This window comes from Oxyura jamaicensis, chromosome 7 (assembly GCF_011077185.1).
Source record: "Oxyura jamaicensis isolate SHBP4307 breed ruddy duck chromosome 7, BPBGC_Ojam_1.0, whole genome shotgun sequence".
In the NCBI taxonomy this organism is placed as follows: domain Eukaryota; kingdom Metazoa; phylum Chordata; class Aves; order Anseriformes; family Anatidae; genus Oxyura; species Oxyura jamaicensis.
In genome coordinates this window covers 31,800,268-31,861,215 of record NC_048899.1, presented here as the reverse complement: position 1 = coordinate 31,861,215, position 60,948 = coordinate 31,800,268, and the positions used below count along the sequence as shown (strand labels likewise).

The 60,948-nt window shown below is 41.9% G+C and overlaps 1 protein-coding gene across 1 annotated transcript; it reads left to right on the top strand.

The window, feature by feature from the left end:
* Window positions 1–871: 871 nt before the first annotated feature.
* On the top strand, window positions 872–30,573 carry ACTR3 (actin related protein 3). The gene is made up of 12 exons (XM_035331850.1): window positions 872–1,053; window positions 15,766–15,821; window positions 19,797–19,921; window positions 20,458–20,568; window positions 22,058–22,153; window positions 23,714–23,821; window positions 25,436–25,579; window positions 26,256–26,429; window positions 26,976–27,068; window positions 27,523–27,648; window positions 29,278–29,361; window positions 29,694–30,573. Exons 1-12 carry the CDS (start codon window positions 1,010–1,012, stop codon window positions 29,787–29,789), a joined length of 1,257 nt encoding a protein of 418 aa, XP_035187741.1. The 5' UTR covers window positions 872–1,009; the 3' UTR covers window positions 29,790–30,573.
* Window positions 30,574–60,948: the final 30,375 nt, after the last annotated feature.

Below are 60,948 nucleotides of genomic sequence, written 5' to 3'. Positions count from 1 at the left end.
GGCCTGTTCAAAGCTGCAGTGTCCCAAAGGGGCTATGGTCAAACCCAAGAAGCAATGGGCACCATCGATCCCATCAGATTTTTTTTTCTGGGACAGACATCTGGGGCAAAACCTATGCTTCTTGCTCTGATTATGTGAGATTGTAGCACAGAGGTCTTAATGGTGGGCAGCAGAGCAGGAATGAGACCTCAGGTCAACACTCCTATGGACGCCTGTGGCTGAGGAGACTCTTGAGGGCTTCAAGATGGCTGAGGGGAAGCAGACTGCAGGGTGCTGCATATGGTACCTTCTTGAGGGAGCGTACAAAGAAGGAGGGAGCAGCAAACAGAGCTGCAGGCAGCCACCTAGCATTCTCTGCGGTGCCTCTGGAAACACCAAAAAGCAGAACAAGTAGCATTGACTTCTGTATTTGCCCTTTGTGGCGGCTTTCCTGGAGAAGTCCGTCAATGCTGCCGCAGGGACAACCACCCATGGCCCTCAGTGGCAATGCCTGCAGGAAGCCATCCCCTCATCATTTTTAACACCATGCTGCCTTCTGTCAGGGTTTCAGTGTTAAAATACTATTTCCGCTGGGGGCTTGACAGGAGGCCTTATGGTGTCCTTCCAGGAGCCCTTCAGACAGCCGGGGACGGGTGACTGTATAAAAAAATGAAAAAAGAAAAAAAGAAATAAAAATAAAAGAGAGATAGTACGAAAAAAGGAAAAAAGGAAAAAAAAGGAAAAAAGAAAACGAAAAACACCTCCCGCCCGCTCCACTTCTCCTCGCCACACAACGGCGAGGCCGCGAGATCGAACGTCAGAGCGAGAGGGCTGAGGTTGTCGCGCCCGCCGCCGCGGGAGGAGGGAGGGGCGGGTCGGCCATCTTGGGCTCGCCGGGCCGGGCGGGGAGAAGGAGGAGGAGGAGGAGGCGCGGCCGCCCTGCGGAAGTGCCCTCGCCCCCCGGAGCCGAGCGGAGCCGGAGCGCGCCCAGGGCTGCCCGCCGTCCCCAGCACCGCCGCTACCGAGGAGCATGGCCGGGCGGCTTCCCGCCTGCGTGGTGGACTGCGGCACGGGGTGAGCGGGCGGCTGCTGACAGCTCGGGGGGGAGGCGGGCGCGTTCCCCCCCCCCTGCTGCCGCGGGGGGCGCCGGGGATGCGGGGCCGGGCTGGGCTGGGCCGGGCCGGGCCGGGCCGGGCCGGGCCGAGCCGAGCCAGGCCGGGGAACACATCCACCCGCGGTTCCCTCACGGTGCCTGGCAGCGGGGAGGCCTCCGCCGGCCCTGCCTGGCCGCGCTGTGCTGGCAGGAGCCTCAAGTCCTCCTGGAGGGGCAGCCTGGGCTCAGGGCCCTGCCTGCAGCCGTCTCCCTCGGTAGCCTCAACTCGGGGGTCCCCCCGTTATTGTCCCCGCTGACTGGGTCATTTATTCTCTGTTACTTCTCTCTGTGGAAAGGGGAAAAAAAAAAGCCTCCCCCGCTAGTGAGCAAGCGCAGAGGAACTTCCTTAGTTTTGTCAAAGCCTCTTCCTGCTTTCAGGCTTTTATACCTTATAAGGCAGTTTTCAGTGTCAAACCTGAACCAAATCCGTTTTAGAAACTCTTCTTTTTATCTAGCAGCTACCAGGAGGTGAAGAGGATGAATTGCCAGTGATATACAGCCTAAAACCTGTTTTGGGGAGGAAGCCCTTGGGATTCAGCCTCCTTTTCCGCCGTGGCACGGCTTTCTGTGTCTCTGGAGACCTCAGTAGCAAAGCCTCAGAGGTGTCTGTGGGAAGGGTCACGCAGTGCCGCTTACGGCAACACACTCAGGAAGTGAAAACCGCTCTGCAAGCTGCTCCCTGCATATGGTTTTAAAGATGGAGTGTTTTATTTTAGCTGCTGTGCATTGGGGTTTTACTGTGATGAGAAACAGTAGAGTCTTTTCAAAGCTCTTGCTCTTCAGCTACCACTGCGAGTTTCTAGGCTTATCTTTCTGTTTCGCTTCTCATCCACCTTCCTGAAAATAATGGAAGAAGTTTCTTAGTGAATGCAGTGTAGGTATAGATATTTACCATGCTCTTTGTAAAGGGCGTGTTCACTTGAAATCCAGATCCAGGCACTTGCTTTTTGAAAGCGCATCCCTGTCTTCCCTTTAAGAGAATTTATTTGGTGTTTATTTGGTATAAATTGGTGTTTAAGCAGGCATATATGTCTATTCCATACAAATGTTAAACGTATAGATAGATGTTCAAGCCATGCCTGTAGTTAGAACAAGAATTAAAACCTTGAATTCAGTGGGATGAAAGGAAGGTGAGCACAGCAGGACTGAGAGTGTGTAGCTGCAAGTAATGGAAATATACAAGAGTGTAACATGATGTCTGTATGCACTATTTATCTTCCAGATCCAAGATTTGTAATGCACTCTGCCACATACCGGTAGAAGCTTCTTCCCATCTTGCATGTTTGTGCATTACAGGTAGTCCCATTTTAGTAATCCTGCCTTTATAGGCTTGCAAAATACAGGTTGTGAGCTCTGGAGTCAAGAGACTCACTCAGAGCTTTCAGTGATGCCAAGCAGAAGCAGCATGCTAGAATATAGCTGTGTAAGAAACCATGTCGTCTTTTTAACAGGAGAGGTATACCAAGGGACCTTAGAGTTAAAAACAAATCTTCCTGGAGATACCGGTACATAAGTACGCCGTTAGTCAGCTTAATTGCACAGGGCATACTCTAGTGTTCTTCTATATGATGCTGACCAAATCTTCAGCCTGTTTAATTTACTTATCCTTTTTTTCCAGTAATTGTAGATCTCTCTAAGATAGCGTTTTATTGTCAGTCCGTGTTTATTTCAAAAAAAAAACAAACAGTTCTTCTCTCACTTCTGTTTCTTAAGCACTTGACAGAGCGAGGTTCTTCTTTCTTCCCTGACGTTCTGCTCCATAAAATTGTGGGCAAAGATGCTTAGTGTTGAAAGCACACCAGAGAATTGGGCTTGTTGGATTTCATTGATTTAAGTAGATAAAGGTGTGAAGTAGTGAATTAATAAAGGAAAAATCTAATGCCCGAGACAGTTAGGAAACAGGTGCTGTAGTGGGATGGGATGGGATGGGATAGCATAATCACACAACTGTTTTTTTCAGCGCAAACTCCATCGTGTTTTCTGTGTATAAGATCACTGCACACAGATCACGTAAGACTTCTGCTCTGCAGGTCAGCTGAGGTTTCAGCTATGTTACTGTGTGCTTGCTTTAATTTTGGTGGACAAGACAAGTTAGAGCCACCAAAAGCAGGAAAAGAGGTTTAGAAAGCATAACCAACACAGTAAGGTTGAAAGAAGCTGTCTTGTTTAGAAAAGGCAGGACTTTAAAAGCGCACAAGCTTTCCAAGATTTTTTTTTTTTTTTTCTTACAGGGAAGAGACAGTCCTTGGGCTGTAAATAAATAACCTTAATCAGCAAAAGGGCAGATGTAGAAGAGATACCAAGGGTGTCTTCCTCCATGTTTTATGCATGTAGCTACAGATTCTGCTGGGTTCGGTTTGTTGACCTGAGTGGTGTTCGTGTGTATTTTGGCCAGCTCGCATCGAGGGGAAGGAGAAGGATGAGAGGGGGGAGAGATGGCTGAGTTGTGCTTTTCAGTGTCTGCCTGCACAGCTCAGGCACATTTTAAGAACCGCTTTTAAAACAAAAAGAGAACAAAGCACAGAAGAGATTAGGAAGATCATATAACACCTGTCATTTGATGTTTTAACAGTTAGTCAAATGCTTTAGGGATAGTCCAAGTATATGTCGTATAGCTGGAACTGGCAAATGGGTGAAGTCAGTGACATGGCAATCAGATTATGGGCGCAGCAAAAATTCTTCCAGAATCACACTTACTATTTTGAGAGGTGCATTCCTCAGAAGTTCATGTGCGTTCTTTGCTTGACCAAACCTGCTATCTAGAAAATAGGGTAATGAGGGCCTAGTAAGAGCAGGTAAAATACCTAATTGCAGTTAAAAAAAACTACTTATTTGAAGCAGTTTCTTCTTTATTACATAACAAGGTTACAGACTTGGGAATGAAATATCTGAAGAGCTCAGACAGTTTAACACAGTTGTTAAAACCAGGATTCTGTCTTTCTGTAACCAATAGTGTTGTCTGGCTTAGTTTTAAGTATGTTGCTGCTTTGCTGGGAAATCTGTAAAAAGATATTTTAGGTGCTAGTGTCAGGAAGTAGTTGTCCATGCTAACGTTGAATGGGATTTATCTTGGCTAATGTGAACCCCTTTCTCTTTGGAGTGGTGAGGTAGTACTTGTGTGCTGTTCTTCTTACATCCTTCAAGCACTGGTAGATTTTTATGATGTTCACTGACTCTGTATGTATGCTGTGAAAGATACTTCATATTGGGGGGGAGTATAAGGATTATGTGATTTTAAAATACAAAAAGGAAATAAGTCCATAGTATTTATTTCAGGTATATGAACAATGTGCCAAAGAAAGAAAAAGCCTCTTAGTCATTTTTTATTCTCAGTAGGCTGGAGTCTCTTACTGCTTGTCTTCTGGGTGTTTGATTAGTTCTTGCTGTTCTCTTCTATGGGTGAACATAGAACAACCTGAAAGTCACGATTAAAAGTTCTTCCTACGCCACTTCAGAATTTAGCTTGATTAGGTTGACATCCAGATTTTAGCTGTATTTCTCTAATCGTTGTGAATGTGTTTTTTTCTTAGTATGAACTTGCACAACACTGAATTAGCTCGTTTGGGATGGCAGATAATTACAAGCGTTCAAATTAATGGCTCTTCAGTTGAGCTGAAGTAAGTGGCTGTGTAACCTACTGCAGTTCCAAAATGAGAACGTAATTTTAGGAAGGAAAATGATTTGAAGGAAAGTGTTTGTTTTCCATACCTCAACTTTACATTTTTATAGGCTTTCATGCAGTTTACCTGTGGCTCCCAGGTGGATCTGTTACCAACCAATACTTGACTATCATCAGTGAGTAGCTTTGTTCTAGTGTACCCCAAATTATTTTGCATCAGTAGGGTCATGAATGATTGTTATCCCTCTGGGTAGATTGGCTTATATGATTGCGAAAGAAAAAATGTTGGTGTCACTTGTTGATTTTTTTTTTGTATCTCCTTTTACGTGCCAAGCTAGGTGCCTTTTTTACTTCCTTTATACAAGTTACAAAAATGAGTGCGTGCTTTTTTTCTTCCTTTTTCTCCCCCTGAACTCTAGAATTCAGAATTAAAGGTTTCAGATCAGACTCGAGAAAGCTGTGCTGTTCATGGTGGGAGCACGAGTGTTTCCCTAGAGCCTCTCAACTGAGAGCTGGGAAAATTGAGGCTGCTCAGGATTTCCAAGTCTTGTTTTAAAGCTGCAAACTTTGCTTTGGAATCAGTTGTCTCCCTGAGAGTTTCCTGGGGAATTTCTATAACCAGTTTTGCCAAAAATGGAGGAAGGCTTCAGTGTATGAGACCTCGGAGATGCTGTGGCTTGTCTGGTGCGTGCAGCAGAGCAAGCTTTGGGGGCAACTTCTCAACAAATCTTACTTCTATAGTTAATCTTTGTGCAACACTTGTAAACCTTCATGGTCTTAAGTAGACAAAAGTATTTGTACATTGAGTGTGAAAAGTTGTAACAAGATTGTGTTGTTCTGTTTCACTTTTGGGTTTTGACCTGGTAGTGTAAATGAGTATGATATCAGTGAGAATCTTATCTTCAGTAGACAGCAAACATACATGAGACAAGAAATCAAGTGCTAGAAAACCAATGTAAGGGGAAGTAACAGCCTGTATTTTGTTTGATCTGCAACTTTTGTAGTTCTACTCTTAGCTACTTAACATTAATTTCTTTAAAGTAACTTATACCGAGCCTTGAAAAGATGTTTCTTCCCTAACATTCCAGGCATGGACTATTTCCACAGATATTTCAAATCTTAACTTCTACTGAGTATGAACTGTTTCAGCACTGTGATGTTCTAACAGTTAATGTTTCCATCAGGTGTCTTTTTCTGAATGTTCATGGGTTCCAGTCTTCCTGAAAACGGTCTGTATTGGGATGAATTTTCTCTTTTTTGTGTTATCCGAGAAGTAATTTTTCAGAACGGAAAGGATGAATGAAATCATTCCTTAATGGAATATGGAAAAACATTCTTCCAGGATTTTCAGAATAGCTTTTGCTTGCCAGTAAATGAGTGGTCAGGGATGGGGGAGGAAATGCTTCATCCTTAACATGAAAAAAGGTGTTGTGCTAGATCGAGTTTGTGGCTTAAAAATATTTATCTTCAATAATAGAAAAAAGGTTCTGAGGACCTATGAATGACCAGGTTTCTTAAGAAATTCTAGTGCATCACAGTCTGTTGTAACACTATAAATGCACATTATGTCCACTACAATCTATGTTCCTTTACACACACAGATTGCTGTATATTCCTCTCTCTCTGTAGGAATGCCATTATTTTAGTCAGTTTACGTATTATTTGAGCGCACGTCAGAAGCCATTCAAGATTCTTGGCCCCTTGTGGTTCTTTTTGCTTTCATTGCCCTGCTTCCCACTTAAGCTTGATATTTAAAAAAAAACGGGGGATGGGGGGGAAAGGAATATATTTCTGAGCAGAGGACAAAACTGCTTGCATCCATGGGCCGGATCTCTGAAGTTGCTGATAAATGAGCCCCCTTTTATGTACAGCACAGCTCCTGGTCGGGCGTGTGTGGGAAGCTCGCACAGCAATTGAGAACAGAGCACGGCCCTGGCGGCGGCATTGGGGAGGGCGTGGGTGGCACAGAGCAGGCTCTCTGCTCCTTTCTTGGTTGCTTATTATTACCTGGTGGGAACACTTTGCCCAGAAAGGATGTTGATTGCATGAGTGTGATGCATGTTTGAGCATTGAAATTAGTTTAAAATACAGATTCAGTGAATTCAGAAATGCCGTACTAGTTCCTGAGTAGCAATCCATCTTCTGTATTATTTCATAGGCCAAGACCAGCTGCAAAGTTTCTCGTTTAGTTCATGCAGTTTAAAAGTTTCAACGTTTCAACATCTTGTTTCATCATTGCAGACTTTCTTTGGAAAAAAAAATGCAAAAAGGCTTTGATTTCCAACAAAACCTCTTTTAATTTTAGGCATTGTTTATTTAAAGACTTGAAGGAGGAAAGTTATAAATCTAAAGGTAAAATAACTAAGATAGTCAGTCCCCAGTGAAATCTTGAGGTCCTTTTTCTAAGCAAAACAGAAAGGAATCTTTACAACTTCCTCTTTTTTTTTTTTTTCTTTAAGTCAATGAACTAAAATATATGTAGGTGTACAGATCTGGTAGATCGTTAAAAATACCAGTTTGAATGCAGGCTTAGAAGTGCCCAAATCAGGGTTATTTTAACCATCAAAATGAAACATCAGTCCTTTCCAAGTGCTACTGCTGATACTGCCTTAACTTCCCCTAAAGGAATGAGTTGCCAAGGAGGATTATATCCAAGTTGAAAGTCATCATCTCATCCACTGGCTTTCTGTAGAGTCTTTTTTTTTCCCCTCCCTCTTCTTTTTGACCTGAGTGTGACTTTGAAATTTTAAGCTTAGATGTGGAAAAACTAGGTAAATCTAGATATCATCTTTCTCTGCATAATTCTCTTGTGGTCACTGTGAGTGTCCACAGCTGTGCACTGGATGTGTTATGTCATGATCAGTCTGTAGAGAACAAGATGCAGGCAGGAGGCTGTCCGCTCTATTTTGATTGTACCCTACTGTCAGTGAATGAATCCAAATTTTAATAATTTAGTTGATGCAGTATCCCATCAATTTTTCAATATCCGCTTTTCTGTCATGACTCGCCTTAGATTTCTCATGCTGTTTATTGTCTGCAAGAACTCTCACAATATGACTTGCTAAATGAGACCTTTCATTACACCAAAATTCAGTGATAGATTTTCAGCCACAGCTTAGTAGGGCACATTTTTCTACAAGCAACTCTTTCTAATGTGAAGCCATCTTTTAATAGAAGTGTGGTGTGACAAGATAAGTATGAACACTGGTATTTTTATACAAGCATATCATTTTCAGAAATGCTTGTTTTCCTGCCGAAGAGGTGGCCAGTACTGGGCAGGTGGGAAGCGAGAGCTGCCAGCAGGGCTTGCTGTGGGCTCCTGGTCTCCTCTTCATGGTTTGCCAGCCCTCTGGGCTCATCTTGCCGTCTGCTGAGATATCACCCGTACAGCTGGAATGACAGCACGCAGCTGTCCGTTCAGGGCTGCAGCTCTCAAGTACAGCTGTAGTGCCAATAGCAAGCAGAAGTGATCATCTCTTAATCTGGAGTAACTCTTTGCACTTTTAGCCAATGCATTGCATATGCGTGGGAAAAACCATCAAGTTCACTCAGGTGTATGCAAGCTGTGGCTCTGTCTGGATCACAGCTCGAAGGTTTTGCCAATCCCATATCCACGAACCTGCTGCTGCGGTGTGTTGGTCACCAGCATCCCCAGCGCGAGGTTTTGTTTGCTGGGAAATCGTGTAATTGTTGATTAAATCGGTCCCTTCTTGTTTCAGCTGTCAAATATTAATCTATTCTAATCTAATCTATTTTTTTCTTTCAGTACGTCTGCACGGTGTTCAGCTTATTTTGGACAAACGGTGTAGAAAGTTGCCGAGCTAATCTCCCTCTCATAAAAAGTCATTTACAGTGTAAGGAATCAGTCGTGATGACTTCTGGACTTGGGGTATTGTTTCCTCTTACTTGGACATCCTACGTGGAGAGTCAGCCTATACAGAAAGTGCTCAGAGAGCAAATTAAATATAAATTAAAAAGAAATCTGTGTAGGTTAGTATTGTGTGGGTGTGGTGTAACACAGAGGCACTGTTAAAATGCTTGTTAAAAATGATTTAATATAAAAGTCTCGAAGGGAAGCAGTGAGGAAAAAGAGAGCATTCTGCTTTTGCCAACACAAACTGCTTTCATTATGCAAAGATAATATCCAAGGCCATTTGCCTCTCTGACTTTGAGGAAAATGTATTCAAAGCAAAGCTAACTCCGTTCTGTGCTAAAGGACATGTCAGCATTAAATGTCTGAAAGGGATTTCACAAATAGAAATAAAATGGACTAGGACTACAGGTTTAGAGGTTAGTAACATCAGAGTGCCTGGCCTTGGATTTGGTTAGCCTTAGACATTTAAATAGGGGTGGCTTTCAGGTATGCTGCTCATGACTCACTCGTAACCTAAGGTCTCTTGCTAATAAATGCATCTTATCTTCCTGCTGACTTCAGGAGGTGAGAGCTTTTAGAGTCAAATCTCAGTGCTGTTAGTTTTTTTTTTTTTTTTAATTTAAATTAAAGATGCAAGTAAACATAGAGCAATCTTGAATGTAGATTCTCTTCTGTTCTGCCCAAGTATTAGGAAAATTCCCCCTAAACGTTAGGAGAATAGAAGCTGTGCAGTGTGGTAGCTCTGAGCTTTGTCTTCTCCCCAGGCCACTGTTAATAAGATTCTCAAGGTGCCAGTTCTCAAATGCAGCTGACTTCATTCTGAGTGGTCCGTAGTGCCTGCTGCTGCCTGCGCTCCTCTTACACACACCTGGAGGCTTCTGTCCATTTGTGGCCATGACTTGGCAGTTTTTATTGTGCTTTAAGCTGGATTTTACCGGTGAGCGTTGCAATGGTATCTGTACTTTGAGTTGCAGGTGTAGGTGCTAAGAAAAAGCAGAGCTGTATTTTTGTCAAAGATTCTTTGTTCAGATACTTTAAAAGATGTTAACCTTCCTTAGGGTTTTTTCCTTTTCAGGAAACAGAAATGCTTCTAACAAGCATTTATTTCAAGCTGCATTTGACATTGTGCTTCTTTAATTTTTGACATTATCTTTCAAATTGCATGCCACTTCAATCTGCTTCTGTTTTGTTTTGCTGCGTCGGCTACAGCATATGGCAAAGAAGTATTAGTTGTCAAGGTGACTTTTTTCTTCAAGTGGCTTGATGCAATATTCCACCTGGGAAGTAAGGAAATGGTTTCAAATAAGTGCTAATGCTGTTAATTCCAAGGCCAAGGTTGCAAACTGCCAAATCTGTCTCTGGTGCCCAGGGGTCCCATACGTACTTGAGTACTTTTGCCATCACTTCACGTGTCTTGTTTATGCATTAACCAGGATCTAAGAGCATTTCTAATCCTGTGTGCTTTTTCCATTTCTAAAGCTAACTTTGGCTTTCATTGTTGAGTGCTTGAAACACTTTTGATCAATGGGTGTTTTAAAACTTTTCATCTAAGCAGCTGCTATACAAAAAAAAGCCACAAAACCACCCAAAACAAAAAACCTAATGATGTGTGGAAGATAATCTGTATTAGCTAAAGATATAAAATATGAAGGGCATGACTTGTTCCAAAGTCTTCTATCTTGTGTTTTATCGAGGACATCTGAAAAGAGTTAGTAAGCTAATTCATTAAAGGAAGTCCCATTTTCCTAATATAATCAGTTCCTTCAGGGGCTTCTGATGATCTGCTGCTGCTTAAGGAATTTACACCTGCTGGAGCTTGGGAGCTTTAAGGGTGCAGGATGGCTTTCCTCTGTTTCACCATCAATTTCCCATTATTTCTCTTTATGGGGAATTTAGGAAGCAAATGCTCCCTAGGTGGTGGTGGTTCTTTTTTTTTTTTTTTTTTTTCCTCCCCAATCTCATCTGTTTTTTGAGAAATCTGAATGAAGAAAAACAGCAAATAAAAACATAAAGGCTTGTTCAGGCTTTTCAATCAGGTGAGGCTCCGCATCTAAAAGCTATGGGTTTATCCACGTTGGAAAAGGTTTACACTTCTTGTTAAGGCACTTTTGTTATCAAAAGATATGAGACAGTAAAACCATCATATCTATCTTATAAATTATGTCAATGCAGAACTTACCAGTTAAAACAGGAACGGATATCATACCCTTTGAAGTTGTTAGCCTCTACTTTTTGAGGTTGTGCAGTCTCTATTCAACTGAAGTGGGACCCCTTGTGTTTTTCTCCAACAGCAGCTTATCAGGTGGCATGGAGAGACTGTAAGGAGTTGGAGACTGATGGGTGGGATGCCTTTTCTTGCTGGTTTAAAAAATTGCTGTTTTTGTCACTTGATGTATTTTATGCCCTTTGGAATATATTAGCACATGCCTGCCTGTATGTCCCATAGAACTGGGTCACGTTCTCAGCTTTTCTGTAGTACCTTCTTCAACCTGCTCATTTAATTACTCTTTTCCTAGAATGAAGGTAATTTTGCCAGAGGAGATTTTTGCTGTTGTGTGCACACCTGCAGGAAAGGATTTACACACTTCAGTGACCTGAAGTGGCATCTGTGCTATCCTGCATACTTCAACAGTGCCCTGCTGTGAAACTATGAAATCACAAAATCACAAGATAACCTTTTTTTACATCTTGAGCCATTCGTAATGATGCCACTTTCTTAATAATGCTAATGTATAATGTGAAAATCAGTAACACCTGGAACCTAATAAATAGAAATACGAAAGGAAAGCACTGTTATTTGCAGTTGTTTTATCTATTTTTCTGTAAAAATTAGTTATGCAGTGAAGTGTGTCAAGCTACGGTGGAGGATATCTGCATAAACAAAGCTTATTTTAGCAAGCAGATTCATGTGAAGATATTAAAATACTCCTTGCTGGTGTTTAGGTAATATATATGGAGAGTTTACTTGTGTGGTGTGGTGGGAGAAGAGTTTGTTAGGTTGGATTTTAATTGAGAAAGTGTGCTAGGGAGCACGCGATCATTTTGACTCCTATTGGCAGCATAACTTGCAAAATTCAGTTTCTTGCAGGAAGCAGTGTGTGATCTCTTTGAAGTATCCACATCTCTACCATCATGGAATAAAATACTTCAGCAGCCTTTGGAGCAGGGATCGGAACTTGAACTGTGCCTCTGCTCTGCTCATACTTGGTAACTCCTTGTGTCTTTGTATGGCACTGGCAGGAGTAGGAGTAGGGTTCAGCTCATATGGGGCCACCCCATTTCTCATTTGCTTCTCAGTAGTTAAATGCATTATCCAAGAAACAGTTGTGCAGTTGTTTTAGAATTCGGGTGTATGATTTGGGTGAATATAAGCAGAATGACACGCATGGTGGACAGAAAAGAAATGGAGGAAAGGCACGTGGTCAGGGTTTGTGGTTTGCAGATGGAGGTTTTTAATGACGTGCTCATTAGAAGTTCTTGCTCTAAGTGCTGTTTCCTCTTAGCTCTAAAATCGTCTGCATGACTGATAGGCAAGTAACCTTCAAGTGAACTTAGTGCTTTCATCATGTCCTACCTAGCCTTAGAAACATCCATTCCAGGGGAGAGAGTACACAGAAGAAATCCCATTAGCGCAGTTGAGAGCTTTGTGAAGAGCCTTTTGGCTGTCCTTGCAGAAATCTCTCATGTGGAGTAGCATGGAACTACTTGTTAATTTCAGGGTGTGAGTTTGAGGTGGGTGGGACCTGAGCAATGCTCCTGTGTTGATGGTGAAGGTGTAGATGAGTAGAGTCAAGTGAGAAGGAACTGCCAGTAGCTTCTCAGTGTCCCCCCCCTCAATGACACATTCATGGTTGTCACAGCATCTGCTTGGGCCAGTGGGTGCTGTGTGAGGCCCTGTTGAGCTTCTGGAGTTGCAGGGAAGTCACTGGGGAATGTCAGAGCAGTGTACGTGTGGATGAGGTGCATGGGGTGGTGGTGTATGTGCACGAGTCTGCATGGCTTTGTGCACTGGGGCTGGGTATTTTGTAGTTCATCTTCTAAAGGCAGCCTGAATGTCATTATCCAACATTTTTTTAAATCTGCTTTTCTTCTTTTTCCTTGAGCGAGCTAATAGGGCTGTAGAAACACTTCAGGTAGCTGAAGGTCGTCTGCGTGATGGAGGGTCAGTGCAGGTTTCCACCTTTGGGGTCTTGAAAATCAGTTCTGTCTTGCAGATTTCAATAGAAGTCTGTGTAGCTAATGTTTGTCCTCATCTGTACCATGCCTTGTTCTTTTACTGCCAAGCGCCTCAAATTCGGTGTGGGAAAGCTGAGTTCATGTCTCATTAAGTGATGTGTGCCTGCCTTTTCCCTGGATGTCACTCCTGTCACCTCTCAGTGCGTGCAGCAAGCAAACGAAGCTGTGGTTTACAGGGGAAGTGTGATCCAGCGTTGGTGCTGCCTTGTGATATCTTAATGTCAGGAGGTTTTGCAGGAGTGCCAGAAGATACTGGATTGCTACCCTGAATAAGGCAGGGCGTGCCTCATTCCCCTGTGAATCATCCATTACTCAGGCACGCTCCGCTCTGCAGGAATTGCTCTGTGGAAACCAGAGACTTGGAAAATCCAGCTTGCCCAAGGTATCATTTTTTTCCGAAGATTTGAGCAGTTTACTTCAAGTGGCTGGTAGAATAGAACTCATCGATGTGAACAATACTCTTTGCAAAAGTCAGTCATTAAAGAAGCTTTTATTACACTGTACACTTGGAGAACTGCAGTTTTATATTAACTTTTATAGTTTTAACTTAACCAGCTTCACACTCCGTTTTAATTCAAGAGCATCTGTTGCCTCGTGGCTAGGAAGAGGAAGCCTGCTGCTTGCTCCCCAGCAGCCCTAGGCGCAGGCTGTGAGATGGTGCCAGGGGAAGCTGCAGGAGGTAAGGAGGTGGGGGTTATTTCCCCACCCCACAGACAGGCATGGTGGTGCTCCCCATGTGGAGCAGAGCCTGGCTCGGAAGCTTGGATATACTAGAAATATGAAGCATTGTGTTGGAGACTACGTTGGAGAGCTGCTTTAAGGCTTTACTATTCCAACACCAGAAGCCACGTGCGTTTTTCTTTGTCCTTTTTCGGAAACCTAAAAACTGGGTTTCTTTTCCATGAGTCAGGAGACTTTTCTTTGCTGAGCAGGCCATAGTATTTTTAGATATGCTGATTTTATGTCTGAATACAGTCTTTTTATTTAAAATACGTCTTTCATTTGGCTGGTTTTCTTCCTGTCTGCTGGATGCGTGCATACGGGGCAGTTTCCAACACCACAAGCAACTAAACAGCACGTTACCTGCTACAGTTTAACTTCTGTTTTCTTTGAAATATGGAATTTAAAAAGAGTGAAGTTGGACTATTGCTTGAGAAGGCACTTCTGATCTAGTGGCTTATGTAGCCATCAGGGTCCAAAGTTCCTCTGTAGGTTCAGCTTTAAAATCCTACGTACCACAGCTTCTGATTTGCATGGGAGGGTGGAGAGAGTGAGTCAATATTTGCTGGGCTTATTATTAATTTTCATTTGGAACCGAAGCTGTGTTCTGCATTGGCTGGTTATAGAGGCATCAACTTGTGGGATTCTTACTGGAGATTTCTTAGGAACTAGATATCTGGGGAAAAAAAGCAAAACTTTCCCTATAACTTGAGTCTGCAAAATCTGAGTTGCCTGTCCTGAGTTACAGTATATAATGCTGGTCTCTGTGTGAAGTGTACACGTCTTTCTGGTGTTTAACTTCTTTTCTCTTACATTAAGTATTTTATTTTGCCTCTTTTCTTCAGTAAGCATTGCAGTTGATCAATATGAACTAAGATTTTTGCACGGTTACACCTGTTGCAGTGGGTTATAGACAAGATGGGCATTTTAGCTTTTAAAACACTCTTGCAAAGCTCTTTTGCTTCCAGTTGAGGTCCTGTGCTAAGCACTATGTTAGAGGGAAACTTATCTTCCATTTCATTCGGATTGCACTTCTGGCCAAGTGCTACTGTGCACAGTTTGTGTCAGCAGCAGGAGTTGTGTAGGTGGTGGTGAACACGTGAGCAGCCCGGGAGCCACTGTGTCATCAGCATCGCAGCAAAACACTCCTCTAGCCTGTTACTGTATGTGTTGCCTGGCATTTTGCTGTACTGTTGACACAGATTTATGGCTTATTGAAGTTAGCAGTGCCTCGTGGTGCCTACCTAGGATGTGCCAGGTTTCTGTTGCACTGCTGGAAGTTGTGGTGGTGCTGCTGCAGGGCCCCCAGCTCCTGCTGCTGGGGCACTTGGTGCAGCTGTGGGGCTGCATGGAGAAAATGCAGTCTGTTAGATGTGTGTGTTAACCTTGTCTGTAGGCTGTAACCCAAAATGCAGTGTGTGTGTTGGTTCACACACGTCAGGATTTGCCTGTGCTGTTGTTCTTTCATACCACTTCTCACAGCAGCGTAGATTTGCTACGGTGGATTTCACTGACTTTTTTCCATGAACACCTTGGTAATTTTGTCAGATTTCTTATTTCATAATGGTGAGTGATATCCATAGCATGTTCTGGAAATCAGGTGGGCAAGAGTGTGTAGTTTGTTTCCTCTTGTTCTCCTTAGTCTTATTAAACACATTAAGAATATTTTCCACTTATTAACTTGTGTTAAACCACTGTCACTGGTAGCACCTATGGCAGGACGCGGCAGGAGAGGCTTGTGGATGTCAGTCCTGCCTCACGTCTGGCTGGCAGCCCATGGCCAAGGGAATTTTTTCCCCTATGGTTAGCAGTTGCAAAAATACTTCTACTGCTAACATTTATTACGTGAAAATATCCTATAGTGTATTCTGTAATGTTCCTGCTGATTGCTGAGCAGAGAACTGCTGCAACTCTGAACTTCACTCCTAATCATTGATAAACTGAATTGCTTAGTGCTTGGTAGTGCCATTTCACTTGAGTAGAAATGAGCAACAGTACGTCCTTTGTAGTAGGAGGCATTGGTTCACCTCTTTTAAACAGGCTTTGTATTTTTTAATGAACACACCTCTCCTCCCACATCAAAAAGACCAATTTTTTTTTTTTAAAAAAAAGCATAATTCGCACATCTTTAGTTTTTCTTGTACTAAATATTACAACCTAACTTTTTCTTTTCTGCTTTAATAGGTATACGAAGCTCGGATATGCCGGTAACACTGAACCACAGTTCATTATTCCCTCATGTAAGTATTTGTTACTTGCATGTGAGTGCTCAAGTTACGCATAAGAGTTGCTACGATCCATTTAATTTCTGAGCGTGTGCTCTGTAAAAGGCCAGTTAAAACCAAACAAATAGGAAAGACCTGTGAGCAATGATGGAGTGGTTGCGTGGCTGTTGTTTTGCTCTACGTGCTCAGTTTGGAAAGACAGATTAATTAAATTAGCATACTATGAAGGCTTCAATTTCCAAGAAATTCACTTCAAATATTAAATAATAGCATGGCTATATTTGCTTTTTAGGAGGTTCTTCTGTTAGGTAATAGATTGGATAAAACTTCTGCTGATTGTAAATAGAAAAATAATAATAATAAAACCAAATATTACACTTTCCAGGTATTTATCAGTATTACAGCTTGTGCTACTCATTTTACTTGAAAAACATTAAATTAAGAAACTCGTGCTTTCAAATGTCAAACTGCTTATTTATTCATTCCCTGCATTCTGAAATGTTTCTGCCACATGAAGGGATGTGGCTTTTGTCTGGAGAGTGGAGCTCAGTCAGCTTCCCTTCAAAATACTTCACCTTCTGCACCACTTGGTGTTTTGTCAGTGTTCATGTGCATCGGGGCCAAAGTAATCAAGTATTGCATCCTGGTAGAAAGGAGTAATTAGTACACCCAGTTTTCCTTGTAAATACAACAGGAAAAGAGCTGGAAGTAACAATGCTTAGTTGCTGTAGAAAAGAACTTCTGGTAGTTCAGGCTCTGTTTTTTTTGTTGTTTGTTTTTTTTGGGGTACAAAATGTGCGTCAGAAAGCCATTTTCATGGGAAGGTAATGTTAAATCACTTAATGCGTTCTCCTGTTTTTATACATGTGAGAGAATCCTTGCAGTCTCTTCTAGATTGACTTCTAATAGGTAGTTCTCAATTCATTTGTTTTGCCAAATATCCTGTGGTTAACTCTGGCATATAAAATAACTTACAATTTAATTTAGTCTTTCACATGCAAACTTTATCTTAACATTAGATTTACTGATCCATATGAAGAAACCTCACATTGCTCTTTATGCTTCCTAGCCAAGTTTAAAAAAATAGACAAATTATTACTTAATTTCATATAGTTAGGGTTTGCATACTTTTTTCTGCATATTCAGACTTGGTTTATTTCATTTGAAAATTACTTTCTTCTTACGAAAGCAGAGAGGTACTCTGACACTTGAAACAAAGTCAGCTGTCAGATCATTCTGCAGAGAAATTTATACAACAGGGATGTTTTTAAAATGGAAGAGAAGGGGAATATGAAATTTCTTGATAGCTTTTCATATAGGATGTATTTAAAAAAGGCACTTTAGTCTAAATTCTCCTACAGCTGAAACTGAAAACAGATTATGGTAGCAGTTAGTTTCAAAGTAAAATCTTAATAATAATAAAAAAGGTGGGTCTTTACAAGGTGCTTTGGTATCTTTATTTTTTCATATTATTCACAGTTAAGAAATATTTTGGTTTCTCCTTTGGATTTCCAGGAGCTGTTGTTGCATTTTATCAATTCAAAGTTTCTTTAAAAAAAAAAAAAAAAGCTTGCTGAGGAACAGGTTGGAGCAGCATTCCTTCTCCTTCATTCACTTTCTGCTTATCTTATTCACTCCTAGGATTAACAAATTTTTATCTCACACTCTTTTATCTTGTTGTCTTGGCTTAATTCTGGCTTCTGCTTCTGTAGAGATGACAAAAGTTTGCGTGAAAAGTGAAATGAAATTGTTGGGTTAATTCTTTGAAGAGACTTGTTTGCTGTTCTCATCCCTGTCTGCTTTTAGAATACCAGCTGACTGTTGCTTGATTTTTTTCATTCACTCAATCCTGTTTTCCTACTGTGTATTAAGATAGGAGTCAATTTATTTCTGTAACTCAGGAGTTCTCCAGATTTGTTTCAAAATATCTATGATAATTTACATATTAGATGACCTTTTACTTGCATTTAAAAGAAAAAAAAAAGCCACGGTAGTGGTTAAGCAGAAAAATTGATTTTTTTTTTTCTTCCTAAAAGCTCTTATTCTTGTGCCAAGCAAACCAAAGCCCAAGCCCTGTGATACTGCTGGAGCGCTGCCCATCTTCAGCACTGTGGTAGCCGAGCTCTGGTTTTAGCAAGATGAATGTTCCCGTTTGTGTGCTTGGGCTGTAGTTCTTGATTCTTGTTGTTTCCTTCTCCCCGTTTCTGACGTTGGCCACCAGCACTGACCGCCAGCAGTGTGTGGAGAGCTCTCGCCTCGCTGGCGGCTTGTAGCAGGGTTCAGCCACTTGGACTCAAAAGCTTCTGACTGCTGTGGCAAGTGCTGGTGTCTCACTTGAAACATTGTGATGATAACACACATCTGGATGGGAAAACTTCCCCAAAGTCTGCAAGCTGTGTTGCTGACCTGAAAATTATTTGGCAAGAATCTTCTTTTCACTGCAGCAAGCATTGGCCTTGCAACATCTCCTTCCGCCCAACTTCAGCTTCTGCTTCTTACCTACCTTTCTGCTTTTTGGCTTCCAGCCTTTTGTTTCCTCTCCCCTCCTGTGAGCTGCTACAGAAGTTGTGGTATGATTCAGTTTTCCTCTTGTAGAGCTCAAAATAATATCTTCTGCCTTCCTCTGTTTGGTCTTTCACAACACTTCTTAGTTTCTGTGGCTGCGTAGCTCTTCTGTTGCTGTTTATGGGAAGAGAAGGGAGAAGGATGGGGCCACTGCTGAGCCGGCGGTGCTTTAGCCTAGCAAGCTGTATGTGTCCAAGCCCTGTGGCTGTGCAGCCCCTTGCCCTGTGGACTTAGGGCTGCAGCTGTTTTCATGACATTTCTCTTGGTTCTGAGCAAAGAGCACTTCCTGGCTTAAGGTGAGGATTAGCAAAATAATTCTGCATTTGAGCAAGCTTTTGGTTCCCAGCCTTTGAATAATAGAGCCTGATATTAATACTTGCAGTTTTTTTTCTATGACTTTTTTTCCACTTGAGTAAAGGCTAGTGTTTTAAGGCAGTCAGGAAGACTTGAAAAAATACATCAGGTTTTGCTGGCACTGTAACCCTGGTAGCCTGGGGGCTGATGCAAAAGAGGAGGGGAGGGAACATCTGTGTTCCTGTGATATCTCATCGCTGATCCATCTTTCCTGGATCCTGTGTTTAGCCTTTGCCAGTATTTCTCTAATTTCTTCTTTATTTATGATGAGTAATTATCCTGGAAGGAATAAATTACCAAGATAAAAGCTCGTAACTTTTGCCAGTTATTCCTTGAAGCAAGGGAGAGATTTATAGTCTTAAGTGAAACTCTCCATCCTGTTCTTAATGATAAGAGTAGGATTAAAAGGAAAAAATTAAAGACTTTGAAAATCTGTTTTAAAGTGTCTAAAGATGCATGATATAGCCATATAAATTCCTATTCGTTTCTCTTCAAAATATTCCTTTTATTTTCTTCCAACTTGTTTTTCCTTATGTCCTGTCCTTCCTTTTTGTTCATTTCTGCGTTTGTGTTTTCAAGTTGCTTTTCAGTTCCTTTTGTGTGTACTGTATCTCACTTTCATAATATGTCCAGAAATCAAATTGGAGCAAGTGAAATGAAATACTGATGTATATAATAGTAATGTGTCTTCTGTCCTGCTCTTTGCACAACTCCTACACTGCATTCCTTTCTGTTGGGTGTTAACAGCTGACTGTGGAGAAACTTAGCCCACTTGTTGAATAAAATGCGATCTGTAGGGATACCCTATCTGACTGATTCTTTCTGTATTTTATCTCCCTGATAGCTTGTTGAGTGCCCAACGATTACATCTGTATTGTGTTACTGTGTAAAGCCTAGTTCTGTCTGTCATGGGAATTGAAATTGTTTTATTTAGGTTTTCTGTGTTTATGCCTGAACTGAAGGATGAATACAAATTGGTGTTTTCTTATTTCTGAATGTCAGGTTTGCTTTTGTTTGTTTTGAAGTGCGGGATGTATAATCTACAGCATTGTTTATGTTCTTTGTTTAAAGGTATTGCTATCAAAGAATCAGCAAAAGTGGTGGATCAAGCACAGAGGAGGGTCTTGAAAGGTGTTGATGATTTAGACTTCTTTATCGGGGATGAAGCAATAGAAAAACCAACTTATGCAACCAAGGTATTAGAGACATTTAAACTAATTTTCCACTGTTCTTTAGAAAAAAATCATGTACGCAGTAAAGAGCTTATGAATGTTTCTTGGATGGCTAATCTTACTTTCTTATTAACTATTTTAATGGAAGATAAGGTTTGGTATTATATCAGTTTTGCTGTTTTTCAGGAGCCTTTGGGAATTTTGGAAAAAAAATAAAGTGAATACATGCTTCTTTCGAAGTGAAGGGAAGCTGGGAGAGCGTTACGGGGAGACAGGGCATTCTTTCTTGTTCCTTGGTATCTTCTATCAGCCACATCAGAGTCAGGATACTGCCCTGGGGGAACCTCTGGTTTATCCTAGTACCATCATTCTCTGCTAATGAGAAATGCGTAATGTGTTGTATTTACTGTTCAAGGTCAGAATTCCGAATAGGTGTCAGGTTGGGACAGGGCAAACCTTATGCAAGGTTTTTCCGATGTAGATCATACACTTCTAACACAATTGAAAACTTTTTTTTTTTTAAACATTTCCAATTACATTTTGGTATTATTCTGTAACAGTGGCCCATCCGCCATGGTATAGTTGAAGACTGGGACCTGATGGAGAGGTTTATGGAGCAAGTAATCTTTAAGTATCTAAGGGCAGAACCTGAGGATCATTATTTTCTTTTGGTAAGTAAAACTACGAAGTAGTATACAACTAATAATAATTTTATGCTGATTCATGGAATAATTCTTAAATATGAATATGCCTGAATATACCTTGAAAACTAAAGTGAATCCAATTTCTGTGACACTTTCCTGTCTTGGTTTATCACATCCGAGTTCTTTAATTTTCTAAAGATTTTAAAAGCCAGTGTCTGAACTGCAAAATTTTTTTCCTTCTTAATTCTACCCAACGCACCTCTGCCTCCTCCCTCTTTTATTACTTATCCATGAAGTTCAATAATGGTTTTTACATTTGAGGCAAAAAAATACCTGTGTGTTTTGACTTGGTGAAATTGCAACTGTTTTGTTTTTACGTAACTGTCACCATTGTCACTAGTATGGTGTGTCTAGAGAGTAAAACTTTGCTTGTCTTTGTGGAATTCAGAAGGATTGATTGTCATGTTTGGGCATATCAAATCTGATTTGAGGTCAAATGTTATTCTGAAGACTCTGCTATTCCTTTGCATGTCCTTTAAAAGCCATCAAAATAAGCAATATGTTTGCGTGGATTTTACAGAGCAACTTTGGAATTTTGCGTTGGCCAGCCTTGTTAAAGGACATCTAATGCAACCATGTCCTCGTAGCAGGTGTAATTGGATCTGGTTGCTTAGAACTGGCTGAGCTTTGAGTATCTCAAAGGGTTGAGGTGCCAATTGAGCACCTCTTCCACTATTTTACCAACCCTCATACTACTCTTTTTTTTCCTCTGAATAAATAATTAGGCTTTCCCATGTTGCTGTTTGTCTCCATGACTTCTTGTATCACATTCATTAAGTCAAACTCCTTGATGTCTTTACCCTTACATGGCTAATGCAATAAAAGATAGATACTTCTTCTGAAATACCCTGTGCCACTATTCAAAATGCACTCTTAGAGGAGAGACTTAATAGCATGCGTAGTACTCTTATGAAACTTAGAGCATGCTGTTACAGCGTTGTACGCTGTTCCTAGTTCCTCTGTTAAGTGTGTTTCTACAGCTGATTGTATAAACTCTTCTTTTATAATGATTGCTTCTTGAAGAAAAATTTGTTCAATGAATTGTTTTTTCTTACTTGCTGTACTTCATGTGTTAAAATGTAGCTATTGGCATGTTTAGGTTGATAGTCCTTGATTCTTTGTGAAAGAAAAGTTATAATGAGCTGACCAAGCCACAGAAAGGACTATTGATGTGAATGCTTAAACAGTAATTATTCTAATGTTTGTATCTCACTTGGTTTTTTTTCTGTTTTCACTCGAATCATGCATTTGCAGTGTGATTTGCAAAAATTCTGTTATTGTCACGGGAGTTTCAATATTTTCTTCATTACTCCATTGGCATTTAATAGGACTGTTTGCACCTTACTATTTTTACATGCTATTGTTGTTCAATGGCTCATCATTCAAAACTTAAAGGTGATTTTTGAAAGAAGTGTTTCATTTCAGTGTAAGTAAAATTTTCTTTTTTGTCCCACAGACTGAGCCTCCATTAAATACTCCAGAAAATAGAGAATATACTGCTGAAATCATGTTTGAATCTTTCAATGTTCCAGGGCTATATATTGCTGTTCAGGTAAGAGCAGGGCAACTGAAAGTTAGGGCTACAGTTTGCTAATTCACTGAGGAAAATTGTATGAGTGATGTTTGGAATACTTTTATGTACTTTAGGTCACCAGTTCCAGTGCTAGATGTCTGTCTAGATATGTTCCTCCTGTCTGGGTATAGAAGGGCTCTAGACAGTATAAAATCTTGCTGCATCATAAACAAAAATCATGATAATTGTGATAGTAGGCCAAGAATTTTACCACTCTTAATATGAAGTAGCAAAAAGGACATTTATTTGAACGTGCTTAGAAAGCTCAAAAGGTAAAAACTGCATTTATGCAGCCTTTTTTGTTTGCAAGCGCTTGGGTACATGTTATTAAATCAGTTTCTGTGCCATAAATGACAAGTTTCATTAGCAACTTTTAAAGAGGATATTTCTGTCAATAGCTGAGAAAAAAATTGAAGCAGACTAGTGAAACTTTTTTTTGTAAGCGGGATTTAAGACAAAGGTTTTTCTTGTTTACATGTAGATAGTTTAAAGTATTTTAGCATAAGGAGACACTTACTTTGTTCCCCTGGACTTTAGTTTTAAGAGCATGGCATACTTCTCGATGAGTTCTGTTCATAACTTCTGAAATAGCACAATCACATTTCCACTGGAAATTTGTAACGTGGAGGTAAGGTGAAAGTACTACTTAATAAAATAAAACATTTTAAAATACCTAGAATGCTGATTAGCAGGAGCCCACTAGAAGATGCCCTCAATTCAGGTTTTTATTTGGTTCTTCCATCTGCAAACTCAGACCCATCGTTTTTTCACGATTTCTTCAGGGAAAGATCTCTGATTACTTTACAAGATGGCTTGTGAATTTGCTTTTCCTCAATCTGTTTATAAAGCTATAATAATGAAGTAACTGTGAGAAATACCACATTTTTGACAATGTCCTTTTTTGCCTCCCGTTGCGTAGAAAAAGACAAATACTGTTTCATCTTCAGTAGGAAAATTTTAACCCCAGTTCCTTCATAAAACTTTGTGTTGGTCTCCTGTAATATGTTGCTCTCAAATTATCATATGCAGCTTGCAGTTCAGTTTTATTTCTGTTGTAGAGAGAATGCTTGGATGCCAAAGAATACATGGATTGGGTAAAAATTGCAGTAGTTGTGTGCTCATCTAATGGAAATAATGGATTTTATGGTCATCACTTAGTGATGCTCTCCTTAGCCTGTAAAAATGGTGCTTGTCTGTAGAAGTAGACTGAATGCTAGTGAGCTCCAATGGTCTTACTACCTTTTGCTTACAGCACAGGAAATCTTCCTTTCTGTTACCAGTAATTTGTATAATAAATGGAATGTATTGTGTGTGGTACTGTTTTCTTCTTACACTCAGACTTTCTTGCTTTTCTGGTTAAGGAAATTGTATGTTACTTTTTCTGTGTATACAACTTTAAAAATCCAGATTTTGCAATTATATTTGAACTTAATTGGCTGCAAAGCCATGTCAGATCAGGTATTGTTGGAAGGAGTAGTGGAAGGTGGGATTTGCAATGCATTTAATAAGATGAATTTTTCATTTGTATTCTTTTACAAGGCTGTCCTTGCCTTAGCTGCGTCTTGGACGTCAAGACAAGTAGGAGAACGGACGCTCACCGGCACAGTCATAGACAGTGGTGATGGTGTCACTCATGTCATTCCTGTGGTAAGTGTACATCAAAACTATAGAAACAACTTGACTGAAGGACAGTTTGTCCTGCAGCTTCTCTCAAGTCTTCATTTATACAGACCGAAGTATAGCTAGGATTCTTCACAAATGTCAGATAACTGCCAGGGTGGTAGGTGTGGGGCTTTTTGTTTATTTGGTAATGTAGAAACTTTCAGAAGAACTGTTTGAAAAAACTGCATCCTGAGTTTGTCAGGGCATATTGTCTTTCAGTGATTTCAGAAGATTCGCAAGGTTGCGCTAAGTGATCAGTGAAATTTTACTGCTTTATCATATTTCCAGTTTGTGTTGCTAGAAAATGATGCAAAATATTTAAGGGCAGATGTAGCATCGTTTACAGTTTTTCCTCAATCTGTGCTTAATATTTGGTAGTATACTAGTGCGTCAGTGATACAAGGAAAAACAGAAGTTCCAACCTGACTAAAAATCTAAGGTTAGTTAATGTTGAGTATCTGTTCCTTTATATTATTTTTAAAAGCAAAAACTGGTATGATCATATATTTGATTAAATCATTAACACTTATAACTACAGTTTCTTAACTGTCAAATTGCTATTTTCACAGTGGGCATGTATTTCCTTTTACAAAGCTACATACTTAAAATTGGGGCATTCAGTAGTGTTCTTTATTTCAAATGGCAGCTAACATGCCTCTGCCCCTTCTTCATTGAGGAAATAAATGTATGTCTAGGCACCATAACTTTTTTTGGAAAAAGAATTTAGATTGCAATTTTTACAGACCGAAATATATATAAAGCTTTATCCTGCCACACTAACCTCAGGTGTTATTTTATTGGTTATATCAGACAGTAGCACTGGTTGTGAGCAAAACCACACTGTAACGTAGAAATTTCTTATTAATCTTGGTGGAATATAGCGGCAGTTATTAGTTCAGACAGTTCATCATGGCATGTTTTTGATAAGGCTTGACAAAACAGTTGGAATTTCAAACCTTGTTTAGCTAAGCTATTTTTTAATTGCACTTAATAGTGAAAATTGCTGTTTAAAACAGTTTTGTGTTGTGTGTTTTTTTTATTTTTTAACATTTTTGGTTTCTGCATTTAGACCAGGTATTTTAAAGGCCCTGATACTGTCCCCCAGTATGAATATGACTTGTAAGGGTAGACTCATGGATGAATGTGTCCCAACCTCGCTTTCTAAGCCATTTCAGCTAATGTGCTGAAATGATCCACTTTCTCCCTCCTTTCAGAAAGTTAACTTTGGTTCATGTGGATCGTAACACGGCTGTGACTGTAGAGTCAATCGTTTATTATACCTTGACCTTTTTGGTAAGAATAACCTCGTTTTAAAGAGAGAATGAAGGCCAAGGAATAGCGAGTAGAGCTACTGTCTGCCTTACATGCTAGTGGCCTTTCTGTTCCTCCTAAACTTGTAATAATGGGAATCAAACACAGAGCAAAAGACTGTAAAAATAAAATAGTGCAACTGAAGAAGTGCACTTCTGGTAATTAAGAGCTGGTCTTAAAATGCTTCAGTTTTGCAATCACAGGTAGTGATTGGTGTTTAGACTCTCTCCCTCCATTCTAAGCTTTGTTGAATTCTTGTTAATGTCTTTCTTTCATTTTTATTTTTAGGCTGAAGGATACGTGATTGGCAGCTGTATCAAACACATTCCAATTGCAGGGCGAGATATAACATACTTCATTCAGCAGCTGCTGAGAGAACGAGAAGTAGGAATTCCTCCTGAACAATCCTTGGAAACAGCTAAAGCAGTGAAGGTAATGCGAACATTGTAAATGTTCAGGTTGTTTGAGAGTAGAGTTTGATATCCATTTTAAAAAATAAATTCTCAAACATTGCCTTTTAAGTAATGTTGCTCTGTTTCTAAATATTAAAATGTCTAAACATTAAATACATTGCATTTAAGATTTATTGTTGGATTGTACGCACTGTAGCCTAGAATTTCAATCTTCGCTTGTCCCTCCCCTGTATTATTGTAATATTTAGTAGAAAGCTTTCTTGGTGGGATGTGTAATGTAAAGAGCTGTAATCACTCGTTCTTTCTGAAAGCTGATATGTTTTTTTACAGTACAAAGCTATTTTGAAAGACACTCAGCTTAAAGTATGCTTTAACATTGTTTCTATGGCAATTCTTCAGTATACTTTAGAACTCATTTCTCATTGCTATAGAAGTTTAGAGGGAAAAACAGAAGAAAAGTAATTTAACCCAGCAAGATGTGCTGCTTTCAGTGCTGCACAGAAATGATTTCCAGTAGCAGAGCCATTACTGTATGAAGTAAATGTCAGTTCAGCTGTTTTTGAGGAAGATTCTTTATTTACCAATTTCTAACTCTTATTCTTAAAGGTTCAAATCACTGCACCTTTAAAAAGTTAATACCATGTTTTCTGCTCTACTTAAAAAGATACTTATAACTGTATATATTGAATTTTCAGGAACGTTTTAGTTATGTTTGCCCTGACTTAGTAAAAGAGTTTAACAAGTATGACACAGATGGTACAAAGTGGATTAAACAGTATACCGGAATTAATGCTATCTCAAAGAAAGAATTTACCATAGATGTTGGTTATGAGAGATTCCTGGGGCCAGAGATTTTCTTCCATCCTGAGGTAAGTTGATTTGAATTATCTTCACCTTTTGTTTTAGGTGCGTTTTAGATGGTGTCCTACAAATGGTATTTGTAAATTAGTGAAGTGGTAATTCCAACTAAAATTTCTGTGTTGGTAAATAGATAACAGCTATTTTAAGTTCTTTTTCCAGTGTAGGGAGAAACTAACTGGGAATAAATCTTCTTGTTTTTATTTTTCTTGAATTCCTTTCTATGTACTCCTGTGAAAGTTTTTGTTTCATGTTAGGGTGTTTTGCTTCAGTGCTCAGCATCTGAGAAGGGCATGTATTCTTTGACCTGTTGTGGTTAACAAAAGCTGTATAGGAGAACAGCTAGCAAAATAATTAGTTTTGTTTTATTATTCTTTCAAAACTTTTATAAATGCCAGTAAATATAGCTAATGAATATATTCCTTCAGCCTTTTCACTTTCACTATATCCCTAGTATAACGGGATGGTTCTTTCTTTTCCTTTTTATTTTTAGCCCCTTTTTCTTTGCAGTATATGATCCTGCATGTTGACTTACTGTTTTTTATTCTTGCTTGTAGTTTGCTAATCCTGACTTTACACAACCAATCTCAGAAGTAGTAGATGAAGTTATTCAGAATTGTCCCATTGATGTTAGACGTCCTCTCTATAAGGTATGTAGCTAAAATGTTTTTAATACTTGTTTTAGAAGGATTGTGGTTTATATTGAAGTATGTATTGGAAACTCAGTTTAAAAAACAACAAACAAACAGCAATTCCAAAAGCAGAAACTTTTCCTGGAGGCGAGTCCAACGTGCAGAAGGCTTTATATTTACTTTTTTTCAGAATGGGGTGTTTCATTACTCAATTTGTATGTAAAGGAAAGAAATAAGGGAAGTGTAAATCTTTCTGAAGGAAGTGAGACACACTAAGATATAAATGGATTTTAAGTATGGTCAATTTTAATGTCACAGCCTCTTTGAATTCATATTCTGTCATATTTAAATGTTAAACAACTTAAAATAGGGTAAAAGCATACCCGTTAACTGTTAAATGTGTTAAAAATAAAAAAGGAGTAGATAAAGATGTTTATTTTTTTTAATTATTATTTTTTATTTCCTTCAACAGAATATTGTCCTCTCTGGAGGTTCAACCATGTTTAGGGACTTTGGTCGCCGTTTGCAGCGAGACTTGAAGAGGACAGTTGATGCAAGACTGAAACTTAGTGAAGAACTTAGTGGTGGTAGACTGAAGGTTAGTCCTTGTAGCCAATGCTGCATTTAACTGGCATCTTTCTATCCCTTGTTACCTGGAAAATGCAAAAATAACATACTGACACAACAGTCTTGTTTGAAATTTCCTCATCTTCGTTTAAGGTGCTTCTACAGGCTTTTCAGAGATAGATATACTGTAGAGAGTTAAAGGCAGTTACTGGAGGCCGTTTGTATAACATTGTAGGAAGCTACAGAACTGTTTCCAGAGGTATGAACTTGTGCTGCCCATCTACTGTTACCGATAGGAATTGGTCTCACCTAATAAAAGGATGGGACTTACACCTGTTGTGTAAAAACAGCTGACCACTCTTCAGTTTGTTTTTGGTGTGTAGTGGTTATTGATGAGATGCAAATAATTGTCTTCAGTGTTTTGTATTTCATAAAGACACTAAAAGGTCTGGTGCAGGCTCAGTGCAAAGCCACTGGTAGCAGTGGTAGCTGAAGGACTAGAGCATTTGCCCTGTGAAGAAAAGATGAGAGAAGTGGCTTATTTGGAGAAGTCAAATCCTTGGGGGGTCCTAATAGCAGCCCCCTTGGTTCCTGTGGGGAGGTTATCAAGGTGGAACCATGCCCTTGATAGTGCTGCATGGTGACCATGTGAAGGACAGCAGTCTGAGCTTGGATGTAAGGAAAATCTCCATGGGGATAATCGGGTATTGGAACAAGTTGCACAGAGAGGTGGTGCAGTCACCATCCTTTCAGGAGTCGGTTGGATAAAATTCTGAATAATTTCCTCAGACCTCCAGGAGATTGAACTAGAGGCATTGAGTTCTATTCCCATCTGAATTATCCTATGGTACTGTGAAGTCATTTGCACTGACCTGCACGATTTTTAGTTGACCTGCATTCTACTTCTGACCTCTGATCTAATTTTTGCATTTTTTTTTCTGTTGACTTTGAACACATAAGAAACATTAGCAGGTTAAAATTATTTTTTTTTATTTTAAGGTGAGAATTAAGTTTTCTCACTTATTTTTAAGTAGTAATGTAGCTAGACAAGATCAAACAATACTTAAAAATAAAGTGCATCTTCGTATGTCATGGAGGCAACTCTGAAGTATGTTATGAACAGTTCCTTGTCTCTAGTAATTTAGTTTATTTTCAGTTTTTTTTGAGACTTTTACGTTACAGGTTGGAAAAGCACAGCTGTGTATTGATCATAGCTAAATTTTTGATTGATCTGCAACTAATGTTTTGTTAAAATAATGACATGAAATTTAAAAACTAAGTTTCTGAAGCCTTTTTTGAAAAGGGGTAAGTAGTACGGATCTGTTCTTGCAATTGCATAGCTATTCCCTGAGGGAAATTAAGCAGAAAATTGAAGGTGGATAATCTGAGAGGAACAAGGGTAGCGGAGCTGTTGAGAAAATTGGCATGAATGCAGATATCTTTAAATATCTGAAAAGTAGATAGCTATTGCTAATAAATAACCACTTATTTCTTAGTCTGGGTTGTACAAATGAAAATCTGATAGTATAATTGTGTGTTTACATACCAAGCATTTAAGAAAAACTAATTTGTGATTAGTAAGCTTGGAATATAGTCCTTTAAATGATTTTTTAACTAACAGAAGCAAACTTTAATGTATTACTTTTTTATTATTTTATAGCCTAAGCCCATTGATGTACAAGTCATTACACACCATATGCAGAGATACGCTGTTTGGTTTGGAGGATCAATGCTGGCTTCCACAGTAAGTTAGCTATAAAGCTAAACGTGTTTTAGGCCTGGGTATGTTTTTGGATTTCTCATCTCTCCCGTAGTTCATATCAAATTCAACTGGGGGATTTCTGATAGTTTTTTGGGTAAGAAACACTACCCTCTACCTCAAAGCTCTTCTATTAGATTTGGAAAATTACATTTTTCTATTATTTTTTAATGGTACATTTTGCCTTGGTAGAATATGTTGTTTGCCACTGTGTGACAAATAGGATTTATTTTAGGTCTTCCAAATCATCTGTATTTTCCCATTTGCAATGTAAATTATGGTATTGTTGACTATTTTTTTTCTCTTCCTCTTTACAGCCTGAATTCTACCAAGTATGCCATACCAAAAAAGATTATGAAGAAATTGGTCCTAGCATCTGTCGTCACAACCCAGTGTTTGGAGTCATGTCTTAAAGCTGACCTTGCAGGGGTCAGGGATAGGGAGGTGGGGAGGAGTTTTTCTGATCACTCGTTTGTCTGATGGCTGGTATAAAGATAACAAACATGCCTTGACAATAAGAAAAAGACCAAACACAATTAAACAGGATTACTTTAATAAGTGTCTGAACATGCGGATGTAGTGGAAAGCCAAAATGATCACGTTTTTTCTTTAGATTATTTGAACTTGTGCGTAACAAACAAAGTGGGTTTTAGTTCTTTCTGTGCCCTGATATTTTGTATATTAAAGAATTATCCAAGATTTGATGGGATTTGACGGTGTGTAGATAGTCAGCTCTCTAATGCTTCAGTTGTACCCTTTTATGGGTACAACGCAGGAGCTTGTTTATATTTCTTACTTTTTTTATACTTTGAGGAAAAATATGAATTAAACTGTAATATTTGAGAAAAAAATTACCAGTGACCATCTTTAAAGTAAATTAAAGAAAAGTCATTAAGACTCATGCAACTAGTTCTGAAAATCATGACCAGTCTAAATCCTGTTCCACACGATGCGAGTGCTTTTGGAACTAAGAAGCTAGTATCTTGGATTAACTGATGCCTGCTAGTGCTTTCTGATTACTCGGTGCATTTTCATTCTATCTCTTGCTTTAAAAAAAAAAAAAAAAAAGACAAGACTGTTGGACCAGTATTGCAGTTCTGTAGTGTCATTTCTAATTAAAACCAAATAATCAGGTTATCAAAATTGGTGTATTTAAAGCCTAACACCATTCCAATAAAGGCACAAAATTTCTTTTTATGTTTGTGTCAGACTTGTTCATATCATTACGTGGGAAGTTGTGAGCATGGGTTCCTACATATCCGCTGTTGTTTTTAATGAGTAAGGTTGGCTTGTAAGATAGAGATCATTATGTGCATTGTATAAGCTGAAGTGTGAGCTGCTTAGAACTACAGTTTATATGTTCATCTAGATAGCACTTATCTATATAAACCTAACATCATCTGCATTGTTAGGTTTGTTCATCTACTTCATTCTGTAACTGTTTTTTTTTCCCATTTTCTTTCAAGTGGTGGCATACAGGAGACAGCTCTGCGTTTTAAATTTCTGGTTTTTCTGCAAGAAAATACCATGTAGATAAAAAGTGAAGTGAAAACGATCTCTTTCTCATTCTTTCTAGGAAGAAAGCTTCATAATTGCAATTTCTATTAATATTTGATAATAGAAAACTCCTATTTAGACACTTCAGAACTCACAAATGTAGTTAAGAGTGTTTACATAGAAGACCACAAGAGGGAGATCTCTTGGTTTCTTCTACAGAATTCAGTATTCCTCAAGTTTTCTCTTCAGAGAGAAGCTCTTCAATTGCCAGAGCTTTCAGTTACTTCAGAACATGATAAACGGGACTCTAAAACAAAGCTATATATGGAAAGCTGGAAAGCTATTTTTACAGTAAACATTATAAAACTTGATGTGCTGGAACCAAATAGAACCTTAGTGCAAACAAAAAAAATGTTAATTGTATTATAAAACTATTACTAACCTCTCCTGATCAATGATAGAATTGTTGTATACCTGGCTTTGAAAGGTTGTCATATAGTGGCGTTTTAAGTAACTACTGACTAATTCATGTGGTAAGACACACAGTATATGTAAAATAGAGATTAAGCTGTGCTTTTCCAACAGTCATCTAGTTCTGCAACTGTATCATGCTTTAGTGACGGGATTTCCTGATACAATGCAATGGCCTGAAGATAAGGCAACCTTTTAAGACAGACCCAATTTCAGGGGAAACATTTACTTTGAAGACTTATTCCTGAAACGCAGATACATAGATTCCTCTTTTACATGGGTAAAATTGCCTGGTAATCTTGGCAGGAAGGGGAACAGTCTCCTCCAGTAATTCCCACAGGTACGTATGTGAGGGCCCTGTATTTTGTGCTTGAACTCCTTGGAAACCAACATGACTGACAGCTGGCACACTGAGTTGTAGTGGAAGAGAAGAGGTGCCACGTGCATGCCTTCATGCAGGCGTGCTACCTGTGCACTGGAGAGCAAAACCTTCATGCCAAGGCTAGTCTCTGGTTCTGTCAGTGCCGTGCTGGCTGCTGCAGGTCTTCCCTACTGGTGGCAGAGCACATCTGGATGCTTCAGGGAACTCCACGCGCAGTGGGCTGCAGAACTGAACTAGTCCCTGGGGGATGCCTGCAGCTTGGTGCAGCTCGGACTGGGCTGGCTTCCTGCAAGCTGTCGGGTGCTGCTCGCAGCAAGGGGGTGGTTGGTCTGCAAACAGCTGGGTTAGAGAGCAGAGGTGCCCAAATGCTCAGAATTTGGACATGACTGGTCACAAGGAGAAGCAGGCAAGTCTGTAATGTGTTTTGGCAGCTGGGGTCTTGCAGGAGAGGGGAGGGGGGGAGAGGAGAGGCCAGGCTGTGCAGAAGGGGATGGTGACTCGCAGCCTGGCAGCGTCAGGCAGTTCTCTTGGGTTGGGATTTCAGGAATGCCAGCTCCCTGGTGGCAGGGAGCCCTCTAGAGCTGGATTTTGTGTCTGACTCAATAATAACTGCATTGACAAACAGCGCTCGTGTTAAGGAAACAAGCCAGATCACATACAGGAGCTCTCTGACAGGAGAGAATTGACATTTGAGCCTGGAAGCTGTCAGGCTGAGAACAGGAGTTGCTGCCAAGTGTAAAATGGGTGGATTTTTGCCTTACAGCTGTATTTTCAATGAGGGTACTGCTACAGGTACTACTGAGTTTTTAATCATGGATTTGATATGTGCAGGAGTAAGGTCAGGGGGCTTTTCCTAATCTGAAGGATGCCTCCTGCCCACAGTGAATTAAAACCACTGGAGCGGTGCAGGACAGCGTGGCTTTGGGCACCCCTCTGCCACACTGAATGCTGGGCACAGAGGTAGGTCCCGTGCTGCGACAAGAAGCTGCATGGTCTCAGCATCACCTTGCTGTGGCCGATGGACCTCAGCTCCCAGGGAGCAGGTACCGCATGTGTCCCAAGCGCTGCTGCACAACCTGTGTGCTGCGTGCCTCTTAGGTGGGATGTGTGCTGTTTTGTGTAGCTACCTCCATATAAATTGCAAAATGAGGGATGCAGAAATACAGTCTTGTTAGACTTGTTTGTCCCAATGTGTGTTCTGTGCTTGGCTTCAAGAGAGATGCTCTAAGCTTGTTTAGTCACTTACGGAAGAGAAAGGAAGTACCCTTGCCCTTATACAACACATTTTCTTGTAGCTGTAGCTGAAAATAATGCTAAGCTTACCATAAAGTGAAACAAGTGAAAGTCTTTCATAATGTATTTTTTATTTTTTATACCCTAGAGATCATGGAGAAGGCATGCAGGCATTGCTACCTTCTCATGCACTGGGGAACTAGAAATCTATGAGCAGCTCTCATTAATGACTTGGATTGAAGAGAGAGTCATCAATACTTAAATACCAAGGTGTAATATTCAATTATAGTCTTCTATGTTGGGGATAACTTGGGAAATGCCTTACATCACTGTTCTGTGCCTGTAAAGCTGGATCCGAGTCCAGGCTGCCATTCTGGTGCTGCACACATAAACCATGCCCTGCCAAGGTAATTTCAGAAAACCCTCTGCTCTTAAAATTGTACCCTCTGCTGTTCTGTGCTGGGGTGAATACAAAGCATCCAAAAGACTAATTGCAAAGGCAGGTGTTTTAAAAAAAAAAAAAAAAAAGTGTTTTTCTTCTAAAATTTGTTGTCAGGAGAGGTTACATAAAGAAGGCAATTAAAAATTTGCACCCCTGTACAAATTAAGCTCTTTTTTTTTTTTCTTGGTTGCAAAGTCCTGTTATGCTGGTAATTAGCAGGTAGTTCAGCCCTCACCTCCCAGCACAGCCCCACAGGCAGCGAGTCCCCAAAACGCACACAGCTGAATGGATCAGAGAAGAAATGTGAGGCAGCAAATGTAGGTCATGCTTGCTGTATAGTGGGGGGTTTAACAGGATTCATGTTTACAGAGCATCATAAAGGAAAATCATAATTTTATTGTCTTAGTGACCAGCAGCTGGGATATTTGTGCATGGAAAAGTCCCAGGAACACTGAAAGCTTGAAGATTGGCCTGCCTGAACTTGGCTGGCTTTTCTAACTTCTGGGAGTTTGATTTATTCTCCCAGGAGAAGCAGAACCCTAGGTTTAATTGGCTCTGTGTGTCAAAAGCTTTTATTTTCACGTAATTCAACTTAGAATAAATCAGAGGTCACTGCCATATCAGTTCAGGCTCATCTCATTTTATGAAAATTGCTCTTCTGAAATCCTTGGTCATATGAAAGGTTTCATTAAAATTGTATCTTAAGTATCCATGGAAACAAAGATATTTGGACCGAAACGTCCTTCCTCTCAACATGTCACCCACACATACGGCATGGTGTGGTCAAATGACGTTACAGGGAGAGCTGACCACAGGTGCCCGTTGGACACAGGGCTGTCTGTGCCATTGCTGCTGGCTGATAGCAAAGTGCTTTTTAAGTTTGCTGGCCGGTACCCATTTCGTTGTTTGGGCAGGCTGAACATTTGTTCACAGAACTCTTGTGGCAGTAAAATTAAGGGAAATGTGTCATCGCTTAAATATTCTTCCCCTCTACAGAAGAAGCAAATGATGTTGGGTGGTGATTCCTCTAATCTCTACATTTTTATCAGAAACTTAACTAAAGGGAAAGGATGGGCTGACCTGAAATAGGTACAGGTGTACGAAGGGGTGCCCTGTGTTTTGCCCCAGTGTTTCTCTGGTTTGGGAAGCTGTCACCTGCTCTGATTCACAGTAATATGCGGAGTGGCTGCAGTTCTTTTTCTCAGACCTTAGAGGGGTTTTAAGAGTAAATGCATTTAATGCTAGAGAATGCAGCAGCAGCAAGTTTATAGGAGCCAAAAATCACAGAATCGTAGAATGGCCTGCACTGAAAGGGAGCGGTGAGGGTCATTGACTCCAACTCCTGTATGTACTGCGTAGCGTAGAACAAGTGACACCAACAGTGTTTAGAAAAGAGTCAAGTAATTAAACTTTTCTTGGTTTCATGAGCTGAAAGAAACACCAGTAAAAGTGTGTCGTTTGGAAGACAAACCACTGCAGAAGCAGCAGTTTTCAGTTCTCCAAAGGTGAGAAGACACACAGTTTCATGGGCATTTACTCTGTTTCAGGGTAAAACCTCTTAGCATCTTTTTGAAGTTCCATTTTTTTTTTTTTTAAAACAAAAAAACATATTAACTGGAGCAGTGGCTGAAATTTTCTCCTTCCTGCTAGCTAACTGCCCTGACTACAAAGCTACAGGATTAGCTTTTTTTTACCCTGGTTCTTGTTTGGGTGACCAGCCTTGGAGAAGGTTTGTGCTGCCACCTGGCCCTGCACCTCCCTTGCCCTGGGCTTCCCATCAGCCAAACTCAAGTTCTGGCCCCTCTGGAGGCATTTGGGGTGTGATGGCACCAGCGGCCTCGTGGGGAGCTGCCAGCCCTTGTTCTGCTCCGGCCTGGGACCTCAGAGCCCCCTTCTGTGGGTGCCGACCTGCCTGGGGCCTCTGCTCCTGCCTCCAGGCCCTGGGGTTCAGCCAGGCCTCAAGAACAGTGACAAGCAGCAAGGGTTGTCCCCGGGGAATAACGGCAGGGGACGCCTACCAAGCGTCCCGGCAAAACTAGGAGGAAGGCAGAATATAACGAAGATGTGAGGATCGGGCCCTTTTAATTCTGATTTGTGACCGAAAGGAGGGCTGGACGCGGGTGGTGGGCGGTCGGCCTTATCACAGGGAGGCTGTGCTTAGAGCCTTGCTTGTTAATGTAGTAATATTCACTACAGTATTTCACTGGGGTGGCTTTGGCTGCCAGGTCTGAGGCAGAGCAGCCACAGGAGGGCACCTTCCCACAAGAAATCGAGCACCAGCGCAGCCAGGAAAGCCTGAGGGAGGGAGCCTGAAGGAAAACCTTCAGGGAGAGGCCGGTGCCTTAGCGATGCCGAGCTGAGCAGGACTGGAGTGTTGCTGGAGTCAATGAACCAGCATCTCCCTGCAGGTGTGGGTGCCTGGACACCTGCGAGATGCTCCAGGACAAATGGTGAGAAGTGACCCGAGGAGGCAGGGCCGGACCTGCACCCTCCACCATCGGCTTTTTGGTGGTGTCCCTGTGCTGAGCCAGAGCTGAGTGTTGGGGTTGCTCTGGAGGGGGATTAGCATAGGGGAAGACACTGCACACAGTATGTAAAGTTGACGTAAGGAGTTACCTATGAAGCTGTACTCCCATTGCAACTCAGCTCTGAATTAATTTGACCTGTCCCTGCACCTGGTCGTGGAGGGCACAGGAGACAGCCTGGGGGTGCTGTGTGTGGTGCTGAGGCTTTGCAGGACCCGATATACCCATGCACAGGGGTTGAGCCAGGCAGAGAGGAGAGAGAGTTTTGATAGTTTTCTCGTAGCTAGGTGCTGTTGGTGCATTGTATTTGTCACCCACAAAGTGTAGATAATGGTAATGTTACCCTTACATGATGATACTTACTGCATGGATGTCACAGCAATTCGGTCAGTGTGGCTTGTCAGGCATTTCTGAGCAAAATAAGCTTTTACCTGAGTGTTAGTTTGTATATTAAAAAAAAGTGTTTTTCAGAAGTTTACCATTATGGTGATGCTTCTTTCAGGAAGGTTTCTCTGGTCCTGGATCACGTTCCCAGCCAGAGTCTGACCCTGCACTCCCCCAGAGAAGCCTGCTCCCTGAACATTGCTCTCCCCTTGCTATAAAGGCAGCCGTGAAGGCAGGCACTGCCCATATCTCACTCATGTCTCTTGTTTCCCACAGGATTCCAAAGTTGCCAAAGGAATAATGGTAAGGTATGGAGTTAGGTGCAAAGATGCTATGGGGATGTGATGCTGGCCACACCGCATCCCAAAATGCAGCCTGGCTGATTACCTGGGAGTGTGGGGGTCCCAGGGGTGTCTTTCAGGTCCTTGCTCCAGGGATGTGCTGCACCAGGAGGGCGACCAAGCCTCTGAGTTGTGAAACTCTGGTAACAACACTTCTGCAGGCACAAATTGTGCTGCCTAAATACCTGCGATGCTCTCCTGCTTCTCTTCCCTTGCGTGTGGGGAAAGGGTTCCTCACCGACCGTCTTTGCCCTGTGGAGCTATACAGGTCAAAATTAATGATTAAATAGCAGGAGATAATGCTTCACAACATGTAGGGTTAATGTCTTATTTTGCAGTACTTTATAAATGCCTTTGTTTTCCCTAGATAGCAGAGAGATCTAAAGACTTTCTCAAGATACTGTACTGATTTAAAAAAAATAAAGCATTAGATTTTTTTTTTCCTTTGTCCCTGTAGCTAAATAAATATATATAAACAAACCAAGTTCTTGCTTCCTTCAGAGTCTTTTCAGTATGATTTTGTTGACCTTGTTTTGGTCCATTTTACTTAGTCATTCAACGCAGAGGTTAGGTAGTGGTGCTGCAGATCTTCAGCGGTCCCAACATGTTTACATTTTTCCAATGGTAACAGCACATTTATTTACCTGTGTTTCAGCAAAATTGGTGGTAATTTTAATATCTTGTGCTGCATCACCGCTGGGTTTTGGACTTTTACAAAGAAACCACAGGGAAGACCTGTCCAAAGGGAATGCAGCATTGGCACTAATACAGTGTATGTTCTTCCATTATCTCTTTAGAAGGTGATGCTTCAAACTGAAAATCAAGGGAATAGCACTGGTGTCATGTGGGCTGGGGACAGCAGCTGCCAGTGGGGCCAGCGGGAGCAGAGGGAACCAGCTGCAGTTGTTTGATGTGGCTGGAAAATGCTATGAGTAAATAGAGATTTAAATTGCTACTTGAGATCACTGTGCAATAATTGGTCAAAGAGCCACATAATGTACTGAAATCTACATTTTCCTTTCTGTATCTGTAAGATGTTTATTGATGCATCTTCTCTCTGCTCCTATCTTGTATCAGCTATTTTATCTGTGAAGCCTGATGTTGGACATGGATGCTGACACCATTTGGGTCAGTTCTGTAGGTTGTTCCTCTCCCTGTGTCCACTCTGCAGTGCTGCTTGGGGAAGACCACAGAGGTTTAGGGATGAAGTGTGCAGTGGCAAAGCTTCCTTGGCTCACCTGAGCTTCAAGTACAATTTTCTCTTAAACCAAGCCTGCAGACAGCTGGGTGTAATTCAGCCTGCAGCTTGTACTGCCGTAATTCAGAGAGATCAATGTATAAAGTAGGAACCTATAACTAACCTATTTCAGCTGATGGTTTCCTGAGCAGGGGCTCACAAATACAAGTGGCTTGAAACAAATCCCAGGATAACTCTGTGCTACAGAGTAATGTCACGTGTCTTTGGTCCTCAGGTATCTAATATAGCGAACAAGTAACTAACATAACTGCATGATTTGGCAGGAATTATTACCTGCTGAATACTTAACAGATTTCTTGTCCCTCTGTGTGTAATTTTCTTTCATCCCAAAGGAAAGCTATATAATGTTCATCGTATTTGTTTTTAGAGTTGCAATATGCCAAAAGTGCACCTCAAACGTCCTGTAAACTTCAGGAGATGATGTCCTGCTGCACCTCAGGTGGGGCTGCAAATGCAGGCCAGGTGGTTTTGCAAAGCAGGACCTTCACCCAGGCTTCCCCTGACATCTCACATAGCATTGGATAACTATAGCACACAGGCTTCATTAAATCATCCCAAATAAGCCTTGGACAGCTTTTGAGATATTTGGTGTTTTCAGTTTATTATTATTATTATTATTATTTTTTAGTGTTGTATTTTTAAATAAAGCACGATTGAAAAATAATTCTTTAATGTGGTCTGAAAGAGACATGCTTTTTTTTCAAGAGCTTTAAGAAATACTATTCTTAAATAAACAGAATGGTCACATGCTTAATTATTCAGCCTACTTTATAGGAAAGTAATTCACTGTTTCAGATTCCAGTTTGAGAGGAAGAAATAAATTCTGGTGGCTGAGCCTGTGTGTGTTCATGTCTGCACAAGGAGGGAAGGGAGCAATGTGGGTGTGAAGGGCAGAGCACTTGCTTGCCAAACAAGGGGGGGTGCTGCTCATGTTCATTAATCATGCTGATTGCAGCAGCCAAATATTTGATTAAAAGGATGCATAAAAATAGCCATTGAAGCAAATAAGCTTGTGGGGTCTTTTCTGCAGAGCCAGGGCAGGGAGCAAGCCTGGAATTGAAAACCCTGCAAGTGAAAACTCCCTTAAGTGCCCACCTAAGGGACCTGTGAAAATTAAACAGCCTCAGCTGTGCACAGGCAAAGGAGATGCTGCCCATTGCCTGGGGGTGCTGCCTGTGAAATGCCTCCTTCAAAATACACCAGGGAAATTGCTGCCTTGATAAAACATGCAACCAAAAAAACTTTTGATGATTCGGTGGCAGAAATGGGGGAAATCAGGGTTCTAAATGTACTTTTAAAGCTCTATTTTCATCACTGCTCCTAGAGGTAGCTTAAAAAAATGCCCATGTCCAAAGTTTTTTTGCAGATAGGAAGTGTAACAAAAATCCAAACAGACATTTAACAGCAAGGAAAATTGCTATTTCTTGTGAAGAAAAGCATGCTGTATTGCTATGGACAGAAATGAGGAATTGCCTAAAAGCTGGCATTTCTGTAAGGATTTTCATGCTGAAGCTACCCCAAAACTGCAGATAAAGGGAAGCACAAACGTTTCCATTCTACCTCCAGAGAAATGTGAGCCTGCCGGGGGTGATGTTCTTTGTGCTCTGTGGCCATGCCCAGGTGTGTGGTGCTCTGGCCCCGTGCCTGGAAGCTGCAGGGTCCCACAGACAAATCATCCCCGTGGCTGGGCAGGTTCCTGTGCTCATCAGGGTGACCCTCTGGTCTGTGCTCCTGCCACACACAGCTGTTGGATCTGCTTGAGTTTCTGCTCTGGATACTCCCAGTTTTCAAAATCCTTCAGCGTGCAGCTCCCGAGGCTTCTGTGTGGCCCCTCCAAGCCTGTTCTTGCTGGTCCTCAACAACTTTGCAGTCCTGCCCCTTCATCCCTCTGGTTTTGGTGCTGCCCCACCACATCCCTGCAGCTGCCCCAGGGAACGGTTGTAAATTGGTGGCACAAACCAGTTTCTGCATGTACTCACTTCATTTATTGTCCATTCTTCTTGGATTTCTTCTGTATTATCATTTTACAAGCTTTGCTTTCTATCTAAATAAAAATGCCACACTTTTGGATCATATTTCCTGTACCTACAAGCTAGACTTTTCTCAGCCTCATTTAGCTGATATCCATTTAACTTCATTATCCTCTCTGGACCTAGCCTCTGAATTAGTCTCTTCTACAAATGCCATGAATCTGCCACTACCTCCCTTAGCTACTTCATGAGGGAGTGTGTTAAATAACTCTGGTCCTAAGCAATCCCTCTGGTACCCTGCTAACGCTTTAGCCAGTGCTGTTGCATTAAGTAAGAGACAATGAAGCCAGGGCCACCTCGCCCTCTGAGGGAGTGTGGCGGGTGCTGGCATGTGATGGGAGCTGCAGTCCTTTCTTTTTGTGGCTGGGGAGAGGAGGCAGCGTATTGATGTGGCTCATCCTGTGAATCCTTCTCCTTTTCTTAAGCAGGTGACATGGCTTGCACCTATTAATTGTCAGCATTTCACATGCAGTTGAGCTAGAAGAGAAACCTTGAGTCTAAACAAGAATCATAATAAAATAATTCAGCAGGGAATACAAATCACGGGAGTGCAGGTAAAATGTAAAGCCTTTTTGCTAGATGGACTGCAGAGCCTCAGCATTTCCCAGAGAATTTCATAAATCTAATGAAGCTTTCACACCTTGGGGGACAGCGCTGGAGCTGCTGGGCTGCCTATCCATCTCGGGATCAATAGCGCAGTTAAGTAAAAATCACCTGCAAATAAAGAACATGGTGCTGGGAGTGCAGCTCATCTCTCATGGAGGGAACAGAATAATAATCAAAAACCCTGAGCCAGCAATTTTCAAACCCAGGGCTGCCTCTGTGATAGTGCTTTTTCTGTGGGGTGCCCCAGCAGTATATCAGCAAAGAAGTAGCAAGCATTGCACACGCAGTAGGACCTGCTGCAGATGTGTGAAAAACACGAGTGTGGGGATGTGTGTGACAGAAAGGTTGTTTGTGACCCCTCCATGCAGCTTGGCTTTGGGGGCTGTAGCTTCAAGGTGCTCAGCAGAAGACAAGATCTTGTTTGAGACACCAAGTCTGGTGGAGCTGGCTTGGAGGAGCTACGCATGACCCTTGGTAGGAGATGCCCACAGGCACTGGCAATACATCTGGGACGCACAAACACTCAGCTCTCACTGAGGCAGGACCCGTCCTTCCCACCCAAAGACAAAAAAAACCCTCAGATTAATCACCCAGTGACTGAGGTAGCTTATGGCACAAATTTCTGTGTTTCCCTGTGACTGTGTAATGGCTTTTCTCCTTCACACCATGCAGCTTGGCCCTGGCAGTTGGCGCTGCCATAATGGAGTGGGAAGGGGCCTGCTTTTGGAGAGCAAATTACATTTTTGCTTTTGCCTTTGCAGGGACGGGAGAGCTGTAAATTTATTCGTCTCTTAGAGGTCATTGCCTGGCAGTGCTTTGCCTTCCACTGAAAGGAAAAAAATCAATGTTATATTCCAGAGGGTAAAAGGCAAGGGAGCCAACGGTGGTTAAGCACGTCGTGTATCTTGGGTTGTCCAGCTGGCATGGGCCTGCGTGAGGCCCAGGAGTGCAATCAGAAGGGCCTGGTAAGGGTGGAATCAGCAGAAAAAGGGACAGGAAAAGAGGTCCTGGGTGGGACATGACACAGCACGACACAAAAACCTCAGAAATGCCAGACAGTGCCCAAAGCACACACAAATTGGAACAAAACAATGAGTGAAGTGGTTGAGGCTCCAGCATGCTGTGTTGGGGTCACGGCAAGATTTGTTTTTGTGCTTACTGTGGTAGTTGCAATTTCTAGTTTAAGTTTGTGCACAAAATCAATAGCTCCACAAGTGAAAACCTGCCAGCCTGTCTACTGAATTTATTTGACACACCAGGAGCTTGAAGCAGGTGTGAGTCTGAGGCGTGGGGAGCACCGTCCTCATCCCGGCACCACAGCCATGTAGGCTGCAGCAGTGGCAAGCTCCTGGGGGCCTTCAGGGCTTGGAGACCTTCTCTTCCTTAAGGAACTCTGGATTTCTACATCTAATATCTCTGCTTTGCTACATGACTTGTTATAGAGGTCATGACTTAGAGACCTGAAATCATTTTAAAGACATTTGAATACACCAAAAGGTGAAGTAGTCCCCCAGATGACACCGCGCTGGACACATGGTCCTTCAGGAACATGGCAGCTCTCAGGCTCACCCAGCAAGCTGCTAGGGCTGGAACTGGCTCTTGTGAGAGCTACCCAGAAGGGGAGAGACCCTTTTTGTCCTTCTGGGTTAAGTAACACAAGCTAAAGAGGTTGGAGGAAGGAACAGATGTTCCTTTGCTCTTGCCAAAACAGGTGGAAGAGCAAACAAAAGGAATAACTGTATACTTACCTTTACCATCTTTCTTTACAAAGGAAGTGGGAGTTTCATTTCTTCCCTAATTAATACTTTTGACTAAATTGCTTGTGTACATAAAATGTTGGACAGTAGGTTTTAGAGGAACTTTTGGCAGATGGTTTCCTTGCTCCTCTGAGCAGCTGATGTGTGACCACAGGCTGGTGACTGGTCACCCGAGCATCATGGCTTTATTTCTGTTTGCTAACTGCCAAACCTGTCCTTTATGCATCACATTCACCTGGAACTCACTGCTCTGCAGTGAAGGATGGGAAATTAAATGTATCATTGATACAGGCTCAGATTTCACGGGCCATCAGCATCCCTTGGTGCATAGGGCTGTGTGTCTGAGGTTGTTAGTGAAGGGGCTGTTCATTGCAGGGACCGGGGCTCAGCCATCCCTCCTTCTGCCAGGGGCTGTCTTCAGGCAGGATTTTATCTTAAGACACAAAGAATTAAATGTAACCCCCCCCCTCCCCCCTTTTTTTTTTCCCTTTGTCTTTTTCTTCGGTTCCCAGTCTGGCACCAAAGCTGGAACATCTACTGCTGGTAGATGTATGACATCTACAGGGACATCTTGTAGAAGACTAATGACTGAAAAGCACGAGATCTGCTGGTAACTGCTTAATAACACAGTGTTTTAAAGTGCTTCTCTGACACATCCATTTTTTATTTACAGAATGTGAAATACATGCAAATATAGCATCTTCGGGATGGCATGCTGAGCCCTGGGGCGTTCACAGATCCCAGCTATAAATCTGGAATAAGGCAACGCATACTGGCTGTGATATTGCTATTGTTGCAATAAACTTTATCTGATTGCTCTTTTCACCCTTTCCCTCATTCAAGATAATGCAGATCTCTATTGCCCAGTCTGGTACAGCCACCTCTAAACCAGCAGGTCAGCACTGAGCTGCTTTTTTCCCCTTAAAACCAATGGAAACGGGGGTCCAAGTTCTCAAAGGTACATTGTCCCCTAATCCCAATAGCAGTTAGTGCTTATGTCAGCACCAAAACCTTGTCAGAAAAATAAAGTAAAATGTTGAAAAACATAAGAACTAGGGAAAACAGAAAGGGAAATGTAATCAGTAGGATGATCATATAGTCAAGTCAGGAGGATAATGTAGAATAACAGGACTAACAGAAATAGAAAGTGCCTGGAAAAAAACAAAATAAATTATGAGAGATAAAATTACAGGATACTATGAGAGAAGATGTGTAGGAGAGTGTAAGGTACGATGAAATCCCACCTAGCAAGCTTAAAGAGACAATAACATGTAGGCTGGTGTAGACATGATAGGGAAGAGTGATGGAGGAAGATATAAAGTGAGGGTTTCTGGGGCTGCAGAAATAATGAAGAGAGATGCTGTAACTGACAGAATGAGATGGAAAAAGGATATCATGCAGAATTATACAGAAAATGGCATATTATTCTGTGGTCTCCCAAATTTGAAACAGACTTAAACTTCTTATTTGATCATCTCCTGAACTTGGAAAAGTTGTGTTTGTTGTCTGCTGAAACAAAGTCTTGAATGTCCCAGGAAGAGACTGGAACGCTTGATACCACTGCCTGTGGGGTGGGCTGGCCTGGGAGCAGATACAAGTGATGGTGGTCTCTGTGTGGTCTGTGGTGGCATTTTTAGTAACTCCTGTTCTGCCTCCAGCTTTTCTCTGACCTTTGCATCGGTCTTTTTGTATTGATCTAAGCTAAGGATTGGTCTTTCTTATTTGAAAAAGTGGGCTGGGAAGTGATGCATGAAGAGAAATCTTTGCTCAAGGAAGATCTCGAACTGGAATCACATATCTCAGCTAAGCTGCCTTTTCCTCATTATGTGCCTCTTTCCCAGCTCTGCACCAACCGATGGCAGCGCTGGTGATCAGTGAAAGCTAATGAAAGCTTTCAGCTCTCCCTCACTCAGACATACCCTCATATGGATATCTCTGCATAGAAACAGGGCATATGTGCCGTTTATCTGTATGAAATGAATGGATAGCAGGAAAGCTAACAATGAAATTCAGTTTGAGTTTAAATAGCCAGGAAAAAAACCCACACCAATTCAACATGCATGTCTTAAATGGTGAACATGATTCCAGGTAAAAAAAAAAAAAACAACAAACAAAAACACTGCAAGAGACAGAACAAGTTCAGGAATCCAATTAAATAATATGTCAAAAATTAATGGCAATAAAATATATAGCACATTATTGTTCTTGCTGTTTTCCTTTAGAAATGAGCAAACTGCCAACAACATTACAGAGAAAAGAAGGGTTGTGTCTTTGAAGGGATTACTGCCCATATCTCACAGGGTATCTTGGATCATCAGAGAGTATTTCTTTTTAGAATACAGTGTTCAGATATGACGCTTGGCAGTGAGACCCACTGCTGAAATCCTAAAAGAAAAGGTTTGTAGGCAGTAACCAGACTGGGTCTTAATTGGCCCAGCTGCAAGGTCTTGCCTGGGAGCACTGACAGGCAAAGCCACCACTTGGATCTGTGATTTGTGTCCCAGTGTGACTCTGGAATGATGCCAAAGTACAAAACGTGCATTTTTGGTAAAGTGAGCAGTGTGCCTGTGCCACCATGTGGCCTTATTCATCCTGCCCAGGTGCAGAGGGACCATGGGGCTGTGGCTGGAGGTGTGCAAAGCAATTCAGAGCACCTCAGTTGGTTCCAGCTTGGAAGTGCTCACCTGTGTGGAAACCTAAAGGAAGCTCAAGAACAAACGTGTAATAGTCTACTGAAATACAAAATACAACCGAGACAATCCCACCTAGAGCCCACCCAAAATGTTCACTTAGGGTGGAAGAAAACATCTGTCTCAAAGGCAGCACAATGGGACTGCCAGTGGGGATGCAGCCGTGCTCAAGCAGGTCTGTGCCCACCAGAAATACCAGAGAGCTGGGCTTTGCTCATCCTCCTCTCTTGCAGACAAAGCTAGAAATAAATATCCTCCTGGTTAACTCCACTTACAAGCATGGACATAATTCCTGCTGCCCAGCTGCTCCTTGTAAATTTTGCACTGAGGTAACTTGTTTCTGTGTCTGAATCCCTATTTAAAGCCCAATATTTTGTGCCTACTTGCATTTCTCTAAATCTCAGCATGCTGTGGGAAAGGAATCATTCTAGTGATCTATAACTGAGGTCTATGGCGTGAATTAAATGTGCTCTGTATTGGTTGGCATTATTGCTGAAAAAAAAAAAGAATAACCCAAAGAGGATAAAGAATGGTCAGGTAGTATTTTAAACAATTAATATTCTGAGGGGTTTTAAAATGGAAGAAAATTTCAGTTAAAAAAAAGAAGAAAATGAGAATACAACCCCTCCATAAAAACAGTTACATGAATCAGCAGCACAGGCTCAAATCTGTCTCATGTTACTTTGAATTTTCTAGTAACTTTTAAAATCCTGAGTATTGAGTATTGATCCAGTCATTGCATCCAAAGGGGAACCACAGCGTGCCATCGGGAGCACAGCAGCACCACGCAGGGGATGTGGCCGAGCTGCCGCTGGTCCTAAATCTGGGCTGGGGCTGGGGCAGCCCCACGAGGCACCAGGCTGCTTGGCCCTGCCAGACGGGGACGGGTCGGGGTTTGTACTCGAGGCCACATGAGCTAAAAACATGATGCATCTACAGAGCTGGGGGACATGTAGAGTTAGGCAGTCGCAGAGCAGGGTTTACAAAGTCACAAAACTGGATATAAATGTCTGACCCCACTGAAGTCCCACCTGAAGCACCAGAGGTTTTGCTTGCCCCTGTGGCACTTTGGTGACACAGGTGGCCCACGGCACTTACGTGCTCAGGCTGAGCAGGGACACATAGGCTGGCAAGCTGGAGCCCTCAGGCTGCTGTAATGTAGAGCAGTGGTATTTTATTTTATTTTATTTTATTATCTTATCTTATCTTATCTTATCTTATCTTATCTTATCTTTTTTTTACTTTATTTTATATTTTTCTGGTAAGCCACTAATAAATTAAATTTCTTCTTTAAAAACATATTAATCTCATCTCCTTGCTGTTCATGCATAAATGGTTCATGTTTAATGAAAAAAAAAACACACAATTTTATATATAAAAAAGGTTAATTGCTAATTGCCCCATTTCTAATATGCACTGGGCACACAAAACCCTGAGAGACCCAGTGAGCCCATGTGAGGTGCTGCAACCCCGGTGGGGCTGGGGAGCGGCAGCTGAAGTGCCTTTGGGGTACAGGAGCACATTTTGGGTCACTGCAGCTAAATCTAACAGGTCTCAGGAACCAGAGGCTGTATTTTGTTTTGTGGTACATCAAAGCAAACCCAAGCAGCCTGCTGGGCTGCGTGTTGGAGAAATATGGTGTGTTAAACCGTGCTGGAAGAGGAGAGAGAGGACTTGGGACTTCGACTGCTTGCTCCTCCTGGCCTGAGCCCACCCTGGGTTTGCAAGTGGTGTTTGGGGTCCCTGCAATGTGGCTGCACCTCTACAGACCCATTTCCCCCTCACTACAGCGCTTTTCCCCCGTCCCTGGGATTTTGGCCTGATCTGGCCCTAAGTTTTAACCTGATTAGCTTCGAATAAACAGGCTGCCCTAAAACACAGAAGGCAGCCGGGGCTACGGTGTGCTCCCCAGGCGTCCTGCCAGGCCTGCGCTTAGTGCCACTTTTTGCTCTCTGCGGCTCCGGATGCGCATTTCTTGTAACTGTTGCTCTTCTGGGAGCAAAGAGAGCTAATTTCTATAGCTGCAAAATGAAAAATATGTTCCAAACTTGAGAAGGCAGCAACGTAATGGCTGCACCTCTCAAGCTGACAGGATGACCTAGAGGTGGAGTCATTTGAATTAAAAATCAATTCCGGTAAGTACCAGACAGAAGAAGAGTCCTCGTCCGGGAAAAAGAATAAAACCAGAAAGAGCTTTAGAAGTTCCCAAACTGTTCAAAAAATATATCTCATCACGAAGAATAAAACTGTCCAGGCTTTTAGTGCAAAGTGATAGGGAAAAGGAGAAACCAGCATGTGGCCACCCCTGTTTTAGCCGTGCCACACACCCAGCACCCAGGTATGTGCGTTTCCTCCCTATTCCCAACGCTGCTGCTCCCTGTAGCTTTGGCTCCATTAGCAAATAAAATGAAAACTACAGATGTGTGGTTGGAGGGGGAGGAAGGAAGACACCTTGGCATTTGGTGGTGGCTTCTCTGATACCAAGCTTACCCCCAAAAAACAAAACCCAAAACAACTCTTAAAATATTACTGTCTCCCTCCCAGAGCTCAGAGGGTCAGGCGAGGCTCCTCCATTATCTTTAGCTATAAAAATCTGAATATTAACTCGTGCTTTGCAAAGTGCTGGCCCCTCTGCACCGCGCAGGAAGTGTGTACAGGCAGGAGCCTGCCACTGTTCCTGTCTGCCTCTCTGCCAGCTGCACAGCTCCGTGCACACGCCGTCCCCTCTCTGCCAAATTACAAGTGCCTGAGGAGTGGCTGCCCTGACTTAAGATGTGAGAAACAAGGAGCTGTGGAGAGCTTCTGACAGAGGCTGTTTCCCAGATGATTTCAGTGATGGAAAGATGCTGTCCTGTTATTTCCCTGAGGAAGCCCAGCAAGCTCTGCCTGGTGCTCCCATTTACAGAAGCTACCTTGTGATCAGCATGGAAATAGTGTCTTTCTGGCACTTGTTTTATTTTTATTATTTATTTTGGCTCTGCTTTCTAATTCTGCAGCTGCAGATCCCATGAAACGTATATGCTAAAATGCATTACTTGCTCCTGACTCAAGGCATGCATAAAGGTGAATCCTGGAGGGATTTCACAAGGCACAGAGAAAATACAAACAGATCTTTCATTATAATCCCATTTTCCCTCATTTCCCTGGAGATGATCAAAATGCCACTGAATTACAAATGCGAACTCCACTGGGATAATGTCCACGGCCCCGGAGACTTTTCCTCTTGTAAATATCTGGAGTCCAGAAGGTCAGGCTGGTAGCCAGGGCCATCACCCCGTCTGCACAAAGCAGGACTCCAGGGACAGCAAGGGGGATTGCACGAGGTGGTGGGAGAGGTGTCAGAGGCACAGCAGCACCTGTGCTGCCACCCCTATTCCTTTGTCTCCCCAGTGTCCCTCTTGTGTTGTAAATTGCAATTTTAGCTAGGCTATTAAGATTAATTAAGGAGCTACCTCTGAGCTTTTTATCTGGAACAAGGTGGATGCTCTAATAGTACTGGAAAGCAAAAAAGATAGTGCACCTGTGGAAGTATGGTAATGGAAAAATATGATACCTACTGTAGATTAAAAAAAAGGAAACCTGTAAAATGTTAAACAGCTGAAGCTGGTCTCAGCTGCACACATGCTCATCTCAGATCTCCTCATTAGCAGCATGATATTGGTGTATGGCAAAGGGAGCTCAGACTGCACCAAAGACACTTGTGCAAAAAAGGCAAAAAACCTGTGTGGTGTGTCTTGTTTTATTTATCATGCTGCCTGCAGAGGTAGTACACCAACAGATGCAGGGGAGCGTAAGCACCCTTGTGATACATACACCCATCGGCTCTTGTGAGATGGCTGGAGTGGATCCAGAGGGGTGCAGGGGCCTGGCTGGCTGCACTCTGCGGGGTCAGGGACAAGCCTGGGCAGTCCCTTGGCTGTCAAAGGAGAGATGGGTCACAGCCGCACAGAATCAGACATAGGTAAAGGCAGATGTCGTGTGGGACCATATTAAATTTACTGGGGCACTGCACGAGCAGAGGCTGTGCTATGGTGCTGAGCTGCCACCCATCCCGTGCAGCTGTGGGGTCGGGGGGGAACCCTTATCAATGTAAATATAACAGCACGGGCTGTGCACCTGTGTCTGACACAAAGCCAGAACTCGCACAAGGAAGGCGAAGTCTATTAAAGCCGTGCAGATCACTTGGGAAGCCGGGCTTATTTGGGCAAAATGCATTTTAATCTGATTTTAATGAGACTGATATTTTTAAAAGGATGATGAAGAACACTAGTGGGGATACGGAAGAAAAGCCATTCACAGAATTTTAGGCTGCAGGATTTTTGGGCTCCACCTGAAAGTGGCAGCCTTAGTGAGTTTATATTGCTTAGGTTATCAAAGAGGAGATGCAGAGGTAATGTGACTACGGTGTAAACCCACATGGAAAAAGTAATGGCTATGATGGAGTTAAGTGGCTCAGGAAGAAAAGGTATAAAAAGAATGAATAACTGAAAGCTGAAGCCAAATAAATTCAAATGAGAATCCCAGCACAGTTTTTAGCAGTGAGGATGATTAATCACTGGAACAAATTACCAAGTGAAGCAGTTGATTCACAGTCTCTCAATGCTTTTGAATCACAACCAGTTGTCTTAAGCCCAGAGTGGATGTCTTCAGTTAAACAAAAAATATTGGGCTTAATAGAGAGGTAACAGATTGATACTCTGGTAGGTCGGGCTGGACCTGCAGATTTTGGCAATCAGACACGAGGCCCCTCTCACCTCTCTCCTTCCCCCCAGCACACGGGTACTGGGCTCTCCTTGCCATTCCCTGGAGGGGTCCAGGGATGGGGATGCCACTGAGAACAGGCTCAGAGGCTGCCAAAAGTCCTCTTAAACCCCACCTCTCACAGCCCCAGCCCTGCCAGGGCCCCAGGTACCTCCTGCGGCCACCCCTGTGACACCCCATCCTGCTGTATGCGTCCCTGGGGACAGGTCTTGAGAGCCACCCAGCTAAATTAGCCCAGGATTTGTTTGGAAACAAGTCTGGACTTTACCTTCCTGTTGCATTGCTTGCCACTTTTTGCTTGGTTTGTTAAACAGTTAAGTTTTAAACATTATATAGAAATTTGCAATGGAGTTCTCCCTGTCTGGAAATGCACCCAAATGCTCTGAGGGATTCCCACATGCAGGGCAATAACCAACAACTTCCATCTTTCTTCAGCTGCACTGCTACGTTTATAACATTATGTGAAGCTATGCGAGGAAATAAGTACCACAGCCATCCTCCCACAGCCTGGCACAAAGTCCATTAAGAAATCCTGTTGGCTCTCCAGAGAACACTCAAAGCACAAGCACTAAGATGCTGCTTTTAGAAAGATAATGGATAAAGATGAAATCAGTTTTTCAGATGAGTCTTCTCTTTCCATAGGGGCCATCTTTATGGTTTCAATGATGTAGAATAAAAAGAAAGAGTATTCGCTTCCTAATGAAATGAAAGATTTCATTAATTTTGGGATATTCATTCCTTTAAGAGCTTCACTCCTTGAGCTCATTAACTCCATGGATGTGGCTTGTGCTGATGCTGCCCTGCAGTCCTTGCCAGGATCTGCTTTCTGTTCACTGCCCTGGGCCAAGACAGAGAGAATTTGCCAACACCCAGCATAATGCCTGTGGTTACCAAGCAGATATGCAGAGATATTTCCTACACAATGCTGAGACATTCTGACACTCTCAGCTACTGCCCAGGGCTGACAGTTCAGTCTGGCTGACTCCTGCAGCAGTTACTGAGATCATCCTGGTCCTGCAAAGCATCCAGAGCTTGGTAAGGGGAGGAACTTCCACAGACAGCTGTGTTAGCTCTTGTTTGCCATGAACCACACGAGACGTGGCAGTGCTCCCAGGCGAGCGGTCGGGACGGGCTGTGCACCAGCACTCTGCAGAGCTGGGGCTCCTGGGGAGTGTCCGTCACGTAGACTCCCATTAGCAACACTGAGCGCTGGCTTCTGGGTCACTTCATGTAAGTAGACTTCAGCGTGTGCAAGGTTTCAGAAGCAGCACGGAATTTGAAGCCTTTTTCTGTTTATAGCAGCTGGAGTGGACAATAGGATAAGCATAAATATTTCAATTAATAATGATCTGTGAAACTGATTTCTGCGTAATTGAAATGATGAATAACAAATGGCGAAGAGGAAGGAGCTACAGAGGGAATTTCTGATCTCACCCTTCTCTGTCTTTTCTGTCCCATTACTCTTAAAACACTCAGCATTCTTGAGGTTTCATAGTCCTTTCTTAGCATCAAACAATTTATTTTTTCTTATTCACTTTCAAGGGATATCAGATATTCTGTAATAAAGAGGTGAACCCCTTGTGAGTTGATTAACATGCTCGTGTAGCTTTGCATTGTGGAAATCATCTTCACTGTAAAATTCTAAGGAAACCAAACCCTGGAAATCAAAATAAATGCAATTCTGGACCAAAACATGTTATTATTCCCTAAGCAAATGTAACTTTATTGAGTGGCAGTTCAATTGTCACAGGATCAGCAGGATTTAGTCTCCTGTATTCAAAGGAACTGTCATATGATAGGCATATGAAATTTTGCAGCATTTGTGGATTTTGTTTTCTAAAACTAACAAATAGTGAAAAAGTGTCTCCAGGAAGCCAGATGTTGGTCAAAAGAGGGCCATTTATAAGAAAGCCAAAGGAAACGGCACTAAAGGGAATAGATTCTGAGGAACACATTTCATTATTTATAAAATTAAAACTATTTACCTCTGCCTATATATATCCACAAATCTCTCTATATACATAAAGATAAATGTTTTCTGTTCTTGTTCTACCAATATTAAAACCAAACCAAACCAAAACACAACAACAAAAACAAAAATAGGAATTGTATAAGTATGTTCATCTGGTTCCAAAATACTGTGATTATGTGCTTCTCACCAAACAACACTTTTGTGACAACATGCCCTCTTACATAAAATATCTAGCATAGAGTGATTCAGTCTATGGAAAAAAGGTGATATGAAAATCAAAAAATACTGTTTAAAATATAAACGTTGGAAAGAGTATCCTTGTAATTTTGGAAACTAGCAAATGAGATCTGGGATTAGAAACAGATCCTTGAACAAATATACAAGAAGAAAAGTAGTGATTGGAATTTACATAGTCAAGGTACAGCATTGGAAAGGACAAGAAAAAATGAAGTCCATTTTTTACAAGAATCTTAAGAAGATCTTAAGAATCTACAAGATTCCGGTGTGCATACTACTCTGGGGGATAAGGAGAGGGAAGAAACCAAGGAAGGAGCTGCATTACTTCTTTGAGGTCCAGAAACTTGGAGGTGATAAAGCCACTGAAAATCTCTGGATAAATGTAAAGGGAATGAAGGATACACATGGCAGTGGTAGGGGCTGGTAGCTGGAAGCATGCCAGGTAGACGGGTCCTCATGTAACAACAAATAGCATCATCTAAAGGAAGGATTGGGACTGATGGGAGGCTTCATGGGAGGAACAGACTGCTCCAGGACACAGACTGGGGTTTCTGAAGTAATCTGGAGACAACTTTGGACAGAAAAGCAGAGTGGACTCATCAAGCTTTGAACTGGTCAGCAGAAGGGGCTTGTTAAGAACAGGATGGTGAAAGGCAGTTTTGGTAACTATATAAAAAGACAGGGATAGTGTCCTTGGGAAGGCAAAAAGGGTGAAGATAAAAAGGATGAATTCAAGACAGAACATGTTGCTTCCCTCCAAAAATTGGTAGGATTTCTCCATGGGAAACAAATCTACAGTAAATAGGTACTCAGGAGACTTGGCCATTCCTTAAGGAATTTGAGAGCAAAGTATCCTGCTGTGGAGAACAGGACATGAAGTTAAATTGTGAGCTTTTAGTGAGCTGGAATTTTAGAAGAAATTTTTACAGAAATTGGAAAGTAGGTGACAAAGATATTTCTAAAAAGAATATATGAGCCACACTGAGTTACCATCCAGCAGTTTTGCTATGTCATGGAAGTCATGAATACTCTTGTTCCTTTCCTTTCCTCTGAAACAAAAATGGCAAATATTGCAATATGTAAGTAGGTGCATGGCATTTAAAATGTTTGAAGTAGTCTTTACACAGTGCTCTGGGGAAGTCTTGGCGTGTGTAACTGGTGCTGTACTTAGTAATACGAAGTGAACCTGTTTGGAGCTATGGACAGTGAGATGTATGAGCAAAGACTGAGGTGCTGCATCTGTGTCCTGTAGAGGAGAGAGGATCGATGGAATATCCCAGCCCTGAAATACACTTGAGAAAAAACTGCAAAGAGAAAGAAACTGTTTCCAGGCCTAAGACAGCTAAAGGAAGAACTGCTGGACTGAAGCTGCAGCAAGGGGAACTCAGGCATTAGATATTTGTACTTTTGGGCTTGCTGATTCTAGGGGGAAGCTCAGAATTCATCACAGTAAGCTAAAATATAGTCCAAATCAGCACTTCCTAGGCTGTCAGCTGGTTGATCCATCACTCTCCCTTCGTAAAGTGGTCATGGACAATGATTTTATTTCTCTATGCCTCTTGTCCATTTGAACTACAATTAGGGAAGGTGTAGAACTTCCCCTGCTGAGGTTTAAGTTAGAGTTTGAGTTAGGCAGGTTTGCCAGGAATCCATCTACCTGAAAAGCAAGACGAATGACTGGGTATCTGCATGTGTCAGTTTAAAGAAGAAAAGAGGTAAGGATTTGGAAGCTGTAAGAGCCTGACTCCTTGCAGTACTTGTGGTACTTTCACACTGGCAGAGCTGGAAGGACATTTTCCTGGGTGCATGGCAGATATGCAAATGTTCTGGAAAGGCCAGCAGGACTTGGTGGCAACGTCCCTTTTCAGGTGAAGTCTGCCCTGTGGCAGATCTGCCTTAGATCTGAGGAACCTGGCAAGGTCTGCCTGGAAATCAGCTTTGATCTGGGAACCAGGCTGAGGATTCAGCAAAACTCTGCTGAGCGCAAGATGTTGAGAGAAAAATATTTTGGTCTGCATGGCCATCGCTACCTTCTGATTAATGTTTCTGATTAAATTTGAACGGTTTATGGCAGAAGCTGTTTGTTGCCTCTAATCTCAGAAATGCATTATTTAACAGCATTGAATTCCCTGGAAATCAGATGGGGAGTTGACAGGAAGCAAGACTCAGGCTCCCTGAAGTGTCAGCGTGTAACGTGTGGCCTGCCATGCCATTGCAAGGGACTGTGGGCCAATAATCCTAAATGTTGTGCTTTCAGCAGCAGGGAAGGGGGAGGTATGAAACATACCATGCTGTAAATAATTCAGTAAATGACTTTCAGTAAGATATCCACCATTTCAGTGCGGTAAAGATGTACTGTGCACACGCAGGGCTTGCTCATGCCAGCAGTGGTGGCAGCCTCTCCTGTATGCGGGGCAGGAGGTGTGTGGGGTGGCTATCTTCATACTCTCGTTTTTTGTACATAGCACTTTTTTCCTCACCCCTCACTGCCCTGGGGTGTTTTGCCCTTTCTTAACTACGCTGTCCCTGGGGTGCCAGCAGCGTGGCTGAGGGGCTCAGCAGGCCTCTGTGGAGCCAGCTGGATCTGGCTGTGTCTGGCACAGAGCAGCTGCGGCCTCTCCTCACAGAGCCTTCTGCCCACACGTGGACGTGCACGCCTGGCACAACTTTACTAGAAACACTTGAACTTTCAGTCACAGGTTAAAAAAGAGCAGGTCACAGGCAAGCACGGAGAAGTGCACTCTCAGCTTAGATTTCACAAGGTCAGCTCCTCCTGCTGTCTGTGGTCCTCAGTCACATCCCTGTCACCTGGCAGGGCTGAAGGCTTCGGGAACAGTTGGTACTTTGTTGTCCAGTTCTGACCTCTGTTTGAACCAAAATCCTGCAGGAGAGCTGGTGGCCTCCCAGGTGGTACTGCTCTCAGGAGAGAAGCTCTGGCACCGCTCACTTTCACTCAGTGACAGGGATCAGACTTTTTTTTTTTTTTTTTTTTTTTTTTTTTTTTTTTTTTTTTTTTTTCCAGTTCTTCAATGACTCTCAGACATCCCCTTTTTTTGAGAGCTGAGTTTAGGAAAGCAGCACTTCTTTTGAAGTAAGGCCCACACCTGTTGCTAACTCAGGTCTCTTCTTCCCAGGTTATCCCCAAATGGCTGCTGCCATCTGGCACCTTGGCTGGCCCAACACACGACTTCCCCAGATGGGTTGTTTCCCCCTCCAGCAACACCTGGGCTTGTTGAGGCCACACAGGTGAGAGGAGCCTTGGGGAGGGTCGGGGTTTATCAGCCCCTCTTGGGCAGTAGCTAATTTCCCTCAGACAGGCCTTAGGAGTGCGGGAGCAGAGGTTGAGCTGAGCCTGGAAATGCAGAGCTGCATCTGAGGGAGGGGGGAAGGAAGAAATGAAGTGAGAGATAAAAGGTATGTGCATGTGTGCTTTGGGAGACCCTTGCTGCATCCCACACTGAAGAAAGAAGCTGCCTGTGCTGGTGGTGCAGGCGGCCTCAATTGTGTGGGACAAAAAAAAATAAAGGTGGGCTATATTCCCCTCTCAGTTTTACACATAACTTTTTGAACAAATGTTCAACAGTGCCTTTCCTGTGTCTTCGATTGGCAGTGGTCAGTGGCCTCCTGATGTCACAAAGGCCTGTGTTGTCTATGGGGCAGAGAAACCTACCAGCAGCAACCTGCGTAGTAGGTAACAAAGTCCCATTGTGAGCCAGCATCCCTGTGGCGCTGGTAACAGAGCGAGCGGTGTGCCCCTGGGGCAGTGTGACCGATGGCTGGAGAGGAGTGGGAGGCTGGGGCAGGTGGCCTCGGCATGCCAGCTTGTCCTCTTCCTTCAAGCGGATCTCTGCCTTACAACAAAGGGAAGCTGCGGAAGAAGTGACTGCTTCAGGTATGCTCAACTTGTTTTGAACTTGTACGTGCCGCAGTGCTTCTCGCTGATGCAAATGCCATAGTCACGTGAAAAGAAATTAATTGAAAGAATGTTTTTGTTATTATTTTAAAGCAATTATACCTGTTCATAATTACAAGAGATACACAGTTAAAATGACAGGGGAGAAAATATATCTGAAAGGTAGCAATTAAGACTTTGAAACTTACCATTTGTATTAAAAAGATCTATGGCAAGATTTGAACCGTACTCCAAATTGTTAGCTGTACGGAGTCAAAACTTTCAAATATTTCCTATTTTATCATAGTGAAGACAGGACTGTTGAGCGCTGGCATGATGTCACAATTAGTATAATTAAATTCATAATTTCGTCTAATGTTAGATGTGGTCTAGCATCCAGACTGAGTAGTGTAACAATTTATCATCAGTGTGGGCATTTCCAGTAAAATAGCAAATCTAATAAACCATAATTACTTCTTGGCATTGGAATTGCTATATTGAAAGTCATTATAGTGATCATTGATTTCTGTCTTTAAAGATCTTGAAGTATTTGTTTAAAAAATAAAAACATTGCTAAACAGTTTACCTGAAAAAACTTAGGTTTTTTTTTTTTTTTTTTTTTTTTTTTGTGATGAGGTGGCAATTGCAGCACAAGAAGTTGTGGGTCTGAGTTTCTCTGCAGTGTGGTCACAGTTTTGCATAGGCTGTGGCAGCAATTCATCTCATAAAGCTGAAAACAGCAAACAGGATGCCATTCAAATAGAAGGTGTTATAATTGGTAATAACGTTCCAGCTTACACTTTTCTTGTATTGGGTAACTTTGTTCTTTAAGTTTTCTACTTCTCTAAGAGTTCTTGTAATTGACAGTGAAACAACTTGAGCTTTTTTCAAGCATCTGCTTTAGCTTCAGTTATGATTTTATGCGGTGGGGCAATATTTCCTTACTTAAGCTGTTACGCAGAAGCAAATGTGGAGATGCATGATAATAAAGTCAAGTTTCAGAATGCATGAAATTACAATTTCCCTGCTTGGAAGCAGGAAAGGATCTTTAAATTTAAGGTATCAGACTTTTTTTCATTATCTTCAAATGAATAGATGTGTTCAAGGTCTGCTATTGTTCAAATGCTTTTATGCTGGGGACCTCAGTTCAGCTAACACTTGCCTCTCCCTGCCTGTGAGTACAGTAGGGTTTAAGCACCTACTCATAGCTAGCAGGTCTCTGGCAACATCTCTGAGCCTTAACAGCCTGAAATTGCCTTTCTATCAATAACACAGTGATTAAGCTACTCATACCAAAATTCCCTCTTGACTAAATCTTAACAGATAAATGTATATTATGTGCTAGCTGGGTGTGATAGGGAAATTACTTTTTCCTCTAAGTTGTTTCTTCCTTAAATGAAAATGGTGTATTCATCCAAAAACAGTTTGAGAAAGAAAAGCTTCTGACATTTCCTTTTTGTGTTTTCAAAGATTGCTGATAAATGTAGCCATAAATGCTTTTATTTTGTGATTTAAATGAAAGTGATGGCCGAGGTATCTGTAGTCCCAAGAAGGCAGGATGCTGACGTAATTGTAATGGGAAAAAGGTTTACCAGATTACTGCAGCAAAACACTTTTCTTTCTGAAATGATCTACCAAGTGTCACAGCGGAGATCCAGAGGACCCTACTCATCCAGCTGGGACATGGGCGGCAGCTGCTGTATCTTCAAGTTGTGCGTGAGTGGCAGTTCACATGTGGGATGGTTTCTCAGTTTGGATGGGTGCAGCAGCGAGGAGCGCTGAGTCATCTGGAGAGACTTTCTATGAGTTTCTTTAAAATAGAAAACGAGGGGGAGAAAAATATTGTTTCAAAGTGGTTGCTTGGAATTGCTTCTGGTAGGGGCAGATTGCAATTACAGATGTGCTGAATGCTGCATCAGCTCTCTTGATTAATTCAGTATTTGTGTTGCTGTCCATAGTATCTATTGCAAACAGCTTGAGCCATAGCGTTCTGCCTGTAAGACAGAGTGTGAGCAGAGCTTGCAGATGCTGACAGAGCCTCGTGTTTGTGTTCCTTGCTTACATTGGCACTGATTGGTGTAATGGAGGGACCAAAGGATTTTCAAGGCCGGGCACTATCAGAGTGAACTTTTTTCTGTAATTTTTATGCCTTTCTGTTGACAGAATGAAAATTGAAGTTTGAAGTGCACCTTTCTTTGCAGCTAGGCTGTTTAGTCTTTCCTTATATTCTGAAAGGGTTAATATTGATCTGAGGGCATTATTCCTGTTCTAGTTTTTTCTATCATGTTTTCTAGGCATCCAACTGTTTGACTGGATTTTTTTGACCATTGCTGTGCCTGGAGCAGACATCTTTTTTTGTCTATTCAGAAAGATGCTTTGTGAGTTTAGAGTTGTGCAGCACACACAGGTAGCTCTTGCAGAACATCTCAGCTTGCATTACTCAACACCAATACTTATCTGTCCTTTGTGAGTAAAAAAGAGTAGCTACAGACTTAAAACCTACCTTCCTACCAGTCAGTGCTCCTAAGCGTGTACTTCCTTTTTTCAGGTGCATTAGAGATGAGGAAACCTGATGCTTCTTAAAAGCCACTTGCAATTTTAACTAATCTTAACCCTACAGATGTGATATTTTTTTTGACTCCACTGCTTATGGTGTTATGAGAACGTTGTCTTACATATAGGGTTGATCCACCCATGATGGGGGGAAAAAAAGTGGCTGACTTCGACATACTTCTTGCACATAGTATTTTTTCCTGAAAGCAGAATTTAAATCTTAGTATGGTTTGAGTAGAAATTTTCAGGAAGATCCCTCAATACCGAGCATGCTTTTCAGTCCTTCAGAAAACAATCCTACACTATTCTTGTAGTTATAAACTGGTTTCTTGTGAGGAGCTGTGCATTCAGACTTGGTTTGATTCATGTTTCATTTCTAAACATGATGTAGATGACAGTCAAGATCCTCTGCAATGCAAAAGCCCCCTTTCTTTACTGCCTTCTGTTTTATTCCCAAAGTGGTTAATGCAGGCTGCATGCCTAACAGCAGAGGATGGGACTGCGTTTGGTGTCAGTCAGTAGTCAGCATCTCACCTGTTGTCCAGTGATGTGCTGATGAGCAATAAATAACACCTTAGACCAAATGCAGCCTCAGCTGAATTGCAGCTGGAGAAAGGGAAATACCCATCAAAAGTCAAGTAGGTGTTTCATCAAAACACTCTTGGATGCTCTGTGAACCTCTAGGTAGGCTGGTGTGAAGGGGAAGATGTGAAACAGAGGAGCGTTTTGTGTTCTGGGACATGTGGAAGGCAGAAAAAGCAATTTTGCTCTGCTTTGGGTTTCATAGAACTTCTGGAGTTGTATGCATTGCCTCTTCTTCTGGCTGTTGATGGTATTCTCCACCAAAGAAGTAAAAAGCAATTTTCATTCAAAAATAAGTGTCTGTGAAGTTTAAAACTGCTGAAATACTACTTTTTCCCCCTACTTTCTTAAGGACCGTTTGGTAGCTTCACTACATTGTTCTCCTCAGGTTTGTCATGGTTTACAGCCTGGTTGGAGTTGAAATTTGTGATCTGCTGAAGCTGAAAAATTTCATAGGTTCTCCTTCCTATTTTTTCGTTAGGTAAAGTGTCTTACCTAATGAAATGTATCTTTAAACTATCATCTTTACTAACTTTAACTGAAAGTGTTTCTACTCTGTAGGTCTGAGTGCTGTTAACCCATGTATTTAGAATGTAATTAGAAATGAGTACTAAAGTTTGGCTGTGTCAGTGACTACTGACCTCCCTGGAGGACCTGCCTTGTCCTGCAGATGGCTTGCAGTGGCCTCCTCTCCCAGGAGAGGAGCAAGCCAGGCCAGGTGAGGTGGGAGATCTCCTGTGTGTGTGCTTGAAGAATAGTGGAAAAGAACTTGAAGTCAGAAGTTGAACAAACTTGTCTGAAGCTCCTTGTAATTACCTTCTCACATCTGAGAACGTTTTAAAGTGTCCGTGAACTTTATTTCTGTATTACATAGCGCATTACAAAATCTGTTTGCGTTTTTGAAGTTGCTCTCTTACATGTTGCAGAGAACTGGCAGCAGCTGGATGGTGGGCACCACTGATTCTGCCACACTCTGGCACCTCTGCTAAGCCATGGCATGGTTACTTGTCCAGTAAAACCGAAGAATAGTTCCTATTTCTACCTTCTAAAACTAATTCATGAAGTTCACCTGCAGGCTTCTACCCTTGTTACTCCTATCTCCCACCCCTTCAATGCCTGTTATACTCATTTGCAATTACATTGCACAGAACTAATGTAATTACTTTGCACAACTGATTAGTGTCTAATACCTGCTGTATTTCTAATTTAAACAACCACCTTAAAATTATTCATGAGAACGGTATCGTGCTGATGTTTCTTTTTAGACTAATCCCTCCTTTGGCATTATTAGCAGTACAGGTAATAGTTTCTGGATGTATGTTTGTTTCTTTCCTGGGGAACACACTTTCTCTTGCTTATAACTTTGTCCAACTACCAGTCCTTTACAGGAGACATTTCTTTAGAAACACTTCAATCAAAATTGCTGGATCAGAACAAAGTTCAGGGAAAAAAAATCTTGTTTTGCTCCTGCTAAAAATGTTCTTATAACTGTTTTCAGTGGTGTTAGTAGGCTTCTCAGTCATCTGCAGGCGACAGAGCACTGAAAGAGTCAACCTCTTGTATGAAGAGATCTAACCTCAGTCAGTAGCAGGGGAGATGTTGGAAGGAAACCCCTGTGCAATCAATCTAACCTTCCCAGAATATCAGTGAATTGATTTGTGTGGTGTAGCTAGGTAAGTGTTCCCTTGTCTGGGGAAGTGTTTCTAGCTGATAGGGTCCTGGCCCACAGTACTGAGCTGCTCCTGCCATTGCTTCTCCCTGGCTGCCAGGCAGGATGGCTGCAGGATGCCTGGCTCCCCTCTGGCTGTCCCAGCTGGGGGCTTTAACTGTCAGGTTCTGAGTGTATACAAACTGAGGTAACAAATCTGGGAGGTTTAGATGAATATGGGTACATTTTTTGCTAAAATAGCAAGAAATGTATCCGTAATACTATTCTGTTCTGTTAGCCAATGCTTCTCT

Excerpts from the sequence above, each read along its gene's own strand:
- ACTR3 (XM_035331850.1), top strand. The coding sequence starts at position 1,010 with ATGGCCGGGCGGCTTCCCGCCTGCGTGGTGGACTGCGGCACGGG. Across the intron at positions 15,822-19,796 it reads ACAGTTCATTATTCCCTCAT|GTATTGCTATCAAAGAATCA; the intron begins GTAAGTATTTGT and ends CTTTGTTTAAAG. Across the intron at positions 27,069-27,522 it reads TTAGACGTCCTCTCTATAAG|AATATTGTCCTCTCTGGAGG; the intron begins GTATGTAGCTAA and ends TTCCTTCAACAG.